Source organism: Saccopteryx leptura, chromosome 3 (genome assembly GCF_036850995.1).
Source record: "Saccopteryx leptura isolate mSacLep1 chromosome 3, mSacLep1_pri_phased_curated, whole genome shotgun sequence".
Lineage (NCBI taxonomy): Eukaryota > Metazoa > Chordata > Mammalia > Chiroptera > Emballonuridae > Saccopteryx > Saccopteryx leptura.
This window is the reverse complement of record NC_089505.1, coordinates 316,120,939-316,181,701: the sequence shown is the minus strand read 5'-3', so window position 1 is coordinate 316,181,701 and position 60,763 is coordinate 316,120,939. Positions and strand designations below refer to the sequence as shown.

At 39.1% G+C, this 60,763-nt stretch overlaps 1 protein-coding gene across 1 annotated transcript; it reads right to left on the bottom strand.

The window, feature by feature from the left end:
• Positions 1–36,925: 36,925 nt before the first annotated feature.
• Positions 36,926–45,437, bottom strand: CYP7A1 (cytochrome P450 family 7 subfamily A member 1). The gene is made up of 6 exons (XM_066372461.1): positions 45,288–45,437; positions 43,486–43,726; positions 42,007–42,584; positions 40,469–40,599; positions 38,898–39,073; positions 36,926–38,315 (listed from the first exon to the last, which is right to left on the bottom strand). Exons 1-6 carry the CDS (start codon positions 45,365–45,367, stop codon positions 38,016–38,018), a joined length of 1,506 nt encoding a protein of 501 aa, XP_066228558.1. The 5' UTR covers positions 45,368–45,437; the 3' UTR covers positions 36,926–38,015.
• Between the last annotated feature and the right edge of the window lie 15,326 nt (positions 45,438–60,763).

Genomic DNA, 60,763 nt, shown 5'->3' with positions numbered 1-60,763 from the left:
TAAGACTTACTCTTGACGCTTGTCTCAGTCACGTGATACATTTATCTGTCCCACTCTAAAGGCCGGTCCGTGAAAATATTTTCTGACATTAAACTGGTCCGTGGCCCAAAAAAGGTTGGGGACCACTGCTCTAAAAGATATTCAGCCTGACCAGGCGGGGGTGCAGTGGATAGAGCGTCGGACTGGGATGCGGAAGGACCCAGGTTTGAGACCCCGAGGTTGCCAGTTTGAGCGCAGGCTCATCTGTTTTGAGCAAAAGCTCACCAGCTTGGACCCAAGGTCATTGGCTCAAGCAAGGGGTTACTTGGTCTGCTGAAGGCCCACGGTCAAGGCACATATGAGAAAGCAATCAACGAACAACACTAAGGTGTCGCAACGCACAACAAAAAACTAATGATTGATGCTTCTCATCTCTCCGTTTCTGTCTGTCTGTCCCTGTCTATTCCTCTCTCTGACTCTCTCTCTGTCTCTGGAAAAAAAAAAAAAAAAAGATATTCAGCTAACATGGTAACTGTAAGGCCAGGAGCCACGGCCAGAGCCACCATCAGAGCAGCCCGGCCCATGCAGGTTCGCATTGGATTCGGACAGTCGGTAAAGAAACAGCGGAGCCAAAAACTGATGGGCCATAGCCTTTAATCTAGCTTGCACCCGGCGGGCAAGTAAAAATACACACTGGGCTCCAAAACCCAGTCACATTCAGTGCTCACAAAGCTACTGATTTATCCGAGTTTCCCAGAATCAAAGGTTTCTAGCTCACCAGCCTTATTTCCCTCAGTTCCCCATCTTCTTCCTTATCCCAGATACAAACTCTGTACAAACTGGCATCTCACTCAGCACTCCGCCATCTTGGCTGCTTCTCCTGGCCTCCTCCACGTGGCCTCCTTTAGCTGCTGGCTCTACTCTCTCCGCTCTCTCATGCTAACCTCAGGAACCCAGCGTCAAGTCCCGTTCTGCCCCCATTTTATAGTGTAGCTTCACAACCTTTAATCCAATATACAAAATAGGGTAGTCTCTAATACAAAGTCACTTCTCTGAGGCATGATTGGATTGTACCGCCCTACAGCAAAAAGGGTGGGAAAGGCTTAATCCCAAAACCAAGCCCCAGGTTACAACGATCTCCAACACACATTAATATCACCTGGGCGACTGCCTCCTCGTGTTATCTTTAACAAAGTGAGCATAATACATTTTATCTGCCCAACAGTAACTCTTTGCTTCACTACCGAAAACATTCTCAGGTGAAATGTTAATTTATCATGATTTGTTCATATTTGTCCTATGTAACTTTTTTGTGTGGAGTATTCTAATGCAGTTCAGTGTTTTGTTTTATTTTCCTCAATGTGTACTAACAGTTTTATTACATCAAAAATGTGGCAGAAAAAGCAGAGTATTTGAAAGGATCTGGCACTATTTCTATAAGAATATTCTTTCTTTTAACTGGAGAGATGAATATCACATTCTTTTTTTACATTGATCTAGTGTAAGAAATGATGTTCTTGTTCAAATTTAAGCCAGAGTTAATAAACCTGGAAATCTGAAAGGTTCTTAATACAACTTTTTTTAACTCTACCCTGGGGTGGTAGAAGATGGTTATCCTCAATATAGAAGAAGAGATTACTAGAGCAGCTATCACTGCTTGGGAGCAATTAACAATATCAGAAATACTATTGTTGATTACAATTTATCTTCTTTCACAAGTGGACTTAAGTCTTATACCACAGTCAGTGTAAGATGAGAAAAACTGCATTTTCACCCACCAACGTGTATATATGGAGAGAGAGCCATTTGAGGTAACAGTGAAGGAGATAATTTTTTTTCATATATCATCCATTCCCCACTGATGACCATTCCCCGACCATCTGGCAATACATGCTTAATTCCACAGACCCTGTTAATCTTTACAAAGAGCAAGAAACTGCTGATTGTAAAACAAAATCTCTAGTTACCTTTGATAAATTAACATTAGAACATGTGTGTGGGAATGTGGTTACTTACCATCTCCACCAGAGGGTGTGTGGGCCCTGGGAAAGAATTTACATCACTAGCTTTCCTGTAGCATGTTTAATAAAATGAAGAGAGAGGATAAAGTTACTTGTTCAAATAAGAGCAAGGAATTAATTACCAGACATCAGTATCATTTAGCACTGCTTTTTATCTGACCTGCAGTGTAGATAAGAAATACTTGACTAAATATAATTAGCATTTTCAGAAATGTAATAATGTTGCCCCAGCCAGATAGCTCCTTTGGTTAGAGTGTTGTCCTGAGGCACAGAGGTTGCCAGTTCGATCCCCAGTCAGGGCACATACAGCAACATCCATGTTTCTATCTCTCTCCCCTTCTCTCTCTAAAATCAATAAATTTTTTTTAAAAAGAAATGTAATCATGTTAAATAATAAAAACATTAAATAAAATATTTATAGGGCCATTGTGCTTTAGACCTTAGGATTTTTTCAGTATGGTATTGCCCATTAAACTTTGCTCAGATGTTTATCACTTTAGTATATTGCCCGCTGATGACCATTCCCCGTAGAAAGGATTTGAAATGTCCCACTAGTGTCTCAGCTCCCTCGAGTATGCATTCTCCATTTTGATGCACTGCCACAAAATTACTCCTTAACTCTTTTTCCCTTTATTTTTTTAGGCTAAATTCTGATTACTCAGATTTCAATTCATGTATCTTTTATATCTTTGCAGTCACCACTTCTCACCGCAGTGAATTCAATTTTGATCTTCTAAAGTTGTGCATGCAATTTTACAGTAGTCACCATGTCCACTAATAGAGACATGAGTGACAGGCTTGTAAAATGAAGATGGAGCCACTGGCATAAAAGTTGAACCCCTAAGTTCCTCATCACGCCTCTCCCACCAACTATGCAGGTAACAATTTTCTCATCTCCAAACAGAGAGATCTGAACATGGTCCTTCAGTTATAATTTTTTATTCATTTTTACAAAATTAAGCACCGACCAAAATAACATACCTGCAGATGTTATGTTGGAGTTAAAGATGGACAAATGGAATTCAGTGAAAACCAATAAATAAATTCAGAGAAAATAAAACTTTTGTTGTTTATTCTCTTCCTTTTGGGTTGGTTTTCTGGGACTATCTACTGGTAAGGGAATTTGAGAATTCTTATTAAAAGTATTTTCAATCTAATGATATCTGTGGAGTAGCTGGTAAAGGATAACATTAACACACAGGTTAGTCAATGAAAATTTTGCAGGCCAATGCAATTTTCTTAGGCCAAATGTTTAATAGCTTTTAAAAAATTATGTTAGAGTCTAACTGTGCAGATCTATTCAACAAAATAGGTTGGTGCTTTTATAAATAACACTATTCGTGTATTTTTAAAATACTTAGTAGTATATTTAATGATGTGGAAAAAAAATCATGATAAGAGCAAAGTTAAAAAAGATTCACCATAGGATTAGAGTCTAGTTAAAAAAAAAAAAAAAAAAAACACAAAAAACTGCTTACTATTTCTAGCCCAAATTTTGGTCTTTTATAAAAGAAGCCAGGGGCCCTTGAGGAAGTGACTGATTCCAGGTTTGGGAAAGGAAAATACAAGATGAGTACAGCTGATCCTGTGACTAAAAGTAACGGTTTCAAAGACCAGTGGAATCAAGGCAAAAGGGCACAAAAGCCAGGTTTCAGTGGTTCCCACTGGCCTTATTCGGCACTATTTCAGCATCAAGATGATAATTAACTGAAATCAAGTCTATGAAAATCTATGAGTCCTTCATGATTCTCAAAGGAGTCATTAAAACCTTTTTGTCACCATTTGAGGCAGCCATTAAACCACTCCTTCCTTTGACAACTGGTCAATAGAGGGAAGTATGTGCTTATCCTGCCTTTCTAGTAAGACCTATATTTCTGAGTAAACAATAGACATGTTTGATAACTGAATGCTATATATACTTCACAGAAAAATGCCAGCTACTAAATATAGATGATTATAGATAGAAATATAAAATCAACATCCTGCAGTCCCTAATGAAACTGTTGACTCAGGCAAGGAGTATCATAAACTTATTAGATGATTGATTGATGGGGAAATGAATTTGGTATGTGGTTGACCCAAGTTACACCAAAGCAGTGTACACATTCTCATCACAGGGGAAGTCATAACTGTAAAATGAAAGAGAAGCAGTGAAGTGGTGTACAATGTCATCATCCTCATTCACTGACCAAACTGAGCACCCCTAGTGATGGGAAAACCAGGTGTGATGCATCTCCTAGACCAGTGGTCGGCAAACTCATTAGTCAACAGAGCCAAATATCAACAGTACAACCATTGAAATTTCTTTTGAGAGCCAAATTTTTTAAACTTAAACTATATAGGTAGGTACATTGTTATTAACTTAATTAACGTACTCATAAACTGGCCTTTGAGCCACACTCAAGGGGCCAAAGAGCTGCATGTGGCTCGCGAGCTGCGGTTTGCTGTCCGCTGTCCTAGAGGACTGCCTTTGGGTGTACATATCACCTATGATACATTCTCAACTAAAACATTTAACTCAACTCTTATCAAGTCTTTACATGTAACTTTCTGTTAACAGGAAAAACGTAGAAGAATAAGTTAAAAGTTGCCCCCACAATGTAATCTGAAAAATTCAAAAGAAAGCCTTTATAGGACAGATCAGTGTCATGAAAAGAAGAGATGCTTCTAGATTAAAGGGGAGGTAAGGACTACAACTAGACTAGTGTGGCTTGGACTGGACCCTGATTTGGAAAGACCAGCTGTGAATAATATTTTGAGATCAACTTATAAACTACAGGCTAGGTACATTGAAAATAATGATTAATTTTGTCAAGTGCGATAATGTTTTTAGCAATGTAGAAAAATATTCTTTTTCAATGCATACACATAAACTCAAGTGTTTTGTTTTTTTTTTAAAAAAGTGTTAGTGGCCCTGGCAGATTGGCTCAGCGGTAGAGCGTCGGCCTGGCGTGCGGGGGGACCCGGGTTCGATTCCCGGCCAGGGCACATAGGAGAAGCGCCCATTTGCTTCTCCACCCCCCCCCTTCCTCTCTGTCTCTCTCTTCCCCTCCCGCAGCCGAGGCTCCATTGGAGCAAAGATGCCCGGGCGCTGGGGATGGCTCCTTAGCCTCTGCCCCAGGCGCTAGAGTGGCTCTGGTCGCGGCAGAGCAACGCCCCGGAGGGGCAGAGCATCGCCCCCTGGTGGGCAGAGCGTCGCCCCTAGTGGGCGTGCCGGGTGGATCCCGGTCGGGCGCATGCGGGAGTCTGTCTGACTGTCTCTCCCCGTTTCCAGTTTTGGGGGGAAAAAAAAAGTGTTAGTACTCATTACACAAAATGTTAAGGGTGGTGAAGTACAGGCTTTGGAGACAGGCCTGGGTTTGACCCTGACTTGACCATTTACCAGCTAGTCAAGGCATTAAAACTCTATGCCTTAGATGTCTCATTATACTAACCAAACTTGGATACAAAGATAATGGGAACTATATGAGATATTGCATAGTTTAACCAGTGATTTTCAACCTTTTTTGAGCCGTGGCACATTTTTTACATTTACAAAATCCTGGGGCACACCACCTACCAAAATGACACAAAATGACACTCTAACACAGTACATATTATACATATAGTTAGTAATATAGTTTCTAAATGTATTTATACTCACTTAGTGTGAAACCTGGGCCTGTTTCGATGAACATAAAAGGGATATCCTGGCAGGAATGGTAGAAAGACACACATGAAGCTCTTCTTCAACAGTTCTCAGTCTCTCTCTGTTTTTAGTTTTTATCACAGTCAAGCTTGAGAAGCTCAGCTCTCATAGGTATGTGGTTGAAAACAGGAGCAATGTCAAAATAGCTTTGTTGGCCAGAATGGGGAACTGCTTGGCAACAGATAACCAAAAACTGTCCAAAGGAAGATCAGCAAACTTTAGCTTTAAAGTTAGATAACATTGTGATGCATTTTATATCACCCTCTGCGGGGGGGCTCTTTTAAAAAGAAAAAGGTCAAATATCTATATACACCATCAGGATAGACATAACCAGCTGAGGCTGAGGCTTCATGTAGTGGTGGCAACATTTACCTCCAGTCCTGACCAGGATTAGAAATCGGGACCATGGGGAGGAGTAGCAGCTTCAACTACTCGCTGCAGCCACAAAATGACAAGTGCGCGGGGACCTTCCTGGGTGTGGATGAGAGGCGGCCTACTATTGGTTCATCGCTAGTGGTCGGGATGAATCCTAGAAGGTGATTGGTCAGTGAGTGTTCCCTGTACCTCCACTCTTCCTGTCGCTGATAGCTGGAGGGATTGTGAGGGGAATGTTTATGTTCAGATGGAGGTGGCTGGCGGCGGGCCGTAGTTTGGGGACCCATGTTTAATTTCCCCATGGCACACCTGACCATGTCTCATGGCACTCTAGTGTGTCGCGGCACACTGGTTGAAAAACACTGGTTTAACAACCAACTACTGCACTTTTTTCATTAACCTCTTGAGGGTTGACTGATTTTTCTTCTAAACTTTTAAAATCTCTTCTTTGTTCCTCACTGTTTTAGGCTTTCGCTTGATTTTATTTTTATTTCCACTCCTGATTCTTTGGTCTCTCTCGTATACTATGAGGACTCAGTGTGAAATTTCCTTTGTTTCCTCTGTTCCATTGAGTACTCTAACACATAGTTTATTCACTTCTCTTAGGTCTTTTTATCACTAAAAAATTCAACAATCCCTGCCAGTCTGTCACTTTGTGACTCTTCAGTTAGAATGATATCTTTTTTTAAAATTTTTCAATTACAACTGACATTCAGTATTGCATTAGTTTTAGGTGCACAGCATAGTGGTTATACATTCAGGCAACTGGTGAAGTAATTTCTCCTGATAAGTCTAGTACCCACTGGGCACCATACATAATTACTACAGTATTTATTGACCATATTCCCTATGCTGTAATTTACATCCCGTGACTACTGTGTAACTGCCAATTTGTACTTCTTAATCCCTTTGCCTTGTTCACCCAGCTCCCCAACCCGACAATCTCTTTTCCTATTGACTCTTTTTTTTTAATTTTTTTTAAAATTATTTTTATTTATTTGTTCATTTTAGAGGAGAGAGAGAGAGAGAGAGAAAGAAAGAGAGAGAAGGGGGGAGGAGCAGGAAGCTTCAACTCCCATATGTGCCTTGACTGGGCAAGCCCAGGGTTTTGAACCGGCAACCTCAGCGTTCCAGGTCAACGCTTTATCCACTGTGCCACCACAGGTCAGGCTTGACTCTTCATAATCTCCTTCAGCTGTTTATTTTCTAAAATAATCCTGTCTGCATTATTCTCATTAATTAATTCATTCTGCCCCTCTCTCCCTCCTCCCCCTATTAAAGAAATATAAGGGAGAGTAGATTTTCTCCTTAAATGTTCCTACACTTCATACATCTTCATATTTTCCTTCATTTTGTTTATTAGTGGACTTTGAGTCAAAGTTTGCTTCTGAAGTGCTTTGTTTAAACATCTGAACTGCCTGAGCTGTCCACTCTAATCCTCTGGACTCTGACTTCCGTCACCCTCCAATATCAAAAACAGCCATATTAAGATCTTCTTCAACCTTTTCCTTAGTGACTTCCACAGTCTTCATTGTGATCTTTCATCTTAAAATTTTCCAGTTGCTTGTGATTGTGGTTAACATCTGATCTCATCTCTGTAAATGTACATCTAGCTGACTTTCTTACTTTTGCAGCGATTTATTTAACTCCTTGATTGCAGTCTGTTTCTCATTCTCTCCCACTTGTCCCTCAGTTCCACATAATGAATTCTTTTCCATATTCTGATCACACTTATTTTCTAATTTATGCAATTTCCATTAAAGGAACAGAAAATACTCTATTTTCTGGAGTACATTCACCCAAGAAAACTGATTGATAAAGAACAAGTGTTGAAAAATAAAAGGAAAATGATAAGGCAAAGGTCATTCATTCCTTTTAAATTGCCGCCTTAGCTTGACCAGGTGGTGGTGCAACGGATAGAGCATCGACCTAGGACTCTGAGGACCCATGTTCCAAGCCCCGAGGTCACCGGTTTGAGCACAGGCTCACCAGCTTGAGCGCAGAATCGCCAGCTTGAGTGTGAGATCATAGATATGATCCCCAGCTCGCTGCCTTCAGCAAAGGATCATTGGCTCCACTGGAACTCTCCTCCCCCCAGTCAAGGCATGAATGGGAAGCAATCAATGAACAACTAAAGTGCTGCAACTACAAGTTGATACTTGTCATCTCTCTCCCTTCCTGTCTGTCTCTCTCTCTGTGTCTCTTTCTTATGAAAAAAACAAACAAAACACCTACTTTATTTCTTTAGGGATCAGAACATAGATCACTTAGAGTCACTAATATATGGCAAACCGAGGTTTGTAGATGATAAGTCACTGACTTTGTCCCCATCCCTACAGTAAGCAAGTATGCTTTTCAGCGATTTCAAGGGGGGTCTGTGTCACTTCCATGTAGCCTGGTGGAATAAACATCACCCTGTAGTCAGATCCCAGTTTAATCCTCAGCTCTGCCACTAGTTCCTGAGTGACCTGGAAAAGTCACTCAGAGTGACTTTAATGGCATTATCCAGAAAGTTAAACAGAAATTAATGTAGACTACCTCTGAGATACTGAAGGTTCATTCCAGACCAACACATAAAGTGAGCTGTAATCTTTTTCTGCTGGAGGCTCTTGCCTTCAATTTGTAAAAAAATCTATGAAAGACAATGAAGTGAGAGGTAATATGTCCCAAGGATGAGAAAATTAAGTTATATAAAGATACATTAACTACTCACCTCCTAAAGTGAGGGAGAGAGAGAGAGAGGAAAAGGTGAGAAAAAGAAAGCAATAGCAATAGTTTCCCTTCCAATTTCTAGGTGAGATAGGCTCTTCCTTTCCTTCCATGTCCTGTGGAAATCAAGCCCTTCCCAACAATCCTCCACATTCACTTTATCTTCATGAGCATCCTAACCCCATCTTCCTTGCTTCTAGTTAATTCGTTTGATTAGGAACACTTACCCACTGCCCCTCGTGTATGGCTCCTGTCCCATACTACATTGACACAGATGTCAAACTTAAACACTTTCTTGCCTACCCTGCCCTCCCTAAAAAGCAAATCCCAGCAAAACACAAATCTTTACACGCAGGTCTTCTTTCATTCAGACTTTAATAAAAGGAGATTACATGGGAAGAGAAAGAAATATTTCATCCAAAAATAAAATAAAAATAATAGAACACCATTACTATTTTCAAAATCCTGCTGTTCATCACTATAGAGTTTTTGCTGACCTTGTTCTGTACTCCTAGGCATATGCTATTACCCAACTCCGTGCTCCCTGTTTGAGGTTAGTGCTTCCTAGAATTCCAAATTCTTTCTATTAAGTAGAGCCTCTCTTCTGTCTCCAATCACAAACTCAGGTCCTTAGTCCAATCAAGTGAGGTCCTTGGTTAAAAAAAAAAAAGTAAAAGGTGGAGAGTTTATTCAATAGGATCTGCCTTCCTAAAAAGTTGTAACTAGCATTTTCCCCACTCATTATATTAATATATTGATTTGGGTTTGTTGCAGTTTGTTCTTTTAATGCCATTTATCTAGAGTGTATAGACCTAATACTAGAGAACTACCTCAGCCTAAACAAGAATTAAAGCATGCAAAGGATCAAGGGGTCACGTGCAAGTGCAGGTTGGTTTCAATGTCCCAAACAGCTGTAGTGCTTTCAAAAATAAAAAGACCTTGATAAATACTGTTCAAGGTCTACTCTTATCAGTAAATGGCTCTGGGTCCATTTGATCTTGGCTATTGGGTCCAGAGTTGAACAGGCTCTGTATATAACCTACTGGCTTCTGTTGACTTTAGAAGCTTTACAGCTAGCTCTTCAGTGACAAAATGCTTGCCATTTCTAAGCTTTCTAAGATGCGTACAGATGCACACTTCACTTCTATGGGTATTTCTCCATCCTGATTGATATAGGTATGAGTTTGGCTACTTTTTTGTGTAGACCTATTATTTGTAAGCTTTGAAAAATGTGCCATTATAAGGTGAACAGAACAAAAGGTGGGAAATAAAATCAATTCAATGAATACATCTCAATAGGACCAACTTTGGGTCCCCTGCTTTATTTGAGATATATTTTTTAAAATAATCATAGAACCTAATTTGTGGCTGATACAAGATGCACCCAAGGGGAACTGGAGGCTGGAGTATACAGAAATTTCTTGCTATCTGTCTTTGAGCTTCAGTTAAGCAACCAACAAAAACATCATGGCCCATGACTTCACATGCTTGAACTAATTTTTCAATTAAGTGTTAGTATATTATAATAATGACAACGAGCTCATCAGATTTCACATTTGATGTTGTTTATTTCTCAAATATCTTTGTCCCACATGGGTTGCTGTAGGAGCAATGTAGTTATAGATGTGGCATAGCAGGAAAGAAAATGACTATAACCTGGGTCCTAGTCCTTATGTCCCCGCTCACCGCCAGTGAGACCTTAGACAAATTTACCTCTGTAAAATGTTATACAACACAATAAATGATTATGCACCCATCCTTGCAGGACTCACTACTGTCTGTGTGAAATAGGGATCATTTCTTTTAGTTGTTCTAAAATTTATAGTATTTTTAAAATAATTTAAAATTTGATGAAAATTAAAATCACTCTATTGATAACTATTATCATGATCTTAGAATCATCTCCCAAAACTCACCTCAATATTTTGTTGTAATGCTAATGTGCTGACTTTGAAGCCTACTTATTTCTCCCAAAGCAAGAAATCAGCTGATGGGTCCTTATGAAGATTCTTTCCATTTTGGAATGCCTTGAGGATTTCTTGAGGATTGTGACTAGAATGGCAAGAAATATTCATTTAGGTTCTTACTTAATTATTACTTGAAATTTTCTTTGGATTTGTCTTATATTTAACTTAGGATAACTTCATCTATGCTTTTCTCCCAATTTTCCTAGTGTTGTGCAAAATGTCTGAAATATTCTTTTCCTGTTTCACATTTGAACTCTAGACATTTGAATTATTACTCTTCAAAAGTCAGTACTGTCTGAGCATATCCAAGCTTATAGATGGACGTAACCTATTGTACTCAGAGAGCAAAACTTCTATGAGGGCAAGGCTTTGCTAACGTAGCCATTTAAAATGCAGTATCACTCATAATCAAAGCAGTCACGGAGCTCACCCAGACTCAAAGGAAGAGGAAGTCAACCCTTACCCCTTCAAAGAGAAGATTACCTATCACCTTTAGTTTGCCACAATTTCATTTTCCAGATTCATTACTCTTAAACATTTTTACCCAAAATGACATTTCAAAAAGCCTACCATGGAATCTAATAATGACATAGGCAGTATTTGATCTAAGATAGGGATTTATTTTTTGTTTTGGAATTAAGTATACCCAGACATAAGGTAATATGTAATGACCTAGCAGAATGCTAATGCTCTTTATGTGATATTCATTTTCCTAATTGTATGGCTTCAGAAATATCCATTGCAGTATATCATCAGAAATTGTAGGTGGTTAGATAGGGGAAAAATTAATCCTATCAAGAACAGTTAATATTTATATTCATATCCAGAATTAATACTGAATGCTACAAATCTCTCAGGGTCTGATAGTTGTGCTTCATCTACATTAATGAACAACTAATGTTTATTCTTATTTTCAACCTTGTCTCTTAACTAACATCTGAAGACCAGCTAATAGCAGTTAATCAGCTGCTGTTAAGTTCATATCACCTGTGATGTCTAGGTTTCACAGATAAAATTGGCAAGCTACAAAACAAAACTGCTCCATCTTCTTTAAGCTCCAAGTTACACAAACTTGCTTTGTCAGCTTTGACTGACGTCACTAACATGTGAACAGACGCCTAGTGGGAGCTTCCCAGCAGGTGTGCCAGGCTGAGAGTACAGAGATAATCAGTACTTGGCAAGGTGTTTGGACATTAGAACAGCTAGAGGCCATGGACTGGTGTCCTCTAGCCTCAAGTAGACCCTTTCAGATACCCCAGTTACCCATATGTACCTAAAATAAAATTATTTTTTATGTGTACCCTGATGGGGAAAATTAAGAACCACTCACCTGGATAATAGCTATCATCAAATTTTTAAGTATCTAGGTTGGACAGTCATCTAGTCTAATATCTAGACTAATTTATCAACAAATATGTGCGTTATCTAACAACAGTAAGATTTCAAAACATTGCTCTAACCTGTTGATATTTTTTTTAATTGTGATAAAAATATAGGTAATATAAAATTTACCATCTTAACCATTTTTTTTATTTATTCATTTTTAGAGAGGAAAGAGAAAGAGAAGAGAGAAAGGGAGGAGGAGCAGGTAGCATCAACTCCCATATATGCCTTGCCCAGGCAAGCCCAGGGTTTTGAACTGGCGACCTCAGTGTTCCAGGTTGACACTTTATCCACTGCACCACCACCACAGGTCAGGCCCCACCTTATCCATTTTTAAGTGCACAGTTCAGAAGTGTTAAATACATTCACATTGTGTAATCTCCTGAACTCTTTTCATGTTACAAAATTGAAATTCTGTACCCCTTAAACATCAACTCCCCATTACCCTGACAACCACCATTGCATTTTTTGTCTCTATGAGTTTGATTAAATCCCTCATATAAGCGGAATCATTCAGGATTAAGCATTCTGTCCTAAAGGTTCATGTGTTGTAACATGTCAAAATTTCCTTCCTTTTAAAGGCTGAATAATATTTCATTGTATGCATCTACCACATTTTGTCTAACCCACTGATGTTTTTTGTGGATATTTTTATTGTTGATACAAACTTCCTTGACCTTCTGGAGGAAGATCAGGGTCCGTAAAAACCACTGTATTATGATTCATGTTTATTTACCATGTCTCTTAAGTAAGTGCATCAGCTAATAAGTCAGCCATAATACTTGATTTTCTACCTTGCTAATGTGTAATGGATGTCATATAATAAAAACGCGGCAAAAGAATTACTAGAACTTTAGTCCAGGCCAAAGAACTTGTACCTGTGACATTGAATGAAATACCTTTGATGGTTGGATTCATTATAGAGTTATTATTCGTGAGGACTCTAAGTTGCCACGGCCTTGTTGGGTATCTCACAAAATCTAAAGAGAATCTAAGGAGTCGGAGGGAGGATTTACTAGAACTACCAACAGCTGGACCCATGAACTCAAATGGCATCAGGACCTTCTCTGTCAGCCTCACCATTCTCTATGCATTTCAGCCTTCTCCACTAGCAGGAAGTAATACAACTTCTGGCCCTAACTTGACCTGAGTGACCTTTAGGAATGGACTGGCCTTAAAAGCCTGCAAGGAGCACAGACTCCCTGGAGCCCCACTTCAGATGTGACCATGAGAACAATGAACACCCCGTCAGAGGGCGGATACTAGGATCTCAGAGAATACAGCAAAAGGATTCTTCACTGAGAACCTGATCAAGGTCTACTTAAAAGACTACACACACACTGCCAAGGCAGAGAACGCTTCCAATACTGCCCTATGAGAGTCCACCCTTCCTGTGGAGCAGTGACTGCTGGGTTTCCTTTTTTTTTTTTTTTCCAAATGGGAGTTTTTATTGCAATCATCCAAGCCTTGTTTCACCATTTCCTCAGCAGGAATATAACAAAAGCAGGACTGCTTTGTGGTCTCATTTTCTTATAGTGTTTTTAATTACAGCTCCTTAACAATGGGGTTACATCCCAATAAACACACTGTCATTTGAAAATACCGTAAGTTGAAAATGCATTTATTTAACCTACCAAACACCTTAGCTTAGCCTAGCCTACCTTAAACATGCTCAGAACACACATTAGCCTTCAGTTGGGCAAAATCACCCAACATAATGAATACACTGTGGAGTGTGGGTTGTTTAGCACATAATTGAGTGGCTGCCTGGGAGCTGCAGGTGCTGCCATTGTCCAACATCCCCAGAGCATATCTTACCAAATATAGAGTATCACTAACTCAGGCAAAGATAAAAATTCAAAATTTATAGTAGGGTTTACACAGAGTGCGTATCAGTTTCGCATCATCATGAAGTCAAAAATTATAAAGTGGCATACTGTAAACTAAGGACGACTATATTTGACTCCTTTGTCCCCAGCTCCATCCCCTATCCTTCTTCCCCAGTTTTGTTCATGGAGGGCTTGGGACAGAAAGAAAAGACAGTGCTCCTCCCTTTCCTTTTGTAAGTATTTCTGTCAAACCCCACTGGTGTCTACCTTGGATCTTTCCTCAGAAAGATCTTTCTTCACCTTCTAATCAGTGGCTAGTGACTTGAGATGTACCTTTTGATTTTCCAACATCTTTAGCATATTAGTGTTGGTCTTCCGGGATCTGGTCCTACTGGGACTCCAGACATTCCCAACTTGAGAGTGCATTCTCAGCACAGGCTCTGCTCCGAGAGAAAGGTGCTCCATCTCACAACCGACAGTTACTAAACAACTTCTGCTTTTCCCCTCACACCAACAACAGTAGAACGTTTTTAGGGCTCAGCATTGGGGCCTACTGGGCTCAGATCATTACTTGACCATGAGTTATTTAACTTCTCTAAGTCTTGGTTTCCTCATCTGTAAAAAGATGTAATAATAATACATACATTATAAGGTGATTATGAGGGTTAAATAGTCTATGAAAGCCCTCAGCACAGTGTCTAACACATAATAAGCATGCAATAAATTTACTATTATTATTAGTCTCAGTTAAAAATATTAGATGAAATTTGGCACCTGAGGCTTCCATCTGACTTAATAAGAGATCTAATCTATGAGAATCTCAACAGAATTCCTATGTCACTTCTCATCACTAAATTTCATTAATTACTTTAACTTTTTGGTGATTTATATGTACATACTTCTGAACACATGGATTGATAGATGGAGTGAAGGGTCATAAAGTTTTTAAAATTCTGCTATGATTTGAAGATGACATATTTTGGGAGATGTACTTCTTTGTTTTCTGTGATGACCCCTTTAAGAAATAGTAGGTGGACCTCTGACTTCTCTGTTCCTACACTTCCCAGCCTGACAGACAAATTGTGAGAGTGCTTCTCATGTTTTCCTGCTGGCAATTGCATGTTTTTCTGGCTTGGTGGGGAGGCATAGCTGTCCGCTAAAGTCAATAATGACTTGCAAAGACATGTATACTTTGGCTTTAGTTTTATTGGAATTCTGTAACCTTGGGCTAAAATGAACAGTTCTCAAATATATTTTTTCTGAAGGGCAAAGTCAAGAGGCTCTCCACCCACTATTTTCTCCTTAGGAATAGAGATAGGAAGCCATCAGAAGCGGGACAAAGCTTCTGCTTTTCAGGTTCTGAGAATGTAGACTTGTAGGACTTCGCCTGGTGAGATTTTTGGTTCATCTAGGGCAGCATTCCCCTTCGTTTGCAGCTTCTGCCCCGAGGGGAGCTCTGGCTGTGATCAGTTTAGAGTTCTGCCATTCTTGATGTTGAACTTTTTTTTTTCCTTTAATGCCACCTCTCTGTGGATAATGCATTTAACAAACATATTTTCTACTGTGTAAACTAGTACAGAAAGTTTTCTTTTTTATCCCCATAATATTCTGAAACCTAAAGCATAAACACTTATAATCGTAACTAAAGCTTCTGTAAGGCTTACTTAATATTATGCAGTGTTTTAAGCACTCCTTCACTCCTAACAGCTCTGTGAGGTCTAGGCATTCTGATTCCAGAGCCCAGGCTCCTAGCCACTGTTTTAGGCAGCCTCTGAGATAACCAACCCCCAATGATCCCTGCCTTCTGGTACTCATGGTTTTGTGCAGGAGCTGAAATTTTTGATTTACTTCTAAAAACAGAATACAAGTGAAGTAATGGGATATTACCTTTGATGTTAGGTCATAAAAAGACTGCAGGGTTTATTTTGGGAACTCCCTTTTGCTGTCTCTTGGATGGTTCACCTTGGGAGTAGCCTGCTGCCATGGTGTGAAGCAGCCAGGTAGAGATGACCACACAAGTGAACTTGGATGCAGATGTCTAAGGACTGCCAACAACTACATGAGTGAGCCTGGAAGCAGATAGCTCAGCCCCAATCATGTCTTGAGATGACTGCAGCCTCAGAAAAGACCTTGAGCCACAGGCACCCAGCTAAGTAGATCTGGACTCCTGACCCACAGTAATCAAGAGTTAATTTTTATTTTGTTAAGCTACTGTGTTTGGGGGGTAATTTGTTATATAGCTGTAACAAAACCACTAAACTATATTGCTAGGTTTTTTGTTTATTTGCTTCAAACAATACAATATATTACAATGAGAAGGTACATTTCTTAAGCAGGCCTATAGTTTGTGAGGGTGCTCTGCTATTCGTGGTACCTGTGTTGACTTCTTACTTCAAGCAAGTTCCTTCTTCATGTTCAAGTAAAATTATTTCTGTAACAAGTTCATAATGATTATGTAATTTCTGAAACATATCAAAACACTTTCTGAAATTATCGGCATATTCACTACCTCTGTTGTCAATTTCTTCACTGAAAGAAATCCATCTGCCATGCATGCCTTACTGGAATTACATGAATAACTTTTGTTCAACAAGAAGTGGTCATGCCCTATAGCCTAGGCTCCATGAGCGTGAGCAGTTATGGAAGTATCATTCGTAATTACCCCAGCTTACCTTCTCTAGCTGGTCCTTTCAGTATCTGTCTTTTGCTCTCTTTTTACTTTAATTTCTTCCTTCTTCATCTTTGTGTAAGTGCATGAGTACATCTATGTGTGTCTGTGTATGGGAAATCGATCTCTAGTCTTCTCGTTTGGCACAAATGAACATACTCTGACCAGGAATATTTTCCTAGATTCTTACACACATATCACATTATTTCCATCTGGGTTCAGTCATTTTTTAAAATAATTATCAGTTTAGCTTACAAACACTGAAGAGCAATCATATGATTGTGTCCATCCAACATGTATATTTTATGAATATATTCGAGCATAAAAACCTCTTTAACATCTTCCTCAATAAAATTAAAGGTCAAGATGTATTTACCCTGTGAGTCATCACCTTTTCCTCCTTATGTCTTTACCCCATTATCATGACAAGAATGGGGACTCACAGAATCTTCCTTGAAGGATTTGCCACAGTTTTGTACATTCAGAAGGATATTTCCACCATCCATAACACTTAGTACTCTGTGGTTTTCCAACTGATATTTGTGTACAGGAGCATGGCATTTACCTAGTGAGTCAATATCTGGCCATGAGCCCAACATCAACATCTTAATTCTTGGTGGCAGGCATGATTTATAGAGGAATCATATGTTGCAGTTGTACTTATAAGGTTAGGTGGTATTTAAAAAAAATCTTTAAGTGCCCAGGGCTACTTAATCTTTTGTGTTATTACCCTCTTGTTTCTTCTTGCATCATTTTTAGTTGACTATCTAGTCTGAAGATTTTTATTATTTGAATGTACTTTCTTCCTGTTCTTATTTTATATGAACACAAAGTATTACTTAGATTGTGAGTGTGTGTGTGTGTGTGTGTGTGTGTGTGTGTTTTAAACATGCCATATTTGGGCAATATTTCAGTTTTTTTACATTCTTACTAATTAGCCTCACCACTGCCCTTAAGTGACTTTAGATTCAGAGGCTGCCTGACTTACCAGAGAAACACTAATGAGTACACCATTTCACCAGAGGTAACCAAGGTGCCAAGGTGAATACTTTGCAAACAACTATTGACGCTAGATCTCCTGCCAAAATTTCAAACACCATGAGACAGCATTGGAAGACTTCCAATGAGAGTTTGTATAGTTTGGAGCACTGAGCAGCAAAGTTGTTTTTCAGGCTTCATATGGCACACGAGGGCTGATAAGGGCAAGAGTTTTGAAAATAAGGCAAACAACTTCAAAAAAACAACTCTTGGTGTGTTGTAAGTGAGCAGTTGGGTAGAAGAGGCAACCATTGTATTCCTGAAGCAAGGCTAGCCTATAACTGCATTGGTCTCCAGACCTGGCTGCAGGACCTTAGAAGACATCCTCGCCCTCTGTAAGAGTATCACCACCTGCCACTCGAAATCCTCTATATATGATGGAGTCTATTCATTCTGCAATGAGAGGTTACATTTTAAATTCCCACACACCAAAAGGGTATCATTTTATTTTAAATCTACCTTTAGGTATGCATGGTGTTGGAATTAGATCTTCCTGGGTTTCTAAGATTGCTGAACTAGAATTTTAACTTGTGGGTAGGCACAGGGTCTTTTCATCTATATAAGTCACCATGTACCATGGCTGGTGCAGCCCAAGCACTCAGCAACCCTTAACTTTTTCATTAATGAAAGATGGACACACTGAGATGAGGAAGGGGCCACGAAAGATAAACCTCACTTCATAATTTTACCTTGCCTTGTTCCAGAGTGTCAGACTAAAATAATGTTAGGTTAGCCCAGAAGTTCAGTGGGGGTCATTCTTGATGCATAAATGCTGGAATCTAGAGAGTTACAATATTTACCTATTAGCTTCTAAGGACCCACTGCCTATATGTAAATACAAAGTACCAAATGAAGCTGAGATTTGTTCTGTGGTGCCTACAGACCTGCAATCACCCGCTTACTCAGTGGAAGACAGGAGCAGGGAGGGGTCTAGATATGTATAGGTATCTATGCTATGGGTGAGAGTGAACAAATGAGTAGTTGACCACAGAACAACAGGATCAGGATTAGAACAAATCAGGTTGTTGCCTATATTCTCATTGGAGAGCTAAGTACTGCGTGGGAGAAAGGGCTGTTGCTTGAGGTTCTAAGCCTCACTTTCCTAGTTCTGAGAAGATCAGTCAGGATTTAGGATTGCCCGCTTATTTCCCTAGACAGCAACTGAGCAGACACCACCATCTCTGGAATGTGCCCCTGAGGGTCTCACGTGTACCTCCACCACAAACAACCGGTTAAAAAATTTCTGAGATGAACTTTGGTGAATGCACTTTACTTTGTTGCATTCAGTGTTTTTGGCTACCCTCATGGACTGGCTACCAGTTTGACTTTGGTTTTGATTAAGATGTAGCTGGTCTGATTTCGTGGTGGCACAGTGGATAAAGCGTTGACCTGGAATACCAAGACTGCCAGTTCAAAACCTGGGCTTGCCTGGTCAAAGCACATATGGGAGCTGATGTTTCCTGCTCCTCCCCCCCTTTCTCTCTCTCTCTCTCTCTCTCTCTCTCTCTCTCTCTCTCTCCTCTCTAAAATAAATAAATAAAAATAAAAAAAGATGTAGCTGGAGTGCAGCATGGAGAAGCATGCTGAGGTCTGGGAAGATCAGTTGCTGTGAAATTGATCCCATTTTGGAGAACAAGCCAGGTAGTGGTCTACTAGGGACTGGCTGGAATGGGAAAGAAAAGAAATCTTTATGAAAGTAAATGTCAAAGACAATCAGAAAGGAAATAAACAAGAAAAGAATCGTGTTTAAAGTGAGGCAATTTCAGTATTAGAAAAAGCTGGGGTTTGCCAATATTTCCATACAACATAATACAGATTTATTTCTCAATGACACAACATCCAGCACAAGCAAGTCAGGTGGCCCTTCTCCGTTATATGCTTGTCTCCAACATCTGACCTGAGGTCACCATGGCAAGAGAAAAAAGAACTAGAGGGTCTTGAAGAAGGTTTTTAAAGGCCTGATGGGACTGGCTTCTAGAACTTGTGACCTCATCCTGTTAACCAGAACCCAGTCACTTGGCCCCAACCTAACTGCAGAAAAAGCCAGAATGTGTAGTGTTGCTGGGGAAAAGGATTCGTTGAACCCACAGTACATTGTCTCTAAAACAATTCACCCTCTGATCTCCTCACAGCAATTATATTCTTATGATTGACAGAACACACCCTTTCCCAAAGAAGACCCACTAGGGGTCCACGAGTCCCAAATCCAGCTGAAAGTTGGAGCCAGAGGTGCCTGCTCTTGATCTGGAGATCTATGAACTAAAAAGGCACACACTCAGCTGATGGACCGGAGTGGAGCAGGGGTAGGGCGAGGCAAGGAAATACTGTCACTTGGAACATGAAGAGTGGGAGACACACAGTAGTCACTGCTCTGCAGCCATTCTGAAATACCCCTGTCAGACACAGGGGGACCTCCTGTGGGGTGGAAACTCCTTGACCGGTTCTGGGTCACTCTGTCTGGAGAGAACCCTTGGCTCTTGCTCTCTGCTGGCCATGTCTGAGACGGGCACTGGGACATATGCCCAGTGCCAGCTTCCTGTTGAAGACCTATAAACTGGGACACTTGTGCCCTTCCCTAAGCCTGTGAGGGATGGTATTGGGACGTAGGGCCCCTCAGGGAAGAGCACAGTTCATGGGATGAAACTGAGCCCCCTTAGCTACCCCTGCACACACACACACACAGAAGGCTGGGACAGGCTGGTCAGGAGCCCTGTGCCCACCCCACCCTCTGCCCCACGCGAAAGCTCCTGGTTGTCTTCTTTGCACCAGCACTCTGTGCGTAGCCCTGTGCACTGGCTCACTGGCAGTGCTGCAGCTTCTCAATGTTCTTCCAGCTTCCTTTCGCGCATGGACCAAATTGTGCCCTACCCCCAGCTTGGATGTTGAAATCCTAATGCCCAGCACCTCAGAATGTCATTGTATTTGGAGATAGGGACTCTAAAGGGATAATTAAGGTTAAATGAAGTCATCTGGATGGGCCATAATCCTATTTGATCCATCATGAGAGGAATAGACACCAGGGAGGTGCACACACAGAGGAAGGGCCATGTGAGGACACAGGGTGAAGATGGCTATCTGCAAGCTGGGGAGAAAGGCCTGAGGAGAAACCAGGCCTGCCAACACCTCGACCTCGGACAATACATTTTGGGGTTGGAGCCACCCAGCCTTTGGTATTTTGTTATGGCATCCCTAGGAAACTGAAACATGATCTGTCCCTTTTTCTCAAATTTTTATTTACATGCCATTAGCCTCCTCCCCTCCACCATCTCGCCTTTAGTGACACAGCTGCATAAAAGTACACAAAATAAATAAGCTCTGAGGTAAAATTAGAAATAACCATGTGCCTCTTCTTTTCTCAGCTACAAAGTAGGTAAATACCCATAACTTGAAGACTGTAGGATTCTAAACTACCTCCTTTGAGAGTACCTAGCTAACTCCACAATCTTCGTGTTCTGTCTCCCATCTTAAGACATCTGTTTTCAAGGTAAAGTAAAATTGTTTCAGAGTTGATTTAAAATATTCATATTTCAATATCATGTTCCCTCTCTTTTCTTTCACATTGCAAAATTATTCAAAACAGAATGAGCCATGTGATGGTATAGGGCAACTTACCTTTTGTTCGTTTCCCTGGGAATTTAAATTCCACTTACAATGTAGTTGCTTCAGAAAATATGTCCTGAGTCCTAAACGTTTTATTCACAAGTGAATTTTTGGGACATAGAACTTATAAACTAGGACTGTCTAAACATGGTAGAGTCAAAAGAAGCCATAAATATTGATGCTATTTCTTTGGCAATCAGCTTTAGCTATTCCGAGACAACTAGTTTGATCTAATTACAATAGGAACAGGTACCTAAGAGGTGGCTGACATCACAGCGTCGCCCTCCAGCCCCAGGAAACTGTGCAATGCATGGCTTACTCCGCCATGCCATAAGCAAGAGCCTGATTATAACCAAAAATAAGCCAAGACCCTCAACAGGCTGAACATTTCTGAAACTTCACTTAACAAATAGAGTATAAATGTAGGGCATTCAGTAAATTAACGACTGAGCAGAAGGACACAGGGTTCTGTCCGGTGCTGCTACGGCTGACACTATCCATCACTCTGGTCTCTCTGAGCCCCGTCTGCAGCGCGCTCAGCTGTGCACGGAGCTGAGACCAGCTCCACCTCCTCTTTATTTTAGCAAATAGTAAACTGCCCTATCACGCAATGTGGGCCTGAGTACGGGACAGCTGTGTTCTCAATTCTGTGTGTAACTCTTTCCCAATATTTTAAAAGCGTGGGAGATCAATAGAGAGAAGCAAAAGTCTGCCAGTGAAGCAGCCAAATAAAGCATTGACGACTGGTCGGAGACTGGACTGAGAAAAGAGAGACCCCGGAGGCAAAGCGCCTCCGCACAACCATGTATCTCCTTCATGGTTGTCTTCAGCTGTGCGCGCTCCCACTAAGTGGGAGGCATCAGCTAGGACTTCGGTGGGCCACAGCTAACTCAACCACAATCACGCTTCCTGCGGAGCTGCCATTCCCTGGAATCACTCCAAAACAATGATGAAGCAAAGGCACTTTCAACCAAATTTCTGAGAAACTGACTGCTGACTCTGCTTGATTGTCATGCTTCCATAGCCAAAGCACACTCAGGGACACCTGCCCTCACTCCTCGAGTAACTCCGAAGCTCACTCCGCAGGAAAGCGCAGCCCTGGGCAGACACACGTGGCACATGTCTCCACCGGCTCCCGAGCTCCTCCGGAAACCCTGGGAAAAGTTTCCTATGCATATCTCCCCGCTTGGAGATATTTTAATGCTTGAAGATAACAATTTCTATTTTCAGGGTAGTTGAGTGAATTTCACTTTTTTCCTGCCAGAAAAGTACAAAAAGTTTACTTTTAGATGGAGCACTGGGGACAGAGGGGAAGTTGATACCCCATCAGCATCTCCCTGGTACCTTCGTCCCATTTTTCTTTGGAAAGATTTGAAGCAAATAGGTAAAATCCCAGATTTGGGAAAGTTAAAAGGAAAATAAATTATATGAGAAAAAAAAACATAACTGAGATCACTTTTTAAACCTCTTTCTTCGTAAAAGTGAATGTGGCAAGATGTGAACACCTGGTGGATGGAGATGATGGTGGAGTCCTCACTGTGCTCTTTAACCTTCTCCCAGGGTTGAAATTTGCAAAACAGCAAGTAGGGACATGGATCATCCTTTCCTCTGTAAGCCCTCCTAGGTGCTCCCTCAAACTCTTACAATTCCTACACCTGCCATCCCTTAATCCACGATAAATTACTCTAGGATGGTTAACTGTTGCGTTTTCGTGCTAATTTTGCAATGGGGCTGCTGGATAACTTTCACCAGCAAGTGGTTCTTTTGCAAACCAAGCTGAGGATAGCAGACATTATTGGTGTACATTTTTTTTTCCAACAGAAGCAGAGATTTGTAAATCGATAGTAATGTTAAAGTTTAAGAAAGTTTTTTTTTCTAAGTTTTTTTCATGTGTAACTTCATAGATACAGAGATACAGATATGGACTTAATGCAGTCTGCGAAACCTAATGACTGGTTTGGAGGGTGAAGTTCTGAATGTTATAAATGTTACCAGTTAAATCAGTGGTTATAGTATATGCTGTGCAAATAAATTTTCTAGAGCCAGGCCTGTGCTGTAACTTGCTGTGTAACCTTTTACCCAAAATCATTTCTCTTTCACCAGATGTCAGTTTCTAACTCAAATGAGGGCTTAGACTAGATGACTTTGAATGACCTATGATGCTCTATGAAGGACCAGTGTTCCAGGATAACTTGATATCACTTTCTAGGTCCAAGTGTCTGAATTGGTATCAGCCAAGGTGGTGTGGAGAAAGGGCTGGTGAGTATGGTATTGCTAGTCCATTATCTGTAAATGAGACTAACCCCAATGAGCCATAATCCCAACCAGCTCAAAAATGTTGAACACTGATCCTAGAAGAACAACACTTCTTAATTCCACAATTAATGAGTTCAAACTATTGGTGAGTTAGGGAAATGCCTTCTTGTGTGTGTGTGTGTATGAGGAGAGTGTAGTTTAACATTGCAATATTATATTTGATTGTACAGTCGCTCTTCACAGGCTTACAGAGTCATTGTGAGGTGGGAAAGCTCAGCTTCTTGGCAACTCTAGACCAGCTGAGCATGACAGCTGTCCTCGCCCTATGGCCAGATGAAGCTTCCAAACAGACTGTAGGACAAAAATGACATCATGGATTTTGTTTACTGTAGCCAATCTTCAGTGACCTGAGTCAAGGCAGCCTGTCACTTGGACGTGCTACAGAGTGAAGAATGCTGGCTCTGGAGTCAGAACAACCTGGATTCCAACACTGCCAGCTCTGCCATTTGCCAACATTGTAACCTTAGTGTGGGTGAGCGCAGAGTGCATTTCTAGCAGCTGTGGCTGATGCAATGCTGTGAGAACACTCCAGCTCCCAGAAGCCTCCTGGGCATACCCAGGAAGGAAGCTCGCTCGCTATAAGGTAGTGACTTAGCGCCAACCACGCAGCTCCCTGATCTTTTCAGCCATTGGCTTTGAGGAACACGCTGTAACATCCTATTGGCTGAACCTGTGTGTATAAACTAGTTTAATTCCTGAATAAAGCGGATCTGCGTCACTGAACCTGGTCCCCAGAGTCGGGTTTTTGCGTCTCTGTCGTCCTCACCCCCAGCAGGACTTGTCCACAACTGGCGCCCAACGTCGGGCAGGGACCTAACCAGCATCCAAGGGACGGGTGAGTGACCCTCTGCAATGGGAAACCTTCTCCCCCACTCTTGAGCCCCACAGGCTCAAGCCCTGCACGCCCTATTGCAGAGTAGGTGAGTTGAAGTTTGTGAAAAGGATCTCTGTACTTACTGGGAGAGTCTCTCTGGTCTCAATCCCTGGATTGAGGACGCGCCCCTCTGGGACCTGGATACTTGGGCCTGAGCTCTCCAACATGTTTGTTCGGCCGAGGTGCATGGGGGGCAAACGTTCCCTCTCGGCCTCACTCCTGCCTTATTGGCAATACACGCCTGCTTGACCGGTGCTCCTGCTGGGGACCCTCTGCCGGTCCCTATGGTCCTACAGGCTACTCCTCTTTCAGAAGAGCCCCTACCTCCCTATTCGCCCCCTTCCACTGAGGAGGAAAGTAGTTTAGCCTCTGAGTTTGACAAAATTGCGGCTGAGAGCGCAGAAAGGAAACCAACCGAATTGCTAACTGTACCATCAGCTCCACCACTGGAAAAAGCGGAAGTCACTACTTCTGCATTCCCTGCCGGGGCTCAGTGCCCCACCCCAGCCTCTCAGATGCCATTTTCTCCAACACGTGTTCTTGCTGCAGACCCATGGGCCAGCCTATACACCCCCATGTGTCTTTTTTCTTTCTTTCTATCTGTTTTGTCTATTTTTCTGTATCTCTCGCTCTCTCTCCCCCGCCCCTCTCTCTAAAATGATGCTGGAAAGACCCAGCCATGGCACAGTGGCAGTGATCACACCCTCTTCTAACACAAAAGAGAGGTTATGCTTGTGATTTTCAGCCAATTTGGATGAAAATTGGAACCCCCCAACCTGCTTGACAGTGTTTCTTGGGCACCCACTAAATGGTTCAGTCTTCACCCGACCAAAGGCAGAGCCCTGGCCTTCTCCACACCGACTACGCCTGAGGGGAGGAGGTCCTCAGCTCTCCAGAAGAAGACCTCATGGCCGGCATGGGCACCCCATCACCTCAGGGGATGTGGAGGTTTTTGTGGGGTGGGCTCAGAGAATTGCCTCTGAGGGGCCCCCAGACCCTGGTGCTCTGTTCTTGCTTGTGTGTACTATAGTAATCACTGACTCCCAGACGCAGGTGGCAGCAGCCCAGGGCTCAAGCCTGACAGCGTGAGCTGGTGTTTTCAGTTCATCTTTGGACGATGAGGAGAATTGGGCCAGAGTTGTGATTCGCAGACTCTAGAAGGTAAATGGCGGCAGCTGCGTTGGGAGGATGAATGGAAGCCAGGCTTGCATTGCTGAGTGGCTGCTGCAATGGCAGGGATTGCCTGCCTACTAAGCCACTGGTGTGTCGCTGACATTTTGGGACATAGGGGTGATTGCCATCATGCTCTCCAGAGCAGAGATGGAAATGCTGACTGCCATTGCCACGTGCTCCTCTTTAGGACAGTGTAAGACCTGCCAGGATGGCAGGGATGAGGGGGGAGGCTGAGGCCCCATGTGCATGGACTGATTTCCTGGACTACAACCAGAGTGGGCACTGGCTCCTTTGTAGGATGGACTTACAGATTGTGGACAATGTGAAATACCCTGATGGGAGTGGGGAGCAGCGTAGCTGGAGGCCATCCCCTGCCCTGGGAAGCTTTTCCCATGACTAGAAAGAAGGTTGAGGACATTATGTGCTTTTGGCAAAGTGCTCAGAGACTAGTAAAGTGTACCTCTGTAATTGTTGAAATTGTACGATTTGTCATGTTGTTGTTTTGTGTAATGTGCCTTGCAACCATATGCAGTACGCAGCTCACGGCAAGCCATCCGTTTTTTGTTTGGACACTGGGACCTTTGTGGGAAGGGGATGTGCATAAACCTATGTCCATTTTTTACAATCAAAATGGAACTGTGTTTTATGGCACCTAGAAGGTCTCTAACACAATGGGAGGGAGATGACATCCCGACCCCTAGGAAAAATTCCCTGTTTAAGACCCCCGTTCTATTTCCTAACTCGTCAAACATTACAGAAGCTTATCTCATTGTTTAATACAGCTAATCTATTAGCATATAGTATAATAGATATTATAGTTGTTTTAGTTCTACTAGGGTTTCATTGCATAATGCGTAGCATTCAGAGTCTACAACAATAGCAAGCTGTCATTCATCAAGTCCAATTGGCCTTAATTAAAAGAGAAGGGGGAGATGTGGGTGGAGCACAGAGCACATTCCTAGCAGCTGCGGCTGATGCAATGCTGTGAGAATACTCCAGCTCCCTGAACCCTCCTGGGCATACCCAGGAAGGAAGCTTGCCCGCTATAAGGAAGTGACTTAGTGCCAACCACGCAGCTCCCTGATCTTTTCAGCCATTGGCTTTGAGGAACACGCTGTAATACCCTATTGGCTGAACTCATGTATATAAGCTAGTTTACTTCCTGAATAAAGTGAATCTGCGTCACTGAACCTGGTCCCGGAGTCGGGTCTTTGCATCTTTGTCATCCTCACCCCTGGCAGGACTTGTCCACACCTTAGGTCAGTGATGACTTAACCTTTCTGGCACTCCTCTCACCTCTTAATGTAGGGATAGTAGTGCGATGCACCTCAGAGGACTCTCATGAGGATCAAATGAGATGACGCATGCAAAGTGTGTAAGCCTGGACCTGGGTTACGGTAATCCTGAATAAGCTTAGCCATTAATATATTCATTTGGGACCTATTTGACATTATAATGGGATATTGTAATTTTAAAAAATTTTAGTCCTCTGTTTCAAATAAAGATCTTGTGCCTAAATCAAATGGTGTAGGCTTTAATAAAATTCTAATTTAAAGTTGTTTACAAGAAAATCATATGTTCTACTTTTTAAATATAGTCCTCTCACATTACTGTTTTAAAAATTAGTAAAAAAAAAAAAAAAAGATCTCTTGCATTAGTACATTTGTGAAGTTGATAAAATTATAGCATGAAATAGGCTTTGAGATTGCTATATGTCAAAAGTTGGCAAACATTTCCCCTAAAGGACCTATAGTAAACATTTTAGGCTGTGCAACCCTATAGTGTCCACTGCCAATGCATTGCAAGAATGACCCTAGCTAAGAGCACAAATAAATGAATGCACTGATGTCCACATAAAACTTTATTTATGGCCATGAAAATCTGAATTTCATAGAATTTTCATGTCAAGACATATTCTTCTTTTGACTTTTTTCTTAACTGTTTAAAAATGTAAAAAACATTTTTAGCATCTCTTCTACACAAAACAGGTGGCAGGGAACCCTTGGCCCACAGTTCTATCAGTGGTCATCCCCTAGTCTACAAGAATAAAGATACACAAAGATACATGGATGCCTCCAGCAAATTATGAAATAGATTAGGAACCGACACCAGAAATACAGTTTTAAACCAGTTGCCATGGGTGACGTCACGGAAATGGCGCCGTGAGCAGCGCGTCCGACAGATCTCCCCAAAATCACAACAAATTTATCAACTAGAAACAGGAAAATTTATCTTCGGAGCAAACTGAAAGCAAAAGGACTGTTATCACTCGAATCTGAGAGACGAGGGTGTGGAGGAAGCTACCGCAGGGACGTTCATTCAAGCCGCGAGAAAGTGCGCCTGTGACCCTGCAGACGCCGGCAGGCCTTGACTACCAACAAGACTAAAGCCAATTGTGTGACATTGCCATAGAACCCCATCAACTGCAAGTCCCTGCCTGGGTGTGGCGCAGGGGCAGGGCCTGGGGTGCAGAGTCGCCGACCGGGAAGAGGGAGAGAGGAGAAGGAGGAAGAGGTTGACTTCTCAAAATCAGGAAAAATCCACAGACTTTGCAGCTTGTTCCACTGTTTGTTGGGTTTTTTTTTTGTTTTTTTTTGTTGTTGTTGTTGTTGTTGTTGTTTGTTCCTTCTATCTTATTGCCTTTATTTCCTCTACCTCAGTCCTTCTATTCTCTGCCCATCTTATGCTTCCCTTTTCTTGAACTACACTACCCATAAGTGTTACATTTTATTTCTCTTCTTCATCCTCACCCTCCTTTGGGGTTATACTCCAGGACACTTAATTCTCACTCTCTCCTCTTTTGTTTTTTTTTGCCTTATTTTGTCTTTTTCTCTTCCTTTTTTATTTCTTCCTTCGTTTTTCTCTTTTTCTTATTTTTTCCTTTCTATTCGTTTTTTCTTTTCTCGTTTTACTTTCCTCCCATTTAATCCTCAATCACGAACAAATTAGTTAATTTGGGACTCAAGGTTTTTTTTGGCTTTGTTTTTCTTTTTCGGTTTTGTTTTTGTTTTTTTCTGGTTGGTTTGTTTTTGTGGCATTTTGGGTCCTCCCAACCCAAGGTCTCCATTGTATTTGGTCTTTGCTCCACTTAATACAACGTATTTTTACTTATTATTTTTATTTTTTCTTCTTGATTATTCCTTTTTTTGTCCTTTTTTCTGGTTCCCTCTTGTCCCTCTCATTATATCTCTTGGTTGACCGTCACCCGCAGGCAGATCAACTTATGCTTGTCTAAGATTTTCTTCCTTTTTTTTTTTTTTATTTTTTTATTTTTTTTATTTATTTTTTTATTTTTTGCCCCCTTGAACTCTTCACCGCAAACCAGGCCCTCCATTATAGGCACGATATTTCCCTGAGGAGGGGAGAGGAGGGAAGGAGAACAAAGAAAAAAAAAAAGGGGGAAATAATAAATTATTACTGCTTTTTTTTGTGGGGTGTTTTACCCTTTGTTTTTTTTTTTTTGTTGTTGTTGTTGTTGTTTTTTTGGGGGTTTTTTTTTTGTTGTTTTTTTTTTTGTTTTTTTTTTTGTTTGTTTGTTTTTTACTTTTTACTCTTTATTAATTCTAATTAGTGCTATCAACAAGACCACCCTCAGATGTCAATAAGAAAGAGGAAATCGAATATTATGGATACAAAAGAAAGAGAGGTAACACAAATAGATGTGGAAAAATCTATGGAGAAAAGACTTAACATATTGGAAGCCTTGGAGCTAAATGACAGAGAATTTAAAATAGAAATCTTAAAAATACTCAGAGATATACAAGAAAACACGGAAAGGCAATATAGGGAGATCAGAAAACAACTCAATGAACACAAAGAATATATTACCAAGGAAACTGAAACTATAAAAACAAATCAAACAGAAATGAAAAACTCAATTCACGAACTGAAAAACGAGGTAACAAGCTTAGCTAGCAGAACAACCCAGATTGAAGATAGGATTAGTGAAATAGAAGACAAACAACTTGAGGCACAACAGAGAGAAGAAGAAAGAGACTCAAAAATAATAAAAAACGAGAAAGCCCTACAGGAATTATCTGACTCCATCAGAAAGAATAACATAAGAATAATAGGTATATCAGAGGGAGAAGAAAAAGAAAATGGAATGGAGAATATACTCAAACAAATAATAGACGAGAACTTCCCAAGCCTGTGGAAAGAACTAAAGCCTCAAATTCAAGAAGCAAACAGAACACCGAGTTTTCTTAACCCCAACAAACCCACTCCAAGGCACATCATAATAAAGATGACACAAACCAATGACAAAGAAAAAATTCTCAAGGCAGCCAGGGAAAAGAAGAGTACAACATATAAAGAAAGGCCTATTAGATTATCATCAGGTTTCTCAGCAGAAACTCTACAAGCTAGAAGAGAGTGGACCCCAATATTTAAAGCCCTGAAAGAGAGGAACTTTCAGCCAAGAATACTATACCCATCAAAGCTATCCTTCAAGTATGAAGGAGATATAAAAACATTCACAAATACAGAAAAGATGAGAGAATTTATCACGAGAAAGCCCCCACTCCAGGAAATACTAAAGGGGGTTTTCCAACCAGATTCAAAGAACAAAAGAAAACAACACCACAAGTAACAGCTCCACCAAGAACACAATAAAACCAAACTTAAACTGTGACAACAAAGGAAAAAAAAAAAGGGGGGGAGAGAATGGAGATTAACAGTAGGAAAGGACAATGAAGTGCAGAAATACTTATAAGATAGGGTACTACAATGAATATGGTAGGTACCCTTTTCATTACTTAATGGTAACCACCCTAGAAAAAACCACCACAAAAACACATGACTTAAAAAAGGTAGCAACAGAGGAAAGAAGTATGGAACACAAACAAACAGAAACAAATGATAGAAAAACAAAAGAGAAGAATCAAACTAGATACAAAACTAACAGAAAGCAATTTATAAAATGGCAGTAGGGAACCCACAAGTGTCAATAATTACACTAAATGTAAATGGATTAAACTTACCAATAAAAAGACACAGAGTAGCAGAATGGATTAAAAAAGAAAATCCAACTATATGCTGCCTACAAGAAACACATCTAAGCAACAAGGATAAAAACAAATTCAAAGTGAAAGGCTGGAAAACAATACTCCAAGCAAACAACACCCAAAAAAAAGCAGGTGTAGCAATACTCATATCTGATAATGCTGACTACAAGACAGAAAAAGTACTCAGAGACAAAAATGGTCACTTCATAATGATTAAGGGGACACTGAATCAAGAAGACATAACAATCCTTAATATATATGCACCAAACCAAGGAGCACCAAAATATATAAGACAGCTACTTATTGACCTTAAAACAAAAACTAACAAAAATACAATCATACTTGGAGACCTCAATACTCCGCTGACGGCTCTAGATCGGTCATCCAAACAGAGAATCAATAAAGATATAGTGGCCTTGAACGAAATACTAGAACACCTGGATATGATAGACATCTACAGGACACTTCATCCCAAAGCGACAGAGTATACATTTTTCTCTAGTGTACATGGAACATTCTCAAGAATTGACCATATGTTGGGCCACAAAGACAATATCAGCAAATTTAGAAAAATTGAAATTGTACCAAGCATATTTTCTGATCATAAAGCCTTGAAACTAGAATTCAACTGCAAAAAAGAGGGGGAAAAACCCACAAAAATGTGGAAACTAAACAACATACTTCTAAAAAATGAATGGGTCAAAGAAGAAATAAGCGCAGAGATCAAAAGATACATACAGACAAATGAAAATGAAAATACGACATATCAGAATCTCTGGGATGCAGCAAAAGCAGTAATAAGAGGAAAGTTCATATCACTTCAGGCCTATATGAACAAACAAGAGAGAGCCGAAGTAAACCACTTAACTTCACACCTTAAGGAACTAGAAAAAGAAGAACAAAGACAACCCAAAACCAGCCGAAGAAAGGAGATAATAAAAATCAGAGCAGAAATAAATGAAATAGAGAACAGAAAAACTATAGAAAAAATCAATAAAACAAGGAGCTGGTTCTTTGAAAAGGTCAACAAAATTGACAAACCCTTGGCAAGACTTACCAAGGAAAAAAGGCACAGGACTCAAATAAATAAAATCCAAAATGAAAGAGGAGAGATCACCACAGACATCATAGATATACAAAGAATTATTGTAGAATACTATGAAAAATTATATGCCACCAAATACAACAATCTAGAAGAAATGGATAAATTCCTAGAACAATACAACCTTCCTAGACTGAGTCATGAAGAAGCAGAAAACCTAAACAGACCAATCAGCAGGGAGGAAATAGAAAAAACTATTAAAAACCTCCCCCAAAATAAAAGTCCAGGCCCAGACGGTTATACTAGTGAATTCTATCAAACATTCAAAGAAGACTTGGTTCCTATTCTACTCAAAGTCTTCCAAAAAATTGAAGAAGAAGCAATACTTCCGAACACATTTTATGAGGCCAACATAACCCTCATACCAAAACCTGGCAAGGATGGCACAAAGAAAGAAAACTACAGACCAATATCTCTAATGAATACAGATGCTAAAATTCTAAACAAAATACTGGCAAACCGAATACAACAACATATTAAAAAAATAATACATCATGATCAAGTGGGATTCATCCCAGAATCTCAAGGATGGTTCAACATACGCAAAACGGTTAACGTAATACACCATATCAACAAAACAAAGAACAAAAACCACATGATCTTATCAATAGATGCAGAAAAGGCTTTTGATAAAATACAACACAATTTTATGTTTAAGACTCTCAACAAAATGGGTATAGAAGGAAAATATCTCAACATGATAAAGGCCATATATGATAAACCATCAGCTAACATCATATTAAATGGCACTAAACTGAAGGCTTTCCCCCTTAAATCAGGAACAAGACAGGGTTGTCCACTCTCTCCACTCTTATTTAACGTGGTGCTAGAAGTTCTGGCCAGAGCAATCAGACAAGACAAAGAAATAAAAGGCATCCATATTGGAAAAGAAGAAGTAAAGGTATCACTTTTTGCTGATGATATGATCCTATACATCGAAAACCCGAAGGACTCCACAAAAAGATTATTAGAAACAATAAACCAATACAGTAAGGTCGCAGGATACAAAATTAACATACAGAAGTCCATAGCCTTTCTCTATGCCAACAATGAAATATTAGAAAATGAACTCAAAAAAATAATCCCCTTCACGATTGCAACAAAAAAAAATAAAATACCTAGGAATAAACATAACAAAGAATGTAAAGGACCTATATAATGAAAATTACAAAGCATTGTTAAGGGAAATCGAAAAAGATACAATGAGATGGAAAAATATTCCTTGTTCTTGGATAGGAAGAATAAATATAATCAAAATGGCCATATTACCCAAAGCAATATACAAATTTAATGCAATTCCCATCAAAATTCCTATGAGATTTTTTAAAGAAATGGAACAAAAAATCATCAGATTTATATGGAACTATAAAAAACCCCGAATAGCCAAAACAATCCTAAAGAAAAAGAATGAAGCTGGGGGCATTACAATACCTGACTTTAAACTATATTATAGGGCCACAATAATCAAAACAGCATGGTATTGGCAGAAAAATAGACACTCAGACCAATGGAACAGAATAGAAAGCCCAGAAATAAAACCACATATATATGGTCAAATAATCTTTGATAAAGGGGCCAACAACACACAATGGAGAAAAGAAAGCCTCTTCAACAAATGGTGTTGGGAAAACTGGAAAGCCACATGCAAAAGAATGAAACTCGACTACAGCCTGTCCCCGTGTACTAAAATTAATTCAAAATGGATCAAAGACCTAAATATAAGACCTGAAACAATAAAGTACATAGAAGAAGACATAGGTACTAAACTCATGGACCTGGGTTTTAAAGAACATTTTATGAACTTGACTCCAATGGCAAGAGAAGTGAAGGCAAAGATAAATGAATGGGACTACATCAGAATAAAAAGTTTTTGCTCAGCAAGAGAAACTGATATAAAAATAAACAGACAGCCAACTAAATGGGAAATGATATTTTCAAACAACAGCTCAGATAAGGGCCTAATTTCCAAAATTTACAAAGAACTCATAAAACTCAACAACAAACAAACAAACAATCCAATAAAAAAATGGGAAGAAGACATGAATAGACACTTCTCCCAGGAAGAGATACAAATGGCCAACAGATATATGAAAAAATGCTCAGCTTCATTAGTTATTAGGGAAATGCAAATCAAAACTACAATGAGATACCACCTCACCCCTGTTAGATTAGCTATGATCAACAAGACGGGTAATAGCAAATGTTGGAGAGGCTGTGGAGAAAAAGGAACCCTCATTCACTGTTGGTGGGACTGTAAAGTAGTACAACCATTATGGAGGAAAGTATGGTGGTTCCTCAAAAAACTGCAAATAGAACTACCTTATGACCCAGCAATCCCTCTACTGGGTATATACCCCAAAACCTCAGAAACATTGATACGTGAAGACACATGTAGCCCCATGTTCATTGCAGCACTCTTCACAGTGGCCAAGACATGGAAACAACCAAAAAGCCCTTCAATAGAAGACTGGATAAAGAAGATGTGGCACATATACACTATGGAATACTACTCAGCCATAAGAAACGATGACATCAGATCATTTACAGCAAAATGGTGGGATCTTGATAACATTATAAGGAGTGAAATAAGTAAATCAGAAAAAAACAAGAACTACATGATTCCATACATTGGTGGAACATAAAAATGAGACTAAGAGACATGGACAAGAGTGTGGTGGTTACCAGGGGTGGGGGGAGGGAGGACAGGGGGAGAGTTAGGGGGAGGGGGAGGGGCACAGAGAACTAGATAGAGGGTGGCGAAGGACAATCTGACTTTGGGCGAGGGGTATGCAACATAATTTAATGACAAAATAACCTAGACATGTTTTCTTTGAATATATGTACCCTGATTTATTAATGTCATCCCATTACCATTAATAAAAATTTATTTAAAAAAAAAAAAAAAAAAACCAGTTGCCATAAAACAGAACTTTGTTCATCTTAAATCACATCTATCCCTGGCAGGTTGACTCAGCCATAGAGCATCAGCCTGGAGTGTGGAAGTAGCGAGTTCAATTCCCAGTCAGGGCACACAGGAAAAGCGACCATCTCCTTCTCTACCCCTTCCCTCCCCACTGTGCCCCCCTTCTCACTTCCCCCTTTGCAGCCATTGCTCAATTGGTTACAGTCCCAGGTGCTGAGGATAGCTCTGTGGCCTCTGTCTCAGGCACTAAAAAATAGCTCCCCAGAGGGGAGAAGTGATGGGAGGTGCAGGTATTTGGGAACCACAAGAAAGAGTCAGAAGGGGGCAGGGCTTAATCAGATATGGAAGACCCCGGTCCTCCCAGATTTCAGCTTGGCTCCAAAGGTGAGGCTGGGACAGACCTGGGCTGTGTGCCACCTCCCTCCCCTTGCCTCACACCCAGTGTCCCCAATTGTCCCCAGGTGGAGGTAGGTTGGTGTTGGTGTCAGAACTAAGAGTCCTGAGGAAAGACAGCTGGGGGGGGGGGAGGAGAGAAAGGAAGAGCAGAACTCAGCAGAGGCTGGAGAACTCTGCAGGGTGGGGCTGAGGGCAAGGCACCAGCTGGAGTCTGGAAACCTGGGTTTTGCTCACAGATTCATCACCAAGGAGCTAGTGAGCCATTGGGCTTCTCTGAGGAAGTTTCCTAAACACTATGAAGTGGAGGTTACAAGAGCAATTTAGCCTACCTCATGTGGCACGGGGGAGACACTGGATGGAAAAGTCCTTAGAAAGAGAAAAGCACTTTTAGGAAAGATGCAAACATCATTTTTAGGGGAACTGGATGAGGGGGCAGGTGTGGATGAGAACGGGAGGGCAGTAAGAATGCCAGGGACATTCAAGGGTTCTGGGAGAGAAGGAGTGGGGGCCAGTGTGTGTAGGGGTGGGATGGGACAGAGAAAGCATCTTAGAGATTCCCAACTTTGAACCCCCAGCACTGAGGAGGGGAAGGAACACCCCCGTCAGCCTTGCCTCCTCCTGGGTGGCCCTCCTGCTGTCCATGCTGGTTTGCACAGTTGCATGCCTGGCTCTCCAGTCTCCATTCTTATCTCTCCCTACCCCTCTTTCATCCCTTCCCTTGGAGTGTGTGTGTGTGTGTACACACTCAGAGAGATGGGGCCCTGTAGGTTCTAGTCCTGGTTCTTCCTTGACTCCCTGTGGGTCCTTGGACAACTCACCACCCCTCAATGTGCCCTTTTGTAAAATGAAGACTCCCTGCTGCCCTGAAACCTGGGTCAGCCCCTGTCACTTGACCTGAAATCCTCATTCTGCCTCCCACCCTATTCTGCAGCTCAGCTCTTTTTAGGTTTTCTGGGTCATTCACAAGGCTGAGGTTTTGAATGTCCTGGCAGTTTCAACATTTGCTGTTGGCTGTGACAAGAGATGTTCACTAGGAGCCCTGTGACTGCAGCCCTGGTGATCTTGGGTCTTTCTGGTCTACAGGACAGACAGGCCTCCGTGCTGTTCCCACACATCCCTTACAGGAAACCTTCCCTGCTTGATGTCATGATAAATAGCTCTGACCTCAAAAATAAATGAGAACTGAGAGCTAAATTCAGACATTCATTTTCATATGAGGACTTGAGTTTTTTTTTAGCATCCTAAAAGAGGAAGATAGTAATTGGCATAAGCACAGAGATGAGTATTTTGACTCAGAGAAGATAAACTGGATTCCAGGCACCTGAGGCCGGTGTGTGGGTGTGGTGGTGGTGAGACACTAAATGGGGACAGAGAGACAAGAATAAGAAGGACCACAATGAGCTAGTTCTGAGGGCTGGAGACACCAGAGCCATCTTCACTTGTACGAAGGGCCTTAATGCCCTGGATAGACGGGGCTTTCTCTGCACCCCCAGGGACAGATCTTGGCTCCATGGGAGGAAGAAATAAGGAAGCAGGCCAAATGGAATGAACATTTTCTAAACTCATTCTGCATAATTTATTTCTGCCCTGAGAGGAGGGAAACTTTCTCAAATGCATCATATGCTTTTGGTCATTGAGTGTGAACACTCCAAGATTTTACCTTTCTTGAGGGAACAAAATCAATGTGATCAATATTATGCATTTTGCCAATGCCCAAGGCCACTTTGAGGCAGGTAGAATCATTTGTCTACACTGAGCCATTGAGAAGGCATTAAAAGGCCTTACTGCAATGTTTTTTGAGTTCTTAATAATGTCCCTCCCTGCTGCCAGGCTGTAACAAATCCTTTTGCTATTTCAAAAAAAAAATTTTTAAACATGCACATTTACACTTTTATTTTTAAAAGGTGAATCATTTCAAAATGATCAAATTTACAATATTTTCTTAATATTTGTAACAAGAGAAAAGGTAAATATAATTTTACATATAAATACATCAGGAATATGAATAAAAATATTATAGCTGATCATTTCAATACTTAAAATATTTTACCAAAGCATTGTTGGACACAGTAGTTCAACACTACCATGTGGTCTTAAATTATTTTTCTCTCAACTACAAGTCCTTTAAAGAAAAAAAATATTTTATTTAAATACCATACATGTCAAGTCACAAACTCTTTTCATGTTTTATATCCAAAACATTTAAATGATAATTTCCCCCCAGTTTTAATTTTAGAACATATCACCTGAGAGCTCCACTCTTTCCATCGGTGCGTGTTTAGTATACCAGCAAACCTGCCTTATCTGAAAAAGTCTTCTCATTAATATGGAATTGAATGAAACTATAAATTAGATAGTTGAACCCTGACATAGACATAAGATTTTCTAGAAAGAATAAATTAAAATATAAATGTGAAAAATTGAAACAAGTTTAATGATTTCGGGACAACCCATCATTATGTTTAAATTCCTGAATTTTTGACACACAGAAAGCTGAAAAACATCTTTTTTTCACTAAACATCATAATATAATCCTTTAATACACATCTACGTCTAGTTAAAAACTCATGCGGTTTCACTAAAACGTGAATTTGTAATTGTTGGGTAGTTTTTATAAAAATAAAGCAGTTTCCTTAGGAAAAAAAAAATTCTGCCAATTGAAATATTTTCATTCTGGAAACAAAAGATTTTTTCCTCTGAAAATAATAAGGTTTCGTCCATGGCTACATGAACATTCATTGGCTTATTCAAATGAAAACACATTGTGCTTCTAAACTAGTTCCTTTCATTAACACAGTCTGAGATAGCTTCTGGAAACTGTCGTCAAAATATTAAGATTCCCAAGCAAGCATCGGTGAACAGAATTGGACCTGCTGAGTCAGCTTCCCCGCTGCCCAAAGAAACAGGAAGTGCTGGCGTTCCGCAATGTGTCGCATCATCTTACTTCCTCCTGTTCCCAACCATATGTTCACCAATGTTTGAATTTGTATTTAAATTCGATATCATTTAGTGGTGGTAAAATGCCCAACCCTGCACGGGACTGGTCCAAAGGTGGACATTTAACGTTGTTCTCTACAAGCTCTAGTTCAAAATAGGAAAGCATCAGAATCAAAAATTGCTTGATTTCCTGGACAGCAAATAATCTTCCAGGACATATTGTTGCTCCTGACCCAAAAGGCATGTAGTAATACTTTAACTTGAGTCCATTGCTATAAAAGGTGGTCTTTGTCTTCCCATTTTCATCAAGGTAGCGATCATATTTAAATGTCTGCAATAAAAATACAAAGAGAACAAACTGATATACTAGTTTTAAATAAATGTATCTCTTTTCTTGACAGAGAAGCTCCAACGAAGGATTTTCTCTTTTAACACAACTTATCAGTAATTTGGCAACTACCTCACCATGAATCAGAAAGAAATAAAAAGCAGGAGTTTAACAGGAACCAATGGGAACAAGAAAGCTTTGTAATGCCTCCTACCCTTTCTGGGTGACTAGTTCCTGGATTAGGCAGAACTAGGAAGAAGGATTCAGATCAGAAACTAGGAGAGTCAGCCTCTAATATCCTGGATTTGGGAGCAGGTACTTTTCAGAGAAAAAGAAAGACAGCAGCTTTATTATCATGGCTGCAAACATAATCTAGCAGAGATTATGTGATGACAGATATCAGGGAAAAAATGAAAAATTTTGGCCATCCTCCAGATTTTCCAAACTATATGAATATTTGATATAGTAGAGGAGACAATAGCTATGGCTCAATAATCAAACCATTTCTATAATGGTAAAGTTCCTCTTTATTTCCATCTGGGTCGATATCACCTGGATATTAAATTTTGATGAACAGGCACTTACCAAAGGGTCGGGGTAGATTTCTGGATCTAAATGCATTAACTGAGGATACAGGGCTATGATGTCATCTTTGCGGACGTTATAGGAACCATCCGGGAGGTGCAAAGTGAAATCCTCTTTAGCAGTCCGGATGTTCAGGGAGGCACTCGAGAGTCTCAGAGATTCCTTAATGATACTATCTAAATATTTTTAAAGGAAGAAAGGAGGAGAGAGGGAGAAGGAGAAGGAGGGAAGAAGAAAGAACAAATCAGGTATTTAAAGGCCACATAAATATAGAGACTGACATACTGACATACAGCAGCCCATAACACAGAGCTAAACAGACTGTGGGAAGCTGGCTAGACATGAATTTCCAAACTCTTTTTCTGTTACCACTGTGCTGTGATGAACGGCTCAGTTGTGTCTGAATGTTTTTTAATCTGATAATCTGAGTCAATAATAATCTCTAGATAAAGATATAATCTTATTGATCATCAATAAGAACTAGACTTTCATAATATTATGAAAAAATACTCATATTTACACATGTCACTAGACATCTAATACAATTGGGGAAATCAGTAAATCACTTTCATGTGAACTATTCAGTTTATCACTTTTGAGATTTGATCTACTAATGATACTTTAGTACAGAAGTATTTTTTCAGATGTTTAATGCAGCTTCAATTCAGTGTTTACAAGAACCTGTTTTTATCTTTACACTCTCTGCTGTTGCATGACATTGCCTTGCTGCCTGGTAAAGGCATACAGGGACAAGAACCACCCTGTGAGTAGCTAAAATATAAAACTTTCTAGCCGCTATCCTTTTAATTGTGTTTTGGGTACTCCTTACACGATTGTGTGTAAAATCATAGCATGTTAGCACTTTTACAAATGAGAAAAGTAAGGCCCCAGAAGTGAAGTGACATGTCCAAGGTCTCCCATAGCAGAGCCCAATGTGGAACCTATGCTTCTGGCCTCCTTGTCCCCACCACTAATACACACTGCCCCCCCCCAAATACATTAATTTATACATTAGTTTCTTTCCTTGGGACAAAAAAATAACTAAAAAATACCCTCTTTCTTACTATGAGAACATAGCTTTTTTCTTTGTGTTTTTATAAAATATAGAGCAGCAAAAATATGAAAAATAATATAACCTTTAATTCCATTATCTAATTCATGCATCTAGTTGAGTTTTCTGGATGGTACTTTCCCTTCCTTGACTTCATAAAAATTAATGCTATGCTCCCGATTAACTGTGAAATTAGTGTAAGAGTAATAACAAAAAAGACAGAGTATGACAGTGCACAGAAGTGGTTGAGAGTGTGAGGTCAAGTCGCACATTAATGTTGTAATCGGCTCCACTGTTCCATCCAAGTCAGCAGTTTAACTTCTAAGTGCCAGTTTCCTTACTTGTTATAGAAACAGTAATAGTCCCTAATCATAGGATTGTTGTGAAGATCAAAAGAGACAACATACAGGAAATACTTAACATGAGGCCTAGAAGCACATGCATAATATATATATATATCCTGACAATTACTGTAGGTAGGAAGCAGTACCTGAAATGTAACATAGTAAGTTAAGCATACCTAGTACTGGCATGTCATTAAGTTGCATTTGATTCAAAGAAATAGGTTTGTCTTCAAAGCTGACTTTTTGACCAGCGTTCTCTAGTGTTTTATTTACTTCTTCAATAGCTGCTTTCATTGCTTCAGGGCTCCTATTAAAAGTTAAAAGAAATAAAAAGATGTACATAAAATAAATTTTTCTATACCAAAAGAAGCTGCAAACACATATAGGCTTTCCACCTATATTTTAAATAGGTGATCAAAATACCAGAAAAGATGGAAAAGGCATACTACTTCCCCTTTTCTTACCTTATTTTGTATTTGGGTCCTTTGATATTAGTAAGAATTGCTGCCTTAGAAGGAACTTGCTATGTAGAAGTAAAATTTAGCCAGATTTTTATAAATAAGTCATTCTTGTAAAGATTAAATGACCAAATTAGCCATGTACATAGCTACTGAGAAGAAAATTACATCTAAAATAACAGTTGTAAAGTACTAGCTTAATTGCAAATGGAAATCTAAATTTACTCCTAAAATCCATACCACAATTTCAGATGGAACAGCAGCATTTCCATTTATAATTTTTCTAGCACTTTACCTTATGAAATGAATGCTACTTCATTTTAATGTACTGAAGTTTACTGGAATCTTAATGCCATGATAAGGAATCACTGTATGACATGATTACGGTAACTTGATTCTCAGAAATGTCTGACAGATAAATATTTGTGTGATTACCATAAAATGGCTACTATTACCTATATGACATTAAATTGATGTTGTAATCTTCCTGTAAATACGTGATTTTGTTTTGGACAGAGCACTCTGAAGTGAACACTCTAGAAAACATTTTTTATTAGATTGATAATGGGTTTTTATATGTGAAGTGGTTTTGAAAATATTTTTCTTATTTTGCAGACATAAAATTATCATCCATCAATGGAAATTTGGCATTTTTAATCCTAGGGAATAGTCATTATGTGTTTACATAATACTAAACATCCAATTTAACTGGAATAACTTAATAAACCATTTGAATGTCAAATTTCCAAAACACTAACACTTTGGAAAGAAATCATGTTTATGTAAAATAATGTTACATAGAAGTTTTGTTTGTTTGTTTTGCTACATACAGTTTTATAAAGCAAAATCTAGCTGGATCCCATCAAGAATAACTGATCTATAACCATTACAGTTGGTCAAATAAACAGTAAGACATAAATTACTAATTGAGAGAAAAAAACATACTATTCATGCACAAATGAATAAGACATAGATCCTGCCTTCTTGTTGTACAGAAATCATAATCAATTAAATATGCTTTTATTAAGATCAAGGCATGGACTTTAGTATGTTGTTATGATGAGAAGTCTGGGGTTAAGAGCAGGACTCAGGACCCAGGTGACCGAAATGGCCCCTACACCAATGCAGTCTTTTCCCTGGAAAGATCTCTGCTTCTCTAAGACACATTTACCAGTCATAGCTGCCCGTGGTTCTCTAATTGTTGAATTTCTGCCTTCTACTGAAAGAAAGAAATAACTGAATAAGTTGCTGGTTACCTCATCATTTGAAATAAGCTCCAGAAAGTGGCTGGAATGGTGTTTGCTTGCGATGCCCACAGAACAGCGAGTTGCGTCTTGGCCTTCTCCATGTCATCTAAGGTGGAGAGCATGTCATTCAGGAACCTGACCAGTTCTGACATGTGGTCTCTCTTTCCCAGGTTCTCGTGCCTCAAGCCCTCTGCCAGTTTTTCCCGGGCGTGGTGTGCGGTTTTGAACACATGAATGGGGAGGCCTGCTACTAGGGCCGGAAAGATTTTATCAAACTGCTTGAAGTTGTCGAGTTTATTTAGAATAAGTGTTTTTTGTGCATCTTGTCCCATAAGATCTCTGCCAAAGAGAGTTAAATACCCAGCTTCAAACATCACTCGGTAGCAGAAGGCATACATTCCTTCTGTCACCCAGGCCGACATCTTTGATTCAGGTACAATTGGAGGTCTCATGACAAGTTGGAGGTTTTCCATCATGGCTTCTGTGAGGGAACTCAAAGCATCGCCTTGCAGAGTTCTGATGAAAGCTTTGCTTATGTTCTCAGTAGTATTTCCATCACTCGGGTCAATGCTTCTGTGCCCAAATGCCTGACAGTAAATGAAACGTGAGAAAAAAAAATTAAACCTGACTCAGTGCTAGTATATGGCTGAAAAACAAATTAGATACTTTCACAATTGGAAAAGTTCATTTTTAAAAAAGTCTACCTGTTAAAAAAGAGGAGTGGGTGGAGATTGGCCTTTCCACATACAGTTTCATAACATTTTACTAATAAATGATCAAATCATATGCTTTCATTATGGCCAAGTTTAAAACCCAGTTCCTCAGTAGAACTTCCCTCTGCCAATCTATTCGTCTATTTCTTATTTTTATCATGTAAGGCATGCTAATTTCATACTAATTAATAATGGTGTTTAATCATTAGTTCTTTTCTATAGTCTTTGTAGATGTATTTTAACCAGAATTTAATGTATTTAAAAGCAGACACCATGTCTAATACTTCTTTGCAGACTCAGTTCATGTTGTTTACCATAATTATTTTCTCTCTAAAAGAGCCTCTTAGATCACATCTAAATGATGTCAAACTATCTGATCAATTCCTAACAAAATTAAACAAAGGTACAGCAAGAGTGTGGTAAAACAATTTGATGTTAAGTTCTCACCTCATGCACTCTGAGTGTTGTGTAGACATGGTTGACATGAGCATGTTTGTACCTATCTTACTTATAAAGTGTCCTCTGATTCAGTAAAATATATAATTTTCATTTTATCTTCATTGGCTGATCAAGTAATGACAATCTATATGTATTTTGACTTTTTAAATAATTAGTACCAGGAGATTATGTTTAATTTTATTATATTTCTAAGAATCTTTATATAATGGTACATGTCTTCAACATCTCTAAGTTGAAGTACTCAAAATGACTAGTGAACTGATGTATTAAAATGGAGAAAATGAAGAGAATTCTGTAGAAATGCAAAAATGGTTACCTTTGCAGAAGTAGTGAAATGAAATTTTTTCCAATCCAAGTATTTTCCATGGCACAACACTTTATGGTATGACAAGGGATTTGTGATGAAATGGACAAAGTTTCCCATTAATTTGCAGGTAAAAACATGGCCATGTTTCCTCTGATTTTCTCTGAGAAACTCCAGAGGATTGGCACCAAACTGAAGAGCACATCCCAGGTATGGAATCAGCCCATTCTCCAGAGGTGGTTCACCCTTTTGTCTGTAAGACACAAAAATATGAGACATAGGGAAAATTACACACTGTTTTATATTTCTACCACGTTTTAAAATTTTTACTACTGACTTCAAACTTCAAAACTCTACAATTCATAGATACTTTTTGTTAGGGTCCTGCTTGTTTACTAAAATAATGGGTTATAGTAACCTAGTAAGATGGTATATTGGTGAAAATGGTTACCAAACCCATGTATCCATCCATGCTGACATTCCGCACACTTACTGAATGCCTACTATCTGCTAGTTACTTTTCCCAACAAGGAGGATGGAAAGGATAAACAAATTTACAAGATTTTTGCTCTCAATACAGAAACCAAACTACATTCTAGCACTTATATTTTTCTAAGCATTATCTGCTTGAGTATTTTTTTTAAAAGATATAAAATACTGAATAACAGAGGATTGCGGAAATGAAGTTTTTACAATCTTCATAGTCTGAAGATATTATTATATGATGATAGTTAAAGATGAGAATATCATTTGAGAAATTAGCTTATCATAAAATAAAATTAAGCAAGATAAGCATTGATAAAATCATCAATTATAATTCAATATTCCTTTATGTTATTTTAATTGTTTTTATTAAAGGATATAAACATTTATTTTCTAATATAAATTACTATCCATCTTGATAGAATAGCATAGCATAAAATAATTATTTTTATTTTCTTAGTTCAAAGATAAATAGATTAATTAAAACTAGAAACTATCAGGCCTGAATTAAAACACTTTAAGGGACAAATAATACTTGTAAAAGGTATACCACACATAATCTACACAGCTGAACATATGCTCTAGGTAATCCTGTCTTTTGGAGATTGATGTAACAAAATATTAACATAGTCCTCCCCTCCCAAATACTCTTTGTTCCAATCAGAATTTAAACTATGGCTACATGTATGACTATACTTATATTTCTTGTATTCTTGAACTAGGTATGAATAAATGATACACACAAATAAAAGTGATGTTACATACACTTAGCAGTTTCCCAATTCATCATGGTAGAATATCTTTAATAAGAAAAAAATAATAGAATGATCAAGGCAGCCACTGTGCTCTCATATAAACTTAGGCTGAGTCTATAAAATGCACAAGAACTAGCTAAAAATAAAATATTTATTTAGTCAGAGTATCTATTTGATCCACATGGTAGAAAAAAAGCCTTTCTAATGCAGATCCCATTTACAATTTGTATCCTTACTAGTCCAGAGTTCCTCTGTATACACACATATAAACATACACAGACAGCTCATAAAATTGTTGTCAGTTATGTTTAACAAGATTGTACATTTTTGCATTACCACTGATAGGTCAATGCTGAAAAAAAATAACCTGTCATTTTATCTTTTGTTAGATCTAATTAAAAAGATTCCACTTTAAATTTTTTTATTCATTTTTTTAACTTAAGAAGAAAATTACTGAAGAAAATGTTAGTATATCTAAGTACAGAAAGCTAAATTTATTATATTGATATAACAATGAAAGTAAAAGAACACTAACTGAATGAAGTTAGATACAACTTAAAGATAAAACTTTTTTACCTTCTCCTCATTCCAAGAATAAGCCACAAGAAACAGCATATTGCTATCACAATTCCCCAGATCAAAGATATGGTCATCATTTTGCAAATCTACAGCAAAACCTCCACAGGAAAGAATCTGAATAGAAAGCTAAGGATGTTGCTGACCAGATACTGCCCCTAGACTTTTTATACATGGTTAAGATCTTGCACTTGAATGACCAGAGCAAAAAATTAACCATTTGTTCATCCTATTAGAAAAAAAAATAGCTGGCCTTGAACTAAGTCCACAGGTATCAGAAAGAGTTCCAAAACAATCAGAGACCTGCAATACTTGATAAGTTGAAGGTCTCTCAAACACATGTTGACTTAACATTCAGATCTGGGCATGACAGCTAATGTTACAAGGGTAGTATGATCATCAAAAAACAGACCTGTTCAGGATGAACATATTAAATAGAGATGAAAAATATAATAATTGAAAGAAAAATAAATATAAATTATTACCAAGCTAATGATTTGTTCTGTAATCTTTTGAAGAAGACATCAACTAAAGTGATTTACAAGAGAGACAGTGGTCAAATCCAAAGAAAAAAGAACTGGGTGAAATGTTTCTGGCACTTCCCATAATTCAAAATTATAGCTATTTTACTATATATAGTAACATGTTACTTACCTAACATCCTGAAGAACGTATCTAACATAAATGTATCTTTCAATTAACTATTTTATGTAAGCACCAAAACTTTATCAACCATTATTTCTAATTAAAAATATTTATTAATTTTTATAATTGTTAAAGTAACATGATTTCATTTCAAGTAACTTAAAACTAACTGAAACATAGGTTGGTAGAAACCTTCCCTACTACTCACCCCTCAAAAAGAACCACTGTTGGCCCTGGCCGGTTGGCTCAGTGGTAGAGCGTCGGCCTGGTGTGCGGAAGTCCCAGGTTCGATTCCTAGCCAGGGCACACAGGAGAGGTGCCCATCTGCTTCTCCACTCCTCCCCCTCTCCTTCCTCTCTGTCTCTCTCTTCCCCTCCTGCAGCCGAGGCTCCATTGGAGCAAAAAGATGGCCCGGGCACTGGGGATGGCTCCTTGGCCTCTGCCCCAGGCGCTAGAGTGGCTCTGGTCTCGACAGAGCGATGCCCCAGATGGGCAGAGCATCACCCCCTGGTAGGCGTGCCGGGTGGATCCCGGTCAGGCGCATGCGGGAGTCTGTCTGACTGCCTCCCCGTTTCCAGCTTCAGAAAAATCAAAAAAAAAAAAAAAAAAAAAAAAAGAACCACTGTTAACTCTTTGGTATATATCCTTTCAAACTTTATTTCAGTGCATATCTATCTATCTATCTATCTATCTATCTATCTATCTATCTATCTATCATCTATCTGTCTATATTAATTGAGCACCTATTCTGTACCAGGAACTCTTCAAGATATTCTGGTTACAGAAGTTTATAAGATGGGAAGATTCTCTAACAGAGGTTCTATTTCAGTAGAGACAGATGATAAAATATAAGTGTTATCAATAAAATAAAGGTAGGTATAGAGAACTATTGAGGGATGAGAGAAATTTTAGGTATAGTGATCAGGAAAGGGCTCTCCAACGTGGTGATATGAATGGTGTGAAGGAATTAGTCAAGTGAAAATTGGGAGAAAGAGAATTTCAGGAAGAGGGAGCATCAGATGCAAAGGTCCTGATCAAGAATGAACTTGGTTTATCTAAGAACCAGAAAAAAGGTAAAATAGATTGAAGTATAGTGAATGAGGGGAAATATGATTAAGATATAAAGACAATAGGTAGTCAAGAGCAAGTTCATACATAGGGATGCATTAGAGTAGAGAGAGACAGATTTTAGAGGGCAACAGGTCAAAATACTATTTTGGACATTTTAAATTTGAGAGACCTATTAGATATCCAAGGATTAACGTCAAATTGACAGTTGAGTTTAAGAGTCTGAGGCTAGGGAGAAGAGCCAGGTTTGGAAATAAAAATTTCAAATCATCAGTATTTGGATGGTATTTAAAGCCTAAAGATTTTATAAGATCATGTAAGGAGAAAATAAATCCTTAGAAAGGAATAGAGCTTGATACCAGGCTACGGAGCATTCCGTTTATTGAGATCAAGCAGAGAGCAGGAGAAGAGGAGATGAATAAGACCAGGAGGAAAACTAAGAAAATATGGTGTCTCATAAAGAAAGAGGATAATGCATTCAAAGAAAGAAGAGTGATTAACTATATTATGTGGTACTTTGAGGTCAAGTAGATGACAAAAAAATGAGCACTGAATTTGACAACATGGAGACAGCTGTTGAGTCACACAGAACCACACACAAAGATGGGGCTATATTAAAGATCTTTTTTATAGCACACAAAACAACAAATACACATTGTGGACATTTCCTGTGACAATACATATCTATGTATTATATATGTGTATGTATTTATATGCAGAGCCTCTGAATAGAAACACAGAATAGGGACAGAGTTCAGTGCCCTGAGACAAAAGCTATAGTGGAGTCACTGACAGAAAGTATTGAAAGCAGTACCATGCAGAACAGAGCACAATAGGGATAGAATTAGCAATTCTGATTAATCAGTTGGTGGGGTAGATATCTCAAAAGTGAGATAGTTCCCTTGCTCTTTTGTCTGCTCTAAAAAAATTCTCCCTCCAGACTTCCCCATTCTCTTCTCTGCTTCCTGACTTCCTTATTCTTGTCTCTGCTTCTATCTGTGTGTATCAACAAATACCCATAGGGACTGAGGGTCAGGCCTTTCTCATGAAACCTGTACAGGGGATTGTGAGGTGGTCTCCCATAGGTCCCTCGGTGCACACCATCTGGTCTCTGAGTAGTTATTGTCTCGCAATATTTCTATATCTTTTTTTAAATATGTGTATATCCTTCCACTGACTAAATGTATTATAGTTTACTGATTCTCTACTGGCAGATATTTGGTTTGTTTACAATATTTTAGCTATAAAAACTGTAAATTTATTTAATGCTTGTAAGACCAGTAGCCAGGCCACTATCACAGCAGCCTGACCCATGCAGGTTTGCATTGGATTCAGACAGTCGGTAAAGAAACAATGGAGCCAAAAACTGATGGGCCATCATCTTTAATCCTAGTTTGCCCCCGGTGGGCAAGTAAAAACACACACTGGGCTCCAAAACCCACTCATTCAGTGCTCACAAAGCTACTGACTTATCCGAGTTTCCTAGAATCAAAGGTTTCTAGCTCACCAGACTTATTCACCTCTGTTCCCCCATCTCCTTCCTTCTCCCTGCACAAACTCTGCACAAACTGGCCTCTCACTCAACACTCCACCATTTTGGCTGCTTCTCCTGGCCTCCTCCACGTGGCCTTTCTCTGCTCTCCTCTCTGCTGTCTCCTCTAATGTTAATCTCAGGAACCAAGAGAGCAAGCTCCCGTTCTGCCCCACTTTTAGTGTAGATTCATAACCTTTAATCCAATATACAAAATAGGGGAAGTCTCTAATACAAAGTCACTTCTCTGAGGCATGATAGGATTGTACCACCCCATATCAAAAAGGGTGGGAAAGGCTTAGTCCTAAAACCAAGCCCCAGGGTACAAGGATCCTGCCTGCCCACAGCCTGCCCCCAATACACATTAATAGCACCGGGGCAACGGCTTCCACGTGGGCAGCACCATCTTTAACAAAGTGAGCATAATATATTTTATCTGCCCAACAATGCTTTTTTGCCTTCTTAAACAGATAACAAAAATATTTTTGTGTAATCTATGATCATTGTTGGGCAGATAAAATGTATTATGCTCACTTTGTTAAAGATGGAGGCCGTCACCCAGGTGATATTAATGTGTGTTGAGAATCCTTGTAGCCTGGGGCTTGGTTTTGGGATTAAGCCTTTCCCACCCTTTTTGATGTGGGGTGGTACAATCCAATCATGCCTCAGAGAAGTGACTTTGTATTAGAGACTTCCCTATTTTGTATATTGGATTAGAGGTTGTGAAGCTACAATATAAAATGGGGGTAGAACGGGAGTTTGCTCTTGGTTCCTGAGATTATCATTAGAAGAGAGAGCAGAGGAGAGCAGAGAAAGGCCACGTGGAGGAGGCCAGGAGAAGCAGCCAAGATGGTGGAGTGCTGAGTGAGATGCCAGTTTGTGTAGAGTTTGTATCTGGGATAAGGAAGGAGATGGGGAACAGAGGTGAATAAGTCTGGTGAGCTAGAAATCTTTGATTCTAGGAAACTCGGATAAATCAGTAGCTTTGTGAGCACTGAATGTGATTGGGTTTTGGAGCCCAGTGTATGTTTTTACTTGCCCGCTGGGTGCAAGCTAGGATTAAAGACTATGGCCCACCAGTTTGTGGCTCCGTTGTTTCTTTACCGACTGTCCGAATCCAATGCGAACTTGCATAGGCCAGAAGGCTGCTGTGATAGTGGCCCTGGCCTTGGCTTCTGGCTTTACAATCATAATATTTAATACCAGTCATTGTAGGGCAGTACATAAATTTCCCAATCTATTTAGGGTTTTTAGGACTTTGTGCACATTAAACATATTTAGTCTGATATGCTTTTTAAAATTATTATGTCTCCTTTTGATATTAAAAACTAAACCTTTGCATAGGCCATCACAGCAAAATATCATAATTAGAGAAAACACCAACCTAACTAACAACAAACAACTCTTTAGAGTCACTGTAAAGCCAGAAGCCACGGCCAGGGCCACCATCACAGCAGCCCGGCCCATGCAGGTTCGCATTGGATTCGGACAGTCGGTAAAGAAACAGCGGAGCCAAAAACTGATGGGCCATAGCCTTTAATCCTACCTTGCACCCGGCGGGCAAGTAAAAATACACACTGGGCTCCAAAACCCAGTCACACTCAGTGCTCACAAAGCTACTGACTTATCCGAGTTTCCTAGAATCAAAGGTTTCTAGCTCACCAGCCTTCTTCTCCTCAGTTCCCCATCTCCTTCCTTATCCCAGATACAAACTCTACACAAACTGGCATCTCACTCAGCACTCCGCCATCTTGGCTGCTTCTCCTGGCCTCCTCCACGTGGCCTCCTTTAGCTGCTGGCTCTACTCTCTCCGCTCTCTCATGCTAACCTCAGGAACCAAGAGCCAAACTCCTGCTCCGTTCCCATTTTATAGTGTAGAAATCTGTAAGGCCAGGAGCCGCCATCGTGGCCATTCACATGCAGGTTCGCATTGGATTCGGACAGTCGGTAAAGAAACCATGGAGCCAAAAACTGGTGGGCCATAGCCTTTAATCCTACCTTGCACCCGGCGGGCAAGTAAAAATACACACTGGGCTCCAAAACCCAGTCACACTCAGTGCTCACAAAGCCACTGACTTATCCGAGTTTCCTAGAATCAAAGGTTTCTAGCTCACCAACCTTATTCTCCTCAGTTCCCCATCTCCTTCCTTATCCCAGATACAAACTCTACACAGACTGGCATCTCACTCAGTACTCCGCCATCTTGGCTGCTTCTCCTGGCCTACTCCACGTGGCCTCCTTCTGCTGCTCTCCTCTGCTCTCTCTTGCTAATCTCAGGAACCAAGCGGCAAGTTCCCGTTCTACCCCTATTTTATAGTGTAGCTTCACAACCTTTTAATCCAATATACAAAATAGGGTAGTCTCTAATACAAAGTCACTTCTCTGAGGCATGATTGGATTGTACCGCCCTACAGCAAAAAGGGTGGGAAAGGCTTAATCCCAAAACCAAGCCCCAGGTTACAACGATCTCCAACACACATTAATATCACCTGGGCGATGGCCTCTTGAACAAAGTGAGCATAATACATTTTATCTGCCCAACAAAATCCAAACCCTTAATCCAATATACATAATAGGGAAGTCTCTTAATACAAAGTCGCTTCTCTGAGGCATGATAGGATTGTACCACTTTACACCAAAAAGGGTAGGAAAGGCTTAATCCCAAAACCAAGCCCCAGGCTACAAGGATTCTGCCTGCCTTTAGCCCACCCCAACACACATTAATATCACCTGGGCAACGGCCTCTTTAACAAAGTGAGCATAATACATTTTATCTGCCCAACAGTCACCTCTTGAAGAAAAAAACAAATTCAAACAAACTAACATGTAAAGAAATAGGTACATGGGACCTCTAAGTATTATCTCTGCAACTTCTTGTAAATCTATAATTACATTGAAACTGTAAAATTTTCCAAATAAGAAAGGGGAAATACATTCACAACTCCAGGAAAACTTCCTTAAGTCTTGTTTTTTTTACCCCCTCTCAGATCACCATGAATTCCTTTCAAATATAGCCTGGTTAACGCTTACTGTTGGACAAATGAGTTTGTAAAATTTGTATTTTTTGAGCATGCTCACTTTTAGTGTTAAAACATGGTGCTGGACAACGCCAGATGTGTGGTCTATGAAATTCCAAATTACCTTCCTGCTTGGGAAGGGCCATTGTCTTGCTAATGTTGGCTGGAGGAGAGGTTTTCAAGCCAGAAAGTTTTGCAAAGAGAAGGAAGCCAGGTTTGCAGAGTGAGAGCAGAAAGAATGCAGAATTTATGCAGAGAGAGAGAAGGTGTGCAGATGGAGAACCAGAGCTGAGGGGCTTTTGCGAGCTCTACGAGACTAGTGGGGCCTTTGATTCTAGGAGGAGGAACTGGAGAAGATTCTCCTGGTTGTGGAACCGGAGAATGTGTCAGGGCTTTGTGAGCTCTGAATGAATGAACAGGGAAATGTTTTCCCTGTGTGTTTGCTCATCGGCTAGTGCGAGACTTTAATAACGAAATGGCCCACCATTTTTTGGCTTCACTGTTTCTTTACCATCTGCCCGAATCTAATGGAAACCTGCATGTGAATGACCCGGACGGCTGCTACTAATGGCCATGCACTTACTTCTCTCGATTTCCCTTACCCTGATCTATTCTTACTCCTTCACTTACTATCTCTTTTCTATAGAGCAAAATCCCAGGGAACATATACACAGATTTCTTTCATGGGCTGAGGAAAAGCAGCAGCTTAAATATTCATATTCCTCTTTTTTTCTTGTTACTTATGGTTTATGTCTTCTTTCTGATGATGCCACTTCTTGCTACATGGCTATTGGGTAAACAAATGTGTTAGCCTTGCTCTCTTGTATTTTGCCTGATTGGTGCATAAACATAGGGCAGCACCATGTGTGTAGTCTACATAAGGCTGTGGGTGCTTGTCTTCAGGGCAGCAGATTGCAAATTGCAGATTGCCTGCCTTCTAGGGAGGGGCCATTGTTTGCTATTACAGTATTTGACAGAGAAGGGTTTTTTTTTCCCAAGCCTGTCTGGCTGGTGAGCCTGGAGAGAGAGGGAGAAGCAGTTTTGCACTGCCTGCTTGCTTGTCCACTGTTGCAATACTCGAATAAGTGGAATGGCCCACCATCTTCCAGCTCCACAGTTCTTTATCATCTGCCCAAATCCAATGAGAACCTCCATGACCATGGCCACTGATCTTACAATGGCCATAAGTGGCATCTATCACACCCCTAATATTCTGCTTCTAATTTGATGAGTAGGCATTCAGATGTTTGTTACAGCTGCCCAAACTTAATAGGCTACAAGAAAATATCTAAAAAGTTTCCTGATAAGTAAGCTTTATGCATGGGTTTATGACATTTCAATGAGTTTAACATAGTTTTCGGATATCTGGTTTTAAATAAATGCTAGTTGAGTTGAAAGTCCTTCACTTGATATTTTATTCTCTGCTGTTTCAAATTGTAAAGTTTTGATTTCTCCTTTTCCCTTTCTCTCTTTTTCTCTCTCCACACATACACAGAAACACACACATACATGTGCACAGACACACTGAGCACTACTACATGTGTCAGGCACTGCATCAACACCAAGGATACTGGGTTTAACAAGAAAACCTGACCCTGTGGGTTTGCACCGCAGCAGGGGAAGCGGTGAGTGTCCTGATGTAGAAAGGATCGTGCTGTAGCTGCCAGAAGACCTGGCCTAATGCACTGAGTTTATCTTCAGTTCTTTAATCCATCCATAGCTGGTCAATTTCCTCTTTATCTCTAGAGAGTAGTCCACATGATTACTGATGTGTTAAGAAAGAATTTATTCTAGGCCTCAGAAAATATAGGGCCCATGAACAGATATATGCAAAACATGGAAACTCAAACTAGAGGCACAGAAAGCAAACAGAACAACTAAAGCTATTAGTGTGTATATGTTGTTATAATCTGATGGCCTATTTGGCAGTTTCTACTAAGAAAGGCAATAAACATAATTTACATAGAACTCACACATCAATATGACTGATTTAAATATAATGAACTGTGAATATAGTCAAACAATTTGTCAAACCAGTTTTTCTCCTAATTCACAAGTCAACCCCACTCTCTATGGTGGAATGCAGATTGCCTCAATTACTGCAATGCTTGGCATTTTCCAAGAGCATCCCAGAGCTTTCATGGATCAAGACTGCAAATCAGTTCCTAATTCAGGGCAAGTTAGTGGGACACCAAAGTGGAATGGGCTGGTAGGTCTTAGTAGGATTAATCTGGGTTTTCATAATAAGCCCTTAGGAAATATGTCTCACATTTGACCTACATTTTCAACTTTTTTTAGAAAAAAAAAGTTATATTGTGACAGATACAGAATATCTGATTCTCAAACACAGTTTTAAATCTCAAACACCATGTTGAATTTGTATTCAATAAATGCCTAGTATAGCTAAATGTATCTATTGAAAAAATACAATATCACAAGACTAGAGAATAAAAAGGTGTTCATAAATTGTGTATCAAAGAATCATAGTAATGTTTACATTAATTTGGAGCTTAAAAAAAATTTTTTTTTGAGATGCCCTGGCTGGATAGCTCAGTTTGTTAGAACATCATTCTGAAGTGCAGAGGTTGTGTCTCGATCCCTGGTCAGGGCACACATATACATAATAAATGAACAGATTTGCTGTCCCCACCACCACCACCACCATCACCTCTCTCTTTTCCTCTCTCACTAAAATCAATAAATAACAATTTAAAAATATATATTTTGATATATATTTTCCAGCTTGAAATAATCAATCCAGGCAGGGCAAGTACTAGCTATCTTAAAGTACAGAAATAGGGACATGAAGGTTTAGTAACTAATGTCACATAGCTTGAAATAGTCCATATGGTCAGTGGAATGGAAGCTGGAATTAAATCTAGGTTTATATCTTGGCTCTGCTGCTGTGACTAAGTATATTCCTCTGGAGAAGATGCTATTCTCTCCAAGTGTTTGCTTTCTTATCTGTAAAATGGGGGTAATTATAGTGCATGATTCATAATAGAGAGGTTGAGATAAAGTAAGATAATGTGCATAAAATATTTACCCTAGGGCTTGGCACAATCTATGCTCAAAAATGCTTGTTGTGTTGCCTGACCGGGCAGTGGTGCAGTGGATAGAGCATCAGACTGGGATGCAGAAGACCCAGGTTTGAGACCCGGAGGTCACCAGCTTGAGCGAGGGCTCATCTGGTTTGAGCAAAAGCTCACCAGCTTGAGCCCAAGGTCGCTGGCTTGAGCAAGGGGTTACTCAGTCTGCTGAAGGCCCACGGTCAAGGCACGTATGAGAAAGCAATCAATGAACAATTAAGGTGTTGCAATGCATAACGAAAAACTAATAATTGATGCTTCTCATCTCTCTCCATTACTGTCTGTCTGTCCCTGTCTATCCCTCTCTCTGACTCTGTAAAAAAAAAATTTTTTAATGCTTGTTGTGTTTGTTAAGTGGAAAACCAAGGATACAACCCCAGATTTTCCTGAATTGAAGCCCAGCATTTCTCCTTTACAACTCAGAACTTTACATGTTCAGATTTAGGAAAGGGTAAGCGTACCACCTACATACTCAAATATAAAGTTGATTCATCAAACATATTCTCAATACTTAAATAAGTGGAAGGTGCTATTAAGTGATGAGAGAGAGATAAATAAGTCATTCAGCAAACATTTCTTCATACATTTCATTCATTCATCATTCATTCATTCATTTATTCATTCATATTAACTGAGCACCTACTTTGAGCAAGGTATCCCTTAGGTTCTGGAGATACAATGGTAGATAAGACAGTCAAAATCTCTGGCCTCAAGGTGATATAGCTAATCAACAGAACAAATCCACTGTTTGATTTCTGATAAAATGTGATTTTTAGTAATATAGAGTCAGGCAATTAATTAATTTTTTGTAGCAAGATCTTCACATACTTGCTTCATTTAAATCACATGGTAGCACTATGAGATGGACAGTTTTCTTCATTGATAGGTGACTTAATGCTGTGAAGCTCTGGCTCCAAGCCCTACTTTTGCCCTGTTATGCTGTATCAAGGAGAACTCCTCTCCTCCAAATTAAAGGCAAGCCTGAGGACCTAGAATCAGAGAAGGCCAAGTGGCTGCTTTGCTTTTTATAATTTCACCTTAGTATGAACATTGTAGAACTTAGGCCAGAAAGCTCAACAGAAAAAAAAAATAGTGGTTCATTGGACTCACTGGGCCCAATAAACCTCACCAGGAGGTAAGAGAGCTCAGGAAGATGGAAAAGGAGAAAGCATTTAAGAGGAGAGAAAGAAAGCTGATACTTTTCCCACTTTTTACTTAGGAGTAGTGTTGCTATGAACATTCATATTCAGGTTTTTATGTGAACATGTGTTTTAAATTTCCTGAGTACATAGCTAAGAGTGGATTTACTAGATCATATTGTAACCATGTTTAACTTTTTGAAGAACTGCCAAACTGGTTTCTAAAGTGGCTACATCATTTTACACTCCCACCAGTAATGTGTTAAAGTTCTGATTCCTCTATGTCCTTGTCAACACTTATTATTGTCTGTTTTTTTAAATTATAGTTATTCTAATGGATGGGTCACATTATGGTTTTGATTTGCATTTCCCTAATGGCTAATGATGTTGAATATCTTTTTTTTTAAGCTTTTATTTATTCATTTTAGAGAGAGAACAAAAAGAAAGAGAGAGCAAGAGAGGTAGGAGCAGGAAGCATCAACTCACAATTACTTCCCATATGTGCCTTGACTGGGCACTTCAGCATTCCAGGTTGACACCTTATCCACTGTGCCACCATAGTTCAGGTTTGGCCATCTTTTTATGTGATTATTGCCTCTTTGTAAATCTTCTTTGGAGAATGTCTATTCAGATCCTTTCCTCATTTTTTAACTGAGTTTATTGTCTTCTTATTTTTCAGATGAAAAATTCTTTCCATATTATGCATACTATACCCTTATTAAATATCATTTCAAATATTTCCTCCCATTCTGTGTGTTGTCTTTCATTTTATTAATATTGTCATTGGATACATAATGATTTTAAATTTTTATAGAAGTTCAATTTACTTACCTTGTTGTTGGCTAAACTTTTGGTGTTATATGTCTTAAGAACCATTGTCTAATCAAAGGTCATGGTGACTTAACACCTATGATTTTTCCTATGGGTTTATTGTTTTGCTCTTATATTTAAGACTTTAATCCTATTTGTGTTACTTTCCATATATGGTATGAAGTAGGGGGTCCAACTTCACTTTTTTGCCTGTGGAGATCCAGTTGTCCCAGCACCATTTGTGGAGAAAAATATTCATTCCTATTGAAATCTCTTGGCACCCTTGTTGAAAATCAATTAACCATACATGTAAGCATTTATTTTTGGACTCTACTCTATTTTCCATCAATCCATATATCTACTCTTATGGCAGAACCACAAAGTTGTGATTATTATAGACTTGCAGTAAGTTGTTAAATCAAGAAGTGTTGAGCCCTTCCACTTTATTCTTTTTCAAGATTGTTTTAGATGTTCTGGATCTCTTACGTTCCCATATGAATTTTAGAATCAGGTTGTAAATTTCTGCAAAAAAAAAAAAAAAAAAAAAAGGAAACTGAGATTTTGATAGGGATTGCATTCACAAATATGGATTAATTTGAAGAGTATTGTCATATTAGCAATATTAAGCCTTTTGATCCATGAGCAAGAGATGTCTTTTATCTAGCTAGGCCTGCTGTAATTGCTTTCAATAATGTTTTGTAGTTTTCAGTATACAAGTCTTCACTTCTCTTGTAAAAATTATTCCAAGTTATTTTATTTTTACTGATACCACATACGGAGAATTGTTTTCTTAATTTAATTTACAGATTGCTCATTGTTAGTACATAGAAATAAACTGATTTTTGAATGTTGATTTTGCATTCTGTAACTTTGCTGAACTCTTTGATTAGCTCTAAGAGGCTTTTTTTTGTAGATTTTTAAAAAATTTCAATAGATAAGATTATGGTTCCTGCAATTAGAGATAGTTTTTATTTCAAATATGTCTGTATTTTATTTCATTTCATTTTTACTTTTTGCACAGTTGCTCTGGATATAACTTTCAACACAATGTTGAATAGAAATGGCAAAAACAGATGTCTTGGTCTTGTTCCTGATCTTGGAGGGAAAGTTTTAGTCTTTCACTATTAAGTATAATGTTAGCTGTGGGTTTTTAATAGATTCCCTTTATCATGTTGAGATAGTATCCTTCTATTTTTAGTTTGAGGTGTTTCTAGTGTTTTTCTCATGAAAGGATGTTGGACTTTTGCTAAATAGTTTATTTTGTTTTTGCATCTACTGAAATAATCACGTGGTTTTTGTCCTTATTGTATTAATGTAGTATATTTCATTGGTTGATTCTTGTATGTTGAACCACCCTCACATTCCTGTAATAAATCACACTTGGTAATGGTGTGCAGTGCTTTTTATGTGTTGCTATATTCAGTTTGCTAATATTGTTAAGAATGTTTGCATCTACTGTATAGTCATAAAGAACATTGGTCTTTAGTTTATTTTACTTGTGATATATTTATCTAATTTTGGTATCAGATAATACTGGGTCCATAAAATGACTTGGGAAATGATCCTTCCTTTATAATATTTCTGAAGTATTAGTGTTATTTCTTATTTAAATGGTTGGTAGTAGAATTTACCATTAAAGTTATCTGATCTGAGCTTTTCTTTGTAGAAAATTTTTTTATTTCAACTTCAATATTTTTTCTTGTTATAGTCTATTCAGATATTTTATTTCTTCTTGAGTCAGTTTTGATAGTTTGCGTCTTTCTGAAATGTGTCCACTTCACCTGGGTTGTCTGATTTATTTGCATACAATTGCTCTTAGCATTCCCTTGTTTCTTGTCCCGTCTTTTACTCTTCGTTTTAGTAATTGTGTTTTCTCTCTTCTTATTTTTCTCCTTTTTTGGATCAGTCTAGCTAAAGGTTTATCAATTTTATTGGTTTTTTCCAAAAACCAACTTGTTGATTGTCTATTGTTTTTCTATGCTCCATTTCACTTATTTCTCCTATGGTTTTTATTATTTCCTTTCTGCTGCTTGTTTTGGGTTTATATTACTTTTATATTTTTCTAGGTTCTTAAGGTGAAAGGTTAGGTTATTAATTTGAGTTCCTTCTTTTTAAAATATGGCAGTTATAAGTTTCCTTCTAGCATTGTTTTTACTGCATTGATTTTTGGTATGTTGTTTTTTTACTTCATTCATCTCCAAGTATTTTCTACTCTCCTTTGTGTTTTCTTCTTTGATACATTGTCTTTTAAAAGTGTTATTTAATTTCCACATATTTGTGAATGTCCAAAAATTTAGTGTTATTGAATTTATTTTATCATGATTAGAGAACATACTTTGTAAATTTTAATGTTAAAAATGTATTAATACTTGTTTTGTAGTCTAACATATATCTGTCCAAGAGAATATTCCATATGCGCTTGAGATTTGTATTCTGCTGTTTTTGTATGAAGTGTTCTATATGTCTATCAAGTCTAGTTTGCTTATAATGTTGTTCAAATATTATTTCTGTACCTTTCTTCTAGCTGTTCTGTACATTATTGAAAGTTAGATATTGAATCTCCTAATATTTGTTGTTGAATTGCCTATTTTTCCCTTAAATTCTGTCAGTTTTGCTTCATGCATTTTGGGACTCTTTTGTTATGTGCCTATATGTGTATTTATAATTGTTCTAATTTCTTGACAGATTGATCCTTTTATCATTCTAGAATGTCTAGCATTACTTTTGTTGTATATTTGCTTAACTTTTGCATATTATAATGCATTGTTAGAAAATGTTATATATGTTCCAATCAAAAGGTCATATAAAGATTAGTTAAATTTTAGTTGTAGAGTTTATTGATTACTTTTTCCCCTAATGTAATAATAAAACATTTGTGCAAGATTCTGGTTTAGTCTCATGTTTTAAGAAGTTAGGGCTCATGTTACCATCTAGTGGACAAACATGTACAGTGACATTTCCTTTGTAGTTAAAGAAATTAGTAGAAGAAGCAACCAACTCTCACTGAGAGAACTGTAAGCCAAAATTAATTTTAGACTGTTAAAGAAGAAAAAACATTTATTTGAGCAAAAAGGAGCTGCAGCCTCAGAGACACAGATTTAGGTAGTAACCTAAATTATGTTCCACCAAGAGAAAAGGGAGGCCATCTTTTATACAGAATGTTCCCACCCAGGTTCCCATTTATGCAGATGAGGTGTCTAAATTTCTTTTCTTCTCCCTCTCTCTCTCTCTCTCTCTCTTTTTTTTTTTTTTTTTGAGAGAGAGAGAGAGAAGCAGGGAGAGAGAGACAGAGAGACAGGAACATCGAGCTGTTCCTGTATGTGCCCTGACTTGGGGTGGAACTGGTAACTTCTGCACTTTAGGAAATCGCTCCACCCGCAAACTGTGCATTTCTAATTGGTCAGTATAGATGCAAACAAGAATACAATTTGCGAAGTTCTGTTTGGATGGGGCAGGTCTCAGTCCATATGAAACACAGGTTTTCCTGCAGTGTTTGACTCAGACAGTACACAAACAAGGTACCGTACAGTGCAGGAACCTCAGCCTGAGGTTCTTCCCATAGACAGAGTATGGGAGGAGCCCTTGCCAACAAATGGCTGCTAGACTTTTATTCATAAAAACTGAGCTCTTGGTTGGTCATATGGGGAGTCCATTTCAGCAGATAAATTTCTTCTTTCCACGGTCCATGAAACCATGAACTAGAATTCTAGGAAGTACTGTATGAACTCAACTTGAAGAAACAGCTCAGTTTCCTACCCCACATTTGGAAACAGCAAAACCTGGTCTTAGAGAAACCTCTATTTTGTTGTTGTAAGCCAAGGCTTTGATCTTTACAAAACAAGAAGGTAAGACCATTAAGGGGCCAGACTCTGGGGAAGCTCCAAACCTGAAGATATCAGATTAAGTCCACATGAGTTTTCTGTTTGCATAGCATGTGGATAAAGAGAAACCCAGCATTGGTCAGATTAACAGTGACAATTGCTGCTAACTGACCATATGGTTGCTTTTCCAGGTTGTGGTACTGGATTTATATGTAATGTTTAACCCCTTTGATTGCCTTCAAGATTTTTCCTTTAACTTTGGTTTTCAGCAGTTTGACAATGATTATTTTAGGCTTTCTTTTTTTTTTTCTTGAATTTCTACCTTGTATTCTTTTATTTTTATTATTTATTTTTTT

What these genes read in the sequence shown, in the direction of transcription:
- CYP7A1 (XM_066372461.1), bottom strand. Translation starts at nt 45,367, where the DNA reads ATGATGACCATATCTTTGATCTGGGGAATTGTGATAGCAATATGCTGT. An exon ending in ATTCTTGGAATGAGGAGAAG is followed by an intron (nt 43,727 to 45,287) that starts GTAAAAAAGTTT and finishes TGTGTCTTACAG; the next exon opens with ACAAAAGGGTGAACCACCTC. An exon ending in ATTTCACTACTTCTGCAAAG is followed by an intron (nt 42,585 to 43,485) that starts GTAACCATTTTT and finishes ATTTACTGTCAG; the next exon opens with GCATTTGGGCACAGAAGCAT.